Source organism: Callithrix jacchus, chromosome 7, assembly GCF_049354715.1.
Source record: "Callithrix jacchus isolate 240 chromosome 7, calJac240_pri, whole genome shotgun sequence".
NCBI classification, from domain to species: Eukaryota; Metazoa; Chordata; class Mammalia; order Primates; family Cebidae; genus Callithrix; species Callithrix jacchus.
The window spans coordinates 147,358,752-147,427,108 of record NC_133508.1 but is presented as its reverse complement, the minus strand read 5'-3'; the positions used below and the strand labels follow the sequence as shown (position 1 = coordinate 147,427,108).

At 50.3% G+C, this 68,357-nt stretch overlaps 4 protein-coding genes and 1 long non-coding RNA gene across 24 annotated transcripts; 2 read left to right on the top strand and 3 right to left on the bottom strand.

The window, feature by feature from the left end:
• Positions 1-980: 980 nt before the first annotated feature.
• LOC118143074 (uncharacterized) lies at positions 981-6,592 on the top strand. Its single transcript, XR_004727218.3, has 3 exons — positions 981-1,204; positions 6,135-6,289; positions 6,429-6,592. It is a non-coding gene; the product is annotated as an uncharacterized LOC118143074 (long non-coding RNA).
• A 16,829-nt stretch (positions 6,593-23,421) lies between these two features.
• Positions 23,422-28,967, top strand: AMIGO1 (adhesion molecule with Ig like domain 1). The gene is made up of 2 exons (XM_002751181.6): positions 23,422-23,733; positions 24,152-28,967. The coding sequence occupies exon 2, from the start codon at positions 24,239-24,241 to the stop codon at positions 25,718-25,720; it is 1,482 nt and encodes a 493-aa protein (XP_002751227.1). The 5' UTR covers positions 23,422-23,733; positions 24,152-24,238; the 3' UTR covers positions 25,721-28,967.
• A 3,422-nt stretch (positions 28,968-32,389) lies between these two features.
• CYB561D1 (cytochrome b561 family member D1) lies at positions 32,390-39,027 on the bottom strand. 7 transcript variants are annotated; one of them, XM_035252402.2, is made up of 4 exons: positions 38,114-38,307; positions 37,763-37,866; positions 37,249-37,286; positions 32,390-36,707 (listed from the first exon to the last, which is right to left on the bottom strand). In XM_035252402.2, the coding sequence occupies exons 1-4, from the start codon at positions 38,259-38,261 to the stop codon at positions 36,596-36,598; spliced, it is 402 nt and encodes a 133-aa protein (XP_035108293.1). In that variant the 5' UTR covers positions 38,262-38,307; the 3' UTR covers positions 32,390-36,595. The 7 variants fall into 7 exon arrangements, with proteins under 7 accessions (XP_035108293.1, XP_017830488.4, XP_035108288.3 ...); XM_017974999.4 differs by lacking the exon at positions 37,763-37,866 and having other exon boundaries at positions 32,390-36,783; positions 38,114-39,027; XM_035252397.3 differs by lacking the exon at positions 37,763-37,866 and having other exon boundaries at positions 38,247-39,027.
• A 642-nt stretch (positions 39,028-39,669) lies between these two features.
• On the bottom strand, positions 39,670-48,424 carry ATXN7L2 (ataxin 7 like 2). 14 transcript variants are annotated; one of them, XM_078332709.1, is made up of 14 exons: positions 48,272-48,393; positions 46,225-46,290; positions 45,941-46,102; positions 45,737-45,841; positions 45,138-45,348; positions 44,559-44,845; positions 43,909-43,991; positions 43,314-43,567; positions 42,869-42,958; positions 42,289-42,487; positions 42,026-42,147; positions 40,703-41,498; positions 40,315-40,392; positions 39,670-39,817 (listed from the first exon to the last, which is right to left on the bottom strand). In XM_078332709.1, the coding sequence occupies exons 4-13, from the start codon at positions 45,837-45,839 to the stop codon at positions 40,351-40,353; spliced, it is 2,187 nt and encodes a 728-aa protein (XP_078188835.1). In that variant the 5' UTR covers positions 45,840-45,841; positions 45,941-46,102; positions 46,225-46,290; positions 48,272-48,393; the 3' UTR covers positions 39,670-39,817; positions 40,315-40,350. The 14 variants fall into 14 exon arrangements, with proteins under 14 accessions (XP_078188835.1, XP_035108277.1, XP_078188833.1 ...); XM_035252386.3 differs by lacking the exon at positions 45,941-46,102 and having other exon boundaries at positions 48,272-48,424; XM_078332707.1 differs by having other exon boundaries at positions 45,941-46,290.
• Positions 48,425-50,147: 1,723 nt separating this feature from the next.
• Positions 50,148-67,605, bottom strand: SYPL2 (synaptophysin like 2). The gene is made up of 6 exons (XM_035252396.3): positions 67,307-67,605; positions 67,071-67,145; positions 57,655-57,779; positions 56,385-56,586; positions 54,323-54,514; positions 50,148-52,937 (listed from the first exon to the last, which is right to left on the bottom strand). Exons 1-6 carry the CDS (start codon positions 67,358-67,360, stop codon positions 52,779-52,781), a joined length of 807 nt encoding a protein of 268 aa, XP_035108287.1. The 5' UTR covers positions 67,361-67,605; the 3' UTR covers positions 50,148-52,778.
• Between the last annotated feature and the right edge of the window lie 752 nt (positions 67,606-68,357).

Here is a 68,357-nt window from a genome sequence, read left to right as displayed (position 1 = left end):
AGCCAGGCTGAGAAGTCAACATAGCAAAATGTTTTGAGGGTAGAAACATAAGGCCACAGATGTGCCCATTTCTCTTTTTTTTTTGAGATAGAGTCTCTTTCTGTGACCCAGGCTGGAGTGTGTAGTGGCGCAAACATAACTCACTGCAGTCTTGAACTCCCATGCTTAAGTGATCCCACTGCGTCAGCCTCCCTAGTAGCTGGGACCGCAGGTGTGCCAGCACAGCCGCTAACTCTTTATTTTTTATAGAGATGGGAGTCTTGCCATGTTGCCCAGGCTGGTCTCGAAATCCCGGGCTTGAGGAATCCTCCCACCTTGTACTCCCAAAATGCTGGGATTCCAGGCCCAGTCTGCTGACTTTTGGTGGGTCCTTTGATAAGCCTTTACTGAACCTACAAGTTCCAGAGCAAGCAGCCGAATCAGAGATGAGGGATTTTCCTTGTCATTCAGGCCCAGAGGGAGAAATGAAAATACATATAGACCATCAAGGAGATGGTGCATGTCAATGTGTGACAGAGTGCCCTCTGAAGAAAGGGAGGTCACAGATGAAGTGCTACGGAGATCAAATGACTCTCATGTTTCCCAGGTGGGGCTCTGAGGAGCTCTGGCCCAGGTATTTATAAGTGACCTGTGTGTCCATTCTTTTTGGAGAGGAGGGGAAAGGGTGGAGTGGTAATTTGAGTGCCTGGAAATTCTCCCTATAGAGTCATGATGGCATAAGAAGCTGTCCAGCCTGTCCTGAGGGACATGGCATCTGGACTATCGGCTGGTCCTTCCAGCCTGGAACGCCCAGCTAGAGACATACTTCTTTAGCCCTGGCCTGAAAACAATTAGCTGGGCTGGGTTTCCCAAATACCCACGGAGCACTCACTGCAGTGCCTGGTCTCTGACTCTGCGGGGCGCCCCTGCTCTATCTCTGGGGCAGTCGCCCCAATCTCATCCACAGCCAAGCCAACCCCTGCGGAGCCCTAAGGCAGCCTGACTCTTCCCTGTCCAGGCTGGACACCACCAGGCATGATGATACTGGTCCTATGACCTCTTTCCCAGCCATTCTCCTTCCCTCCAAAGTCCTCTCCCGGCATTCCTGCCCCACCTAAAAACAGCACCGCCCCCTCCTCCGACTCTTATGCCCAATGGTCCAAGGGAGGGCCAGACTTCCAGACGCAGAACTCTCAGGGACTCCTTGAGGGTGCAGAGATGGCTTGTGAGTGACCCCTAGGTTTGTGGGGGCCGGGGAGGTGGTCAGCCCTCACCCACATGCCTGGGGACCGTACTGCAGAACGGCATGTGGAAGCTCAGTCTCCTGGGTGGCCTCCCCTGAAGGGGTATCCCTGGAGGATCTAAATCAGCCTCGCACTGCAGCAGCGGTTCCTAGAGAGAAGTTCTGGGTGGGAGAAAGGACTGAAGCCGCTCCATTTCCGGCCCCTAGACTGCCCTGACAGCCAGCAGCCACAGGGGGGCAGTGTTGACCACAGAGCTGCAAAGAGGTGACTGCAGTCCCTGGTAACAGGCTTCTCCCCGCCCAACCGCTCCCTCCGGGCCTTCTTCCTGGGGGCCGTGGTCCTGGGGGCCCTAACCTTTAACACCATCACAGTCGGCTGGGAGGGCCATGGCTCCTTAGAGAAAATCCCTCCTACTCCTAAGAGCTTGTGAGGCAGAGATGGGCAGACTGGTGTCGCAGAAGGAGGCCTGAACCCGCGGTCAGGGGGCACCCGCGTTAAGGGGGCAGAACGCTTGGGCTGCTCTCCCGGCGTTTCGGAGCCCCCGCTTCCAATGAGGGATTGGGTCAGGATTCTAGGCGTTCTCTAAGGTCCTTTTCCAGCCTAGAATTCGAGCGTCTGAGGCAGCAGCTGCTGTCCTTGAGTGGCTTCTCTCTCCAGGCCCCTGACAGCTTCAGAAGCTCAGCCTGGGTGGGTGAAGGGACGCGGGAACCAGCAGCAGGCATTTCTGATCTCTACAAACCAGGCCATTCTTCTGGAAACCACAGTCATGAAGAGGTGCGGTCCTAGGACTGGGAAGAGGCTGACAAAGGGATGACCAGGGCCGGCTGGATCCCAGGAAGACCCCTCTAAGGGGCTCCATCTGATTGATTTGTGTGACTGTGGGAATGGCAGGATGGCTGGAGGCTGGCTGAAGAATGTCCCATCCCAGTCCCTGGAGCTATGTCGAGCTTCCCTGAAGTAGAGGCTGCAGAAGGCCTAGAGGTTCCTCCCTTCCAGGCCTCCTTATTCCCAGATCCCCACAACAGTCACCGTCTCTCCTCCCCACGTTGCCGACACCTGCGCCCAGCTCTCTGCCTGAATGGAGCCTCCAGCTGCAGAGAGCAGAGCCCACAGCCACAGTTCTAGAAGGGGGATCCTTGCTAGAACTGAAGGTGGGGATCCTTGCTAGAACTGAAGGTGGGGATCCTTGCTAGAACTGAAGGTGGCCTTCCTATCCTTAGCCTGCCCCTCCCAGCCCTGTCCCTCCAGACCAGCCTCTGCTTACACCCATATGGCTGCTCCTGTACCTCTCAGGCGTTCTCTCCCCACTCCTGTAATTTCACACCAGACCTCGGACATTGTGTGTCCAGCACCTCTGCTTCCCTGATCAGGCATCTGATCCAGCACCTGGGGCCTGACCCCCACAAGCATAGGGTGCGTCCTGGTTCTTCCATCTCATCTCCTCCTTCTTCCTTGATGCCCCCATTTTCTCACTTTCCCTATCTCCCTTATTTGGTTTCTCTTTGATCTGTCCTCTGCTCTCTGCATCCTATTCTCAGAACTCTCTGAGTCCTGGAGCCTCTTGGCCATGGGCCTCTGCTCCCTGACCTCTCTGTTTCTTTGCCTCAATGTACACCTTTCCCCCTTCCCTTCCCATCTCTCTCTCCACCCTCACTTCCTCCTCTGCAGTGCTTACACTGAGTATCTGATCCATCTCTCCCTGGACTGAGGGTATAAATAGCAGAGGGAGGCTGGGCTAGAAGCCAATTTTGCTACCAGCCTCTTCCTTGCAGCCCTGGGCTTGGGCATTCAGGATCAGTAGTAGGAAGGGTCCTGGGCAGGGTCTCAGGGGTAGGGAGTTGGAGGGTTGCCATGGAAGGCCACTGCATGAGTGACTGACCCAGGCAGAGTGAGGGGTCCCACCACAAACTGGGGGAGTCCTGAGCTTCACGCACAGGCTAGGCTCCCCACCTAACATGGGTATGAAATCGCTACTTTGCTGCTGGAGAAGGAGCTCTGGATCAAAAGACCCTCCCAAGCGCCGCTGGAGGGCCCTGCCTGCTCTGCAGGGGCCTAGATGCCTGGGCCCAGGTGGCTGCCAGCAGACAGCAGCTGGGGACTGGAGCAGAAGTGGTGCCCTCAGGAAACAGGCCGCACTCTTGCTCCAGCCAGCTCCCCGGCCTAATTAGAGACCGGAACGGCATTGATCGTCCCTGAGCTCATTATGTCACAGCTGGGGAACAGCTGGCCAGTTTTTTCCAGGCCATTAGCTGCGCCATGAAGTGGAGAGTGTTGGGGGAAGGGGGGCGGCGTTTGAGCAGGATCAATACCCCGTCTGTCTGGGGGAAAGCAGCCCGGTGGCTGCCTCCTCTGGCACTCTGGCTGTGCTTCCCTCCAGTGCTACTTCACTAGCTGAGCTCCTTGGAGTTCACACACAAAAGCTCCACTCCTTCGATCCTGGATCCTGGAGAGATGGACTCATGGCTTCTGGGCTGGCCCTGACCTGGCTGGAGGGGACCCTTGGAGCCTTCCCTTAGAGGATTAAGAAGGGCAGGAAAGAGGCTCAGATTACCTAACTGGTCTCAGTGGGGACCTCAAAAGTGCAGCTCATCTCCACCCCCACAGCAAGATGACACCTAAGGCAGCTGTTTCTGTTGGCCCTGGGCCCACCTCTCTGTGCCCCTGGGCTCTGCCGGGTCTGGTTTCCTGTGGGGTGGAGAGATGGCAGGGGATCCTCGGGCCCTTAGGGAATGAGGGGTACTGGAAGGAGGGAGGGAAGAGACAATAGTTCTCTTTCTCCCACTCCCACTCCCAGGCCTGGGCAAGCAGAAGCTCAGCTGGGCAGCACCCAAGGCAGGAGCGAGGCTGTCCACATGGCCTGAGCCAGAGGACGGTGGAGAGGCCCTCTGTCAGAGGGGAGTTCAGTGGTACCTAATGAGCTGACGTCCTACTTACAGGGTTATAAAGTGTGAAGGCTAGAAAAGACCTCCGAAATATCTCGAGCCATGCTCGTTTTACAGAGGGAGAAAGCAAGCCCTATCTAATAAGCCTTAAGCTCCACTATGCCTGCGTGATTCTGCTGCGAAGCACTTCATTTTAGTTCTCTCTGTGTGTCTCCCATTTGTTCCACATTGAGGGTTTTTTTTTCGCGGGTGGGGGGGTTGTTTGTTTGTTCTGCTGCCCAGACTGGAGTATAGTGGTGCAATCACGGCTCACTGCAACCTCCATCTCCCGGGTTTAAGCGGTTCTCACGCCTCAGCCTCCTGAGTAGCTGGCACCACTCTCTGCTAATTTTAATATTTTTAGTAGAGATGGGGTTTTGCCATGTTGCCCAGGCTGGTCTCGAATTCCTGACCTTATGAAATCCACCTGCCTCAGCCGCCCAAAGTGCTGGGATTACAGGTGTGAGCCACCGTGCCTGGCCCCACCTTCAGTTCTAATGTAGCTCCAAAGTGTCCTGGGCACACATCCTCAGGCCGCTGGTGGAGGTTTCACTCTCCAGGATAGGTAGGGGGACTGCTCGGCTCCCTTCCATCCTACCTTCTCCAGCCCTGCACTCCCAGCCCACGGCACCACCGTGGGAACAGCACCAGTCACTGGAAGTCCTACTGGGTCCAGCTGCTGGGTTCCTGGGCAGTTTCCTACCCACTAGACAGAGGCCAGGGTATGCATACCACCTGCTGCTCCCCAGACATCCTGCCTTGGCCTCCATTTCCAGAATCAGCAGGGAATAGAACACAGAGATCAAAAGGCCTGAGTTCCTTCTAAGCCCAGGCCCAGGTCCTGCCCTGAAGAGCTGGTAGACTGATACAACCAGAGATGTACGAAGGGCAGAAGGGCCCTTACAGTGTATTCCTCGTGTTGCAGATGACGAAGCTGTGTCCAGGGGAGAAGGGTTTGCTCAGGGACACCCGGTGGTTAGAGGCAGGTTTCAGATAAGGTTTCCCAAATCCCATATAGTCAGCGTTGGTTCCATTCCACCACAGGGCTTCAGCTCTACGTTCTGAAAGCCGCGGATTAAGATCTAGTGGATCACTCCTGGCCCATTTAACATGCTCGGCAAACCCAACAAACACTCCTCACAGGCCCAGGGTGCACTCTCTTCCCCAGGACTCTCAGTGATGGCAGCTGGGGCCATCAGTGCACATTGGTCACACCTCTGCCACCAGAAGGAGGCTCCTCTCAGGTGAATCTGCTCCTTAGGAGCAGCTGCTACCCAAAGGATGGAGCAGAGACCCCTGGGCTCTGTGGTGCCTTACGTTGATCCATTCGTCTGCCTGAATCCAAAGAGCTTCTTAGAGCAGAAGGAGCCTAATGATAACTTGGCATTGCTGGAAGTTCCTCCGGCCTGATTCACAGGGGTAGAGTAAGTTAGAAGAAACCAGGCACTGCTCTTGCTGCTGGCATTGTGAGGAAAGGGAACGTGCGCTTGGGCTAGATGACATGGTAACTGGACTGGGAATAAAGAGGGCGCTCGAGTGAGTTCCCAGGGCCAGCGTCCTGAGGCCATGGGCAGGGGAGGCTCTTTCTTGTTTTCTTCTCTGTTTGCTCCAAAACAGGTGCTAAGATGCTGAACCCTTGTGGCTCCAGCTAGAATGTGGGGGTGGGGGAAGGAGTTCTCGGACAGTCTGCAGAGGCAACCTTAGCATAGGATGCTTCACGGGCTGGAGATCTGGAGGTGGAGATCAGTGTGGCTGACATAGGAGAGGAGAGTTCTGTGGAGCCAAGGACACAGGAAACAGAACCCAAAGCGCCCAGAAAGGGAGGCGAGGCAGGTGCCACGACAAGCCATATCCTCTGTCAAAATGTCCATGAGATGGAGGGGCATCGTGAACGTCCTGATTTGACGTCGCGTGGGTGCCATTTATTAGCTCTGAGGATGGGGCAAGTCCTGATCCGTGAGCAATACTGAGAGCAATGTTTGCCTTACAGGCTGCTGTCGCTCCACGGCTGGCATGAGGGGATGTGGATGAAAGGCTCTGGAAAGTGCGCAAGCAGTTCTGATTCTCATCATCCCACGCTACTGCCTATCAGCTCATCTGCAGTGTGTGGCATTAGGACCCTGATTCCTGAGTTGCTAGAGAATGGTATGTATCATAACGCTGTGTACACAAGTATTTTTGTCAGGAGTGACAGAAGCAAAGGGGCTTTCCTTCTAGAAGGGACTACCCAGGCCACACAAGCAGATGTCTATGAATCTATAATAGCATGCATCCATCCCCACAGGGTCTCTGCTCACAGAGAAGGCGCCTGAAACCAAGGCTTCCAGGATGCGTGTGTGCACACACGGGAGCACACATGGACACAGACGCACGCACCGTGGCCGTCCCTGGTGGCTTTGCCGTCAACTGTGCCTCTTCCTAGGTGCCGGCCTCCTCTGTTCTCAGTCTGTAAGCGAGTTCTTACATCTCTCTCAGACAGCGGCTGAATGAAGAACTGAAAGACATGTGGGGAGTGAAGGGACAGTTTGACATTCATTAGTTGTAGTTTTCTGGGAGAAGGAAGATACTACTCATGGTTTATGTTTGCAGTCGTGTTTTTACAGAGCACCATCACATGCATTATTATTTAAGCCACAAGCACCTTTATGCGATCATTGCTCTCATCAGGCTCAGAGAGGTGAAACAGCTTCTTGCCCATCATTCAGCTAATAGGTAACAAGATCCTTTGCTGCTTCTGAACTCTTGTTAACTTCCGACTCTTATCAAATGTCTCCCTCCAGGAGTCCAAAGGCACAGGTGTTTTGTATGCTGCAATGTTTCTTTCATTTGTTATTTTGAAATTATTTCAAATCGACAGAAAAGTTGCAAGAAGGATACAAAGAACCCCTACTCCTGCATCCCTTCCACCTAGTTCCTCAACTTTGTTTTTGTTTTTTGAGATGGGGTCTCACTCTGTCGCCCCGGCTGGAGTGTGGTGGTGCGATCTGGGCTCACTACAACCTCCACCTCCCAGGATCAAGCAATCCTCCCACCTCGCCTCCCAAGGAGCTGGGAATACAGGCATGTGCCATCATGCCAGGCTAATTTTTGTATTTTTTTGTACAGATAGGGGTTCGCCATGTTGCCCAACCTGGTCTCAAACTCCTGGACTCAAATGACCCACTCGCCTCAGCCTCCCAAAGTGCTGGATTACAGTTGTAAGCCATGGTGCCCGGCCTTCAATTTGTTTTACATGTGTTCTCGCTCTCTCTTTCTCTTATATATATATCCTATATATGTAATTTCTGATCCATTGGAGAGTACACTGCAGACATGATGCCCTATTACTCCTTAACACTTCAGTGTGTATGGACATTCTCCTACATACCAAAGTACGACATCCCAGTCAGAAAAGTATCACTGACACAGGACTTCTGGCTAATCCAGAGACCCCAGGCAAACATTGAAATTTCACTAATTCTTCTTCTTCTTCCTTTTCTTTTGAGAGAGGGTCTTACTCTGTTGCCCATGCTGGAGCACAGTGACATGATCACGGCTCACTACAGCCTCGACCTCCTGGGCCCAAGTGATCCTCCCACATCAACCTCCTGAGTAGCTGTCACTACAGGTGCACACCACCATGCCTGGCTAGTTTTTTTATATTTTTTTTGTAGAGATGAAATCTCACTATGTTACCCAGGCCAGTCTCAAACTCCTGGCCTCAAGTGATCCACCCACCTTGGCCTCCCAAAGTGCTGAGATTACAGGCATGAGCCACCACACTGGGCTCACTGATTATTCTATTAACATTGTTTATAGGCCTAGACATTAATCCAGGATCACGTGTTCTATTTAGTTGTCATGTCTCTTTAGTTTTCTTCAGTTGGAACAGTTCCTATATTTCCTTGTCTTGAACTAAATATTTTTGAAGAATCCAGCCCTGTAACTTTGTAGAATGTCCCTCAATTGGGGTTTGGCTGATGTTCCTTATGAATAGTCTCTAGTTATGCGTTTTGTCAAGAATACTGCAGAAGTGAGGCCATGTTCTCAGTTCATCTCAACAAGAGTTACACAATGTTGAGTTGTCCTGTCCTGTTACTGGAGATGTTAACTTTTTTTTTTTTGAGATGGAGTCTCACTCTGTCTCAGGCTGGAGTGCAGTAGCACAATCTTGGCTCACTGCAACCTTTGCCTCCCAGGTTCAAGCAATTCTCCTGCCTCAACCTCCCAAGTAGCTGGGACTATAGGCGCATACTACCATGCCCGGCTAATTTTTGTATTTTTAGTAGAGACGAGGTTTCACTATGTTGGCCAGGTTGGTCTTGAACTCCTGATCTCAGGTGATCTGCCCACCTTGGCCTCCCAAAGTGCTGGATTACAGAGGTAAGGCATCGTGCCTGGCCTGGAGATGTTAACTTTTATCACCTGGCTAAGATAATGTCAGCTAAGTTTTTCCACTGTAAAGTCAATTGATGGTATGTGTACTCATCAATCAAGTATTTGTGAGGGACATTGAGATTGTATAAATGTCATGTTCCTCATCAGACTTTCACCCACTAGTTATAACATCTACTCATGACTCTTGCCTACGTCATTTATTACTATGATGGTTGCCAAATGGCAATTTTCTAAAGTCATCGTTTTTTCTATATACGTCATTGGCATTGTAACGTAAGGTAAAACCTTCTCTCTCCCCATTTATTTATTTATGTATATATTCATCTATTCCTATTGTACCATATTTTGGTTGTAACCTAATACCAAAATTATTTATTTTGATGCCAACATTGTCCCAGATTTGGCCTGTGCATGCTCCTTCAAGTTGGATTCCCCATCCTTTTCATGTGTTTCTGTCATTATTTGAGCATGTCCTTACTTTCTAGTGCAAGATATTCCTGGCTCATCTAGTAATTTCTAGGCTGAGCAGTCTTGGTGGAGATTTTTTTTTAATGGAAAATAGCATTTAGAAGCCAAAATCTGGGTATTTGGTGTGTTCACTGCCAGTGGGACATCATTGCTTCTAGTATCATTCAGAGAGGGCACACGAATGAGTTCCTTTATTTGTATACATGGGACTAGAAATAGATATGTATACACACACACACACACACACACACACACACTCTCTCTCTCTCTCTCTCTCTCTCACATCATTTACATATATTAAAAACATGAATTCAAATTAATTACCCCAAATTCTGATTCAATACCACAGGGTTTATTCTCTTTCCACATACATAACTCCTGTCACTAGCCATGAGAAATATGGCTCCCATCATCCACAACCTAATATGTGTGTGCTCAGTTCCTCTGCTTGTAATCAATCCCCTAACCACATAGGTCACCCTCTCTGCCTCAGACTCACCACACATGCTGGTTGAACCAGCCAAATCCTGGCCCCAGCCTCACTGACCATGCCATCTGTGCTGGTCAAGTCCTTAATCCAGATCAAAGGGAAGGGGAGAGAAAGGACATATTACATAATTTTTTAAGGATTTAATTTATTGCAGAGTATTTATTCACACACTGATTTCAACTCCAACTGTCATTTAGACACTTGTCATATAACCCAAACATATTTGTTTCAATAACAGAGCATTTAGTGTTTCTAATAGAGTAAGAGAGCCAGTATTTATGAATTTAATTCTAGATTAATCTAAGAAACACATTGTGTGTGTGTGTGTGTGTGTGTGTGTGTGTGTGTGTCTATTCATTATAAATTTTTTGAGCTCTCTCAAAATCTGTTTCCCTAACTTATATTCATGCTAACTTAGAATGATGAAGTAGAGGTCCTTTGCCCTGTGGATAAGTTTAGGAACAAAAACTTCAAATAATATGTGTCACAGACAGATGGATTGTTTTTTATAAAACCATTTCCTTTTACCTCCTGGGTGCATAGCCTGACTAAATTTCCTACCTCTTTTGGAGTCAGGTGTGGTCATATGACAGAGTTCCGGCCAGTGGAATACGGCAGAAATGATGAATGCCACTTCCAGAGCTGGTTCATAAAACCTTCCATGCAATCTCGCATGCTTCCTGTCTCTACCCCATCTGCTAACTGGAAACAAGGAATACAGAATTCTCCAGTAGAGGATTCCAAAACCTGTAACAGTGACCAGAGCCACAAGGTGGATAGCTCTGGACCTCTGAATCATCCGGTGGGAGGCCATCAAGTGAACGCCTGCATTAAACTGTTTTGTGAGGGAGACGTTAACTTCCACTGAGGTGAGTCAGAGACTTGGGGGGTTATTCATCACATCATTCAGCTCACCCTAACCAATGCAAAAAGTCAATGAATTGTCTAAGATTACCCTTTGGAAGCTACAAAGCATAATGTTGAATGTGCCCTTCTGATTCTTACATGAGATCTCCTTCCATCAGATCAGACCGTGAACTTAGTAGCACGAACTTGGTTCTTTGGGAGGCTGTCACCCTATCTTTCCACAAGCAATATTTTCCTCTTTGGCCCAAGTATAATATTAGCCCTATATTTTCTCCCTTTCCCTTTCCTAAGGGAACTATGAAGGTTTGCTTTTTCATGGATTCATCTTTATCAGATGAGAACATCTGTTTGGTCTAACATCTGACCTCCAGCAGCAGGCGGCTAACCCACCCTGTAGAGATGAGTCTCACCAGCAAAAGGAGACAGCCCTTCAATTTCCTACACGTGGACTCTGCAATTGACATGCAGGTGATGGCAGGGCCCACAGTCTGTGGATGGGCCAAAATGCCTAGGAGGCAAGTAGATTTCTTCCTCTACACCCAGTAGACCAGCAACAGTTACTACTTCTGGGAAAAGACACCTCCACATCTTATCTTTTCAGAGGCTAATAACTGCTTGTTCAGTAATTTAACACAGCCCAGGCTGCTGGAAACTAACATCTTCCTGAAGAGGATGTCCTTCACCCTTCTCACTCCAGGCAAGACAAGTTTTCAAGACCAAGAGAGTAGCAAAGTCAGGTAAAGTGGGAGGAAAGATGGGAAACAATGCAATAGTATGTGGGAAAGGAAAACCTGAAGGTGTGGCCACAAGAGGTATCAGACGCTTTCCAAGCCTGGGACTCCAAGAGAACACTACAGTCCAGTTTCAGAGCTAGTCACAAAGCTGACTCTAGAGCTGGTTTTAGAGCTGGGCAAAGCTCCAAGGTCATGATGCCTAACTCTCATTTCATAAGGAAGGAATGGAGGACCTGAGTGACTAAGGACTATGCCCAAAGTCACAGAGGTGGTCACGGTAGGGCGAAAGTCCTGGACCCGTGCGCTCCAGTGCTCTTTGTACTTTCTACTCTTGCTTGCAGGTCTGATGGGAAGCACTCAGTTCAAGGAGTTGGAGTAACAGATGTAATTAGGAAACTCAGTGCTGGAGTATGTGGTCCCTGAGGATTCATCTCTCCATGCCCTGGGCCAAGCCCTGTCCTCTCTGAAAGCCTTTCCCTGTTTCTCTGAGAAGCCAGCTCCCATTACCCTCTAGGGACAGACACAAAACAGTCTGTCTGGGGTGAGTCTCTCAATTCCAAGGTGAAGTAGGAGTGGGAACATCTCCACTTAGAACTCCAGAGCATCTGGGAAGGGAAAGTGTCTCCAGGCTGGAAACACATGGAAATTTCCCTGAACCCAGAAGCATGCTTGGAATAGTATCAACTGCAGCATCACCACTCCAGCCTAGCCGTGTTAGTGAGGCAAGCCGCAATCAGGGAGATAATTAGCTTGCTGTTATTTATTCCCTGTGCTAATCAGCAGCCCACTGCTTGCACAGCGGAGAGGGCTCCTGCTCCCAGAGCCACGGGGGATCTCAGGGACCTTTAGTTACCAGCCAGGAAACAAGTAGCAGAAGACAAAGGGCTGGGAAGAGGGACAGAGAGGGAGGTGGAGACCCAGACCCCAACGCCCAGTGCTGTAGGCTTCTGTACCAGGCACAGATCCCTTGGGAGAGGCAGTTGTGGATCACCTGGGGCTCAGGGCAGCGCTGCACTCCTCTTCATTTTGTTCTTGGGGTTGGGCTGTGGTCAGTAAAGGGCGGCTGGCATTCAGCTCCCTGTTCTGCCTCACTGCAGTCAAATTGTCTTTTTCCAAGGCGACTTTCAAAAAAAGATGACATTTATCAAAGCCTGCTGAGTGGTGACCTTGGTGGGAGGGAGAAAGGGCGGGTGTACTGTCTGTGGAAGCAGGCAAAGAAAACGAGGAAAACCTGCAGGGAAGGAAATGCTTTCAACTCTCAAAGTTGTTAGAACAATCATGGGGAGATGACTCCAGGTTTGGGACAGCCACTCCACACTCGACTGCACTCCCGCCTGTCCCCTTCCTGATCTTCACCAACATATCTCACCGGCAGACACTGGTTTTCCAGTAGATTGAAGGTGCTCCATTCAAATAACAATGTCTGGGAAGGCCTCAGACCAATTATTTGAGAACTTCGTGAAATACAGACCTGTAGGCCCAGCATGGCAGAGCATGCCTATATAGTCCCAGCTACTCAGGAGACTGAAGAGGGAGGATTGTTTGAGCCTAGGAGTTCGAGTCTGGTCTGGGCAACATAGTGAGACCCTGTCTCTAAAAACTAAACAAAACAAAAAGTTAGATCAGTAGCAGTTCTAGAATGTCCATATAGGACAGTCTAAGAAGCTGCCATTTGGTTGAAAGGCAGAGGGCAGGAGGAAGTGGGTGGAGCTGGAAGACTCCTCCTGAAGCTATGTTTGTGTATTAAGTACATTCTTTTAAAAACATATATCATGCACCTGTTTGGAGTGGCATTGCTAAAACGCACCTCGTGTTCACAGCTACCCCTTGGTCCTGATGCTGCATGCGGTACTAGAGTTGGAAACGGTCATCTGGTCAACCTCGGCCCTCTGCAGGACTCCTTCACAAGCTTGCTCCCTTCTCTTCTCTGGCTTCCTAAGCCCTCGACACATGGACTCTTATATCACCTGTCACCAGGCATTGTGGCCATCTGGGTCTTGGTTTCCTTTACTACCTCATGGCACTTGAGGACAGAGACAATTTCCTACATGTCCATCTTTGGGGGTGTTGTTGGTTGGTTTATTTGCCTCAGGAGGCTGAGGCACGAGCATCGCTTGAACCCAGGTGGTGGAGGTTGCAGTGAGCTGACATTGTGCCACTGCGCTCCAGCCTGGGCGACATGGAGACTGTCTCAAGCAAACAAACAAACAAACAAAAAACTCCCAAAGGTAGACACATAGGAAACTGCACTCCAGCCTGGTGAGACTCTGTCTCAATAATAATAATAATAATAAATATATGAATGGACATCTGTGCAAAGTGGTTATCCAGCTCCTACTTGAATGCTTCCTGTGATGGGAGTTCACCACCTCAAGATGGAAAAGATTCATTATTGGACAATTGAAATGTCAGAAGGTGTTTCTGTACGTGAAATGGAAATCTGTGTCTCTGACACTTCCACCCAGTTGTATAGTTCTGCTCTTTAAAGGCCTAGAAGAGCACAGATTCTCAACCTAGGTGTCCATGGATGAGTTTTTATGAAGTCCATGCCCCCAGGAAATGTGCATAAAATTGTATGTGCTTTGCCCATGTGCTTCTGGGAGGAAACCAGTGGGTTTCACAAAGAGATGTATATTACCAAATTTTAAAACCATACTTTGTTTATTCCCTCTTTTCATGAAAATCTATACTAGACAAATAGGCCTCAAAATGCTTACTTTTTAATATAGTCCCTGCTTACTTTTCTAAAGAAAACAGATCCCGAAGGCGTTATGTATCTTGAGCAAAACTAACTGCTACCCTTACCACAGATAGTTGAATGGGGATTAGTCTACATACTGAAATTAACCATGTATGGGTGGGGGACAGAGGAGGCAAGGGAAAGGGCTTGATAAGAATTCTGCCCCAAAAGAGTGCTCGATATTAGATGGTGGCAATTTGACTAATTCAGAGCATCTTTTTTGAGGAAGTAGACATCCTGATGGAAACAAAAATGGTGATGACTTTTGGTTGTGGGCCTTTTCCTGCCATTTCAAAACACTATTTCACTTCTCCAAGTCTTGAAAGCACTGGGACCACAGTGACTACAGCTAGTAAGGTGACCCACCAGCTACCCCGTGGGGTCCTGCAGTAAACCTTTCTTCCTAAATCCCGTTAGGTGTCATTCTTCTTTGCAGTTCCAAAGATTCTGACTAATGCACAATGCTTCAACTTTCAGAAATGGTTATGATGACTTCCTCTCAAAGTGAAAACCTCTCGTTGCTCGGTCATCTCTCATATGTGAGCTATCAAAGCATTCACATCTGTTCTCATTTAATCCTCACTGAAATTCGAGAATAGTGTTGCTTGAAGCTGGAGGTATAAAGAATACAGATTCTCAGGCCACGGTCTCCAGAGTTCTAGGCAAGTATGGAGTGGGCCTTGGAATCCTCTTTTTAAGTTCCTCAGAGATTCTGATGTAGACAGTTTGAGGTCTAAACATGGAGAACATGGCCCTGAGGGGTGGTGTTTCCCAAGTGTCCTGATGCTCAAAATGCTCCCCAGGATCCTTCCATGAAGATTCCGATTCAGTGGGTCAGGAGCTCTAGAATTTGTACTTTTAATAGGGCGGGTATTATAACTTCCATGTTATATGTGAGAAAACTGAGGCCCACTGTAATTTGTCCACAGTTACACAGCCAGATGATGATAGGGATCATATAGTTTGTATATTTGTCCCCACCCAAATCTCATGTTGAATTGTAATCCTCAATGCTGGAGGTTGGATCATCGGGGCAGATCCCGCATGGCTTGGTACTATCTTCGTGATAATGATTTCTCCTGAGATCTGGTCATTTAAAAGTGTGTGGCACCTCCCCCAACCCCTTGCTCCTGCTCTCACCATGGGAAGTGCCTGCTCCATGAGTAAAAGTTCCCTGAGGCCTCCCTGGAAGCAGATGCCGCTGTTCTTCCTGTACAGCCTGCAGAACTGTGAGCCAATTGAACATTTTCTTTATAAATTATCCAGTCTCAGATATTTCGTTAGCAAGGGAATAATGCAAGGATATTCCCTTATTCCCATGAATAAGAAATATTCATGCAAGGATATTCCTTTATTCCCATGAATAAGAAATATTCATATAGCAAGGGAATAGTGACCCAATACAAGGGGTAAGACTGGAATCCAGCTTTCTTGACACTCAGTCCAATTCTCTTTCTATTGGCCACAAAGATCATACCCTACATAGAATCCTTAACATAGTGAGCAATTGACAGACATTTGCTAAATTGTATAGAATCCACACATCTTACCTTGTAAGTCCTAGAAGGAAGAAACTATTTTTAAAGCATATTTGCATCCTGCTTCACCCAGCCTCACCCCGAGGCATGTAACACAATATTCTGCCCTAGGGGCTCAACAGATATGTGTGAGTGAATGCATGTGAATGATTACTAGACTGTGTACCACTCCATCAACTACCTCTGGCTGTGCTCCAGACTACAAATGAGCTGCCCAGAGCTGAATTTAATAGTCCAGCGATGACGCTGTGATCCAAATGAAGTACAGCCGGAGCACCTTTGCCTGTGGTTTGAAAGGAACTGCTGCCTCTTCTGGGGAGCCAGACCTTGCCCTTCCTGTCGGTCTGGCGTGTGCCCTCACAGGAACTGACTGCTCTGTTACTGATCCTGGGTCCTCCTCACCCCTTCAGCCCCTACTGTGGCTTCCTAATGACTTCCTAATCCTAGCTTCCCATTCATCAACACTTAGTACTTAGCTCTGATCATAACTGTGGCCTGGAGCCCTAGAAGGCAAGCCCTGGAAAGCATAGACTGCAGATAGAACTTTTCCTCTGTTCTGCCTTGTATTATCCCTGAAAATGTTATGATACATTGAAAAGAACCTTGACCAAGGATGCAGGAGACAGCCCACTCCTACCTCCTCACATTTATATGAAGCCTACTTGGTGTTAGACTATCTGCTAGATGCCTGAACTCAGTAAATCCTCGCAACAACCCCATGAGGCAAGTATTTTTATTATTCCCATTTTACAGGTTAAGTAACTAGCCCAAGTCACACAGTGAATGGCAGAGCCAGGATAGGATCCCAAGGAGCCTAGCTCCAGAGACTACTCTCTTAACCACAAAGCTACACTCTTTCTGTAGGCTCCTAACTCAGTTCTGCCATGAATCAGCTTATGAACTGGACTGCTATGGCCTCTTCCAGCACAGGTGGGTAGTCTAAAGTTCTCTCATTATAGGTAAGGGCTAGATGAGCTAATACTATAATTACTCTGAGAATTTTCTAAGAATACTGTCAGTGTGGGGTCGGGCGCAGTGGCTCGTGCCTGTAATCCCAGCACTTTGGGAGGCCAAGGTGGGTGGATCACAAGGTCAAGAGATCAAGACCATCCTGGTCAACAAGGTGAAACCCCGTCTCTACTAAAAATACAAAAATTATCTGGGCACGGTGGCGCGTGCCTGTAATCCCAGCTACTCAGGAGGCTGAGGCAGGAGAATTGCTTGAACCCAGGAGGCAGAGGTTGTGGTGAGCCGAGATCATGCCATTGCACTCCAGTCTGGGTAACAAGAGCGAAACTCCGTCTCAAAAAAAAGAACATTGTCAGTGTGAAGAATAGAAACTTCAAAGACAAATGAGTAGATATAGGCTCAGAAAGCATGATTAGAGGAGACAAATATATAAACTCAGTAATCGAATGGTTGCAGATCATGGAAAGAAACTTAACTATAAGCTAAACATTGAATTTAACTATAATCCTCCCCAAATCATAAAAGCACTGACTTCCTAAACTGGAATATTAACTTTCCAAATACAAGACAAGCGAGTCAAAGATTTATATATGGGCCGGATGTAGTGGCTCAGGCCTGTAATCCCGGCACTTTGGGAGGCCGAGGTGGGTGGATCACTTGAGCCCAGGAGTTTGAGACCAGCCTGGGCAACATAGGAAAACCTTGTCTCTACAAAAAAAAAAAAAAAAAAAAAAAAAACAAAAATTAGCCGGGCATGGTGGCACACGCCTGTAGTCCCAATTCTTTGGGTGGTGGAAGTGGGAGGATCTCCTAAGCCTAGGAGGTCAAGGCTGCAGTGAGCTGTGATTGCAACACTGCACTCCAACCTGGGTGACTGAGTGAGACTTCATCTAAAAAGAAATTCACATACGAAAATGAGCTTAGAATTTTCAACATTAGCGAGGATTTAATTTTAGATATAAAGCCTTTAGAAATCAAAAGAGAGGGTTGCATGTACAGGAAAAGAAAATATTTTCAGACTTATAACAAAACTTCTTAACGAAAAAATATAAAATTCCTTTTGGAGGACTTCCTGGTTATCTAGGCCCCCATGGCAGGAGCTCCAAGGTAGTCTTATTTGTAACAAGGCCTTGGAACTAGTCTTCCACCTTTGGGATGCTGGTTCAGCTGCAGGTGGACTGTGGTGGTGAACTCCATCGCTGAGGGCTAAAATAACATTTTGAACCATGAATTTATTGTTCGGCCATACTTCAAAGACACATCTGTCTAATAACCCAGTGCAGAATTATTTTGAGATGTCTACATGTGTTAAAAGTCAAGAGAATGTTCATGACTTAGCCATCTAGAATGCTCACCACTTTGGTGGCAGGATAGTCCTGACTGAGTGCATAAGCTATAGAGTAAACAGATGCCTTCAGATTTGTTTGACAAACCTGAAGAGCCTGGGACATGAATAGGCCACTCCACCTTCATCAGGTGAGGCCCCAGCTGCCCCTAGTCGGTATGCACATTCTTGTGGCTCTGCAGAACCAGTGGAGCTTCCAAGAAGTGTACCCAGCTGAGGTGGAAAGAAAAAAGACTGGAAAAAGGGACTCCGATGCCGGTTGTCTAAACGGAGGGAGTGTTACCCTCCTGGACAGTAAGTAAATCAATGTGTGAGCATGTTAAGGGGCAAGTCAAAAAGTTAAAAGGATCCGTGAAATGCCTGATGGTTTATGGAGGTGGGGGCAGGAGGATGGCAAAAGGAATCCTCCAGAGTGAGCACTTTCAGGAACAAACTGAGCATGGAACCGTGAGTGAACTGCTAGACATAGAAAGGGCTCAACCCAGTGGTGAGGGCTAAAATGTTAGCCATTTAAGCAATTCATAACAAAAGACTCAGCTTTATTGCTACCCACTTCCAAGATAGCCTAATTTTAGAGGCCCCCTCTTTCTGGAGATCATCCCCAAAAATACAAAGTTGCTGATATGAGTAACACTATTGGGATCTTCACAAAATACAAGAATGCTTAAAATATTTAATTTTTTTTTATTTTTTGGAGACAGAGTCTTGCTCTTCTGCCCAGGCTGGAGTATAGTGGCATGATCTCAGCTCACTGAAACCTCTGCCTCCCAGGTTCCAGCAATTCTCGTGCCTCAGCCTCCCGAGTAGCTGGGATTACGGGCATGCCCCCATGCCCAGCTAAGTTTTGCATTTTTAGTAGAGATGGGGTTTCATCATGTTGGCCAGGCTGGTCTCGAACTCCTGGCCTCAAGCAATCTGCCCTCCTTGACCTCTCAAAGTGCTGGGATTCGAGGCGTGAGTCACTGCACCTGGCCAAAAGGTAGCTTCTTAATAGGGTGTCTTCCCTCAGCATTCTCCGATCTGATTCTTTTTTCTTTTCTTTTTTTCTTCTTTTTTAGGAGAGGCTCTGTTTCCCAGGCTGGAGTGCAGTGGCCTGATCTTGGCTCACTACAACTTCCACCTGAGCTCAAGACATTTTCCCACCTCAGCCTCCCAAGTAGCTGAGACTACAGATGAACACCACTATGCCTGGCTAATTTTTGTATTTTAAATAGAGACAGGGTTTCTCCATGTTTCCTAGGCTAGTCTCGAACTCCTGAGCTTAAGTGATCCACCCGCCTTGGCCTCCCAAAGTGCTGGGATCACAGGCATAAGCCACCGTGTCCAGTCTTCTCCAATTCTAATGACCAGTATTCGTTATTAAGAAAGCAAAAAATAATTGTAGTGTGGGAAAAAGGAATTCATCAAGTCTCATAAACTGGGAGACATGTCCGACTGCTTTTGCTCAGGTGCTAAGCTAACCAAACGACCTTTCAAGTTGGATTTAGGAATACTGAGTTGGTCCATTCCAGTGGGTGGAAATACTCACTAAATAACTTGCTGCTATTTATCTTGCTCAGGTCCTCTTTCATTGTGTTCTAGTCTAAAAAGCAGCTGTGGGGGCCGGGCACGGTGGCTCAAGGCCGGGCGCGGTGGCTCAAGCCTGTAATCCCAGCACTTTGGGAGGCCGAGGCAGGTGGATCACGAGGTCAAGAGATCGAGACCATCCTGGTCAACATGGTGAAACCCCGTCTCTACTAAAGATACAAAAAATTAGCTGGGCATGGTGGTGCGTGCCTGTAATCCCAGCTACTCAGGAGGCTGAGGCAGGAGAATTGCCTGAACCCAGGAGGTGGAGGTTGCGGTGAGCCGAGATCGCGCCATTGCACTCCAGCCTGGGTAACAAGAGTGAAACTCTGTCTCAAAAAAAAAAAAAAAAAAAAAAAAAGCAGCTGTGGGAAAGTTATGCATCCTAAACCACTGCCATCATGAAACTTTCTGTGACAATACATTGTTCAACAAGGGAAGCTGGCCACATAGGGCCATAAGCATTTGAAATGCGGGGAGGGAAACTGAAGAAGTGATTTATATTTAATTAATTTAAGTAGCCACAAATGGCTGCTGGCTACCAATTAGGCAGCACAACTGATCCTAGATCCTTGCTTCTTAAAGTGTGGTCTCAAAGAATTGGCATCCTCTTGTTAGCTTGTTAGAAATGCAGAATCTCAGGCCACACCCCAGCCCTGGTGATTCAGAATCTCCATGATTATAAGATACCCTGCTGATTTGTCTGCACATTAAAATTTTTAAAGAATATGGTTACTTTTTTTTTTTTTTTTTTTTTTTTTCTGAGACAGGCTCTCACTCAGGCTGAGTGCAGTGGCATGATCTTGGCTCACTCTAACCTCTGCCTCCCAAGTTCAAGTGATTCTCATGCCTCAGTTACCCAAGTAGCTGGGACTACAGGCATGCACCACCACACCTGGCTAATTTTTTTATTTTTAGTAGAGATGAGTTTTGTGTTGTTGGCCAGGCTGGTCTTGAGCTCCTGCTTCATGTGATCTGCCCGCCTCAGCCTCCCAAAGTGCTGAGATTACAGGCTTGAGCCACTGCAACCGGCCAAAGTGATTACTTTTAAAAGGATATGGATTAGCTGAAAATACAGACTGATTGAGGAATATATCTGTGGTGACCCTTCCAAACTGTAGACACCCACTCTTGAAACTGGTATCCATCATCAGGGGCCTTTTTCTTTCTTTGTATCTGTCTCTCTTCCATGCCTTAAACAGAGCAGAAAGAGGAAAGGGAGGCCAGGCACAGTGGCTCATGCCTGTAATCCCAGCACTTTGGGAGGCTGAGGCAGGCAGATCACCTGAAGTCAGGAGTTCAAGAATAGCCTGGCCAACATGGTGAAACCCCATCTCTGCTAAAAATACAGAAATTAACTGGGCATGGTAGTAGGTGCCTGTAATCCCAGCTACTGGGGAGGCTGAGGCAGAAAAATCTCTTGAACCCTGGAGGCAGAGATGGCAATGAGCCAAGATTACGCCACTGCACTCCAGCCTGGGCAACAACAGCAAAACTCGGCCTCAAAAAAAAGAAAAAAAAAAGGGTGAGGGGAGGGAGAGGAGAGAGCCTTGAACACTGTGGTCAAAAGAAAGTATGCAGGCTGGGCGCGGTGGCTCACACCTGTAATCCCAGCACTTTGGGAGGCCGAGGCGGGTGGATCACGAGGTCAAGAGATCGAGACCATCCTGGTCAACAAGGTGAAACCCCGTCTCTACTAAAAATACAAAAAATTAGCTGGGCATGGTGACACGTGCCTGTAATCCCAGCTACTCAGGAGGCTGAGGCAGGAGAATTGCCTGAACCCAGGAGGCGGAGGTTGCGGTGAGCCGAGATCGCGCCATTGCACTCCAGCCTGGGTAATGAGAGCGAAACTCTGTCTCAAAAAAAAAAAAGTATGCAATGAAGATGAGGGGTAGGCTGAGAGGAGCATGTGTTTCTCAGGAATATTTATACAAAATAAAATAATGGCATTTCTTTATAATAATAATTCATAATTATTGAATATGGGTGATGGGTATATGGGAGTTCATTGTACTATTTTCTCTATGTTTGTGTATGTTTGAAATTTTTCAAAATTAAAAAATAGATGTAACTTCAGAGATGATGTGTGATAACCAGCCTCCAAGATGGTCCCAATGATCCTCTCTTCCTGCTATTTTTGTCCTTGTGTAGTTCTTCCTTATTGAATCAGGGATTGCATATGTGACCAAAGCAGAGGTGATACCCATAACTTCAAAGAGCCAGATCACTGTGACTTCTGTCTTGCTATCTCTTGGATCTCTTGCTCTGAGGGAAGTCAGCTGCCATATTGTGAGGATACTCAAGCCATCTTGCAGAGAGACCTTTATGGAGAGGAATCGCGGTTTCCTGTCAATGGCCAGCCAAATGAATTTAAGTGAGCCTCCATGGCCCCAGTGAAGCCTTCTAATGACTGTCCATCTAACGTACAACCACATGAGAAACCGCCAAGCCAGAACTGTCTGCCAAACTGCCCTTGAATCTCTGACCAACAGACACTGTGAAAGGCACCAAATGTATATTGCTGTAGGAAGCTGCTAAATTTTGGGGTAACATGATTATGTAGCAATAGATAACTGATGCAATGTGATTTCAAGATCCTTCACTCCTTGTTCTCCAAAAAGAATCCCCTCTTCATCTTTTCGATGATGCCTAAAATGAACAGAAAGACCTGTCTCTCTCTCTCTTTTCTTTTTTGAGATAGGGTCTTGCTCAGTCACTCAGTCTGGAATACAATGACACAAAGATGACTCACTGCAGCCTCGACCTCCAGGACTCAAGTGATCCTTTCACCTCAGCCTCTCAAGTAGTTGGTACCACAAGTGCCTACCATCATACCTATTTCTTTTTTTAGAGACAGAGTCTCACCATGTTGCCCAGGCTGTTCTTGAACTCCTGGGCTCAAGCAATCCTCCTGCCTCAGCCTCCCAAAGTGCTGGGATTTACAAGTGTGAGCCGCTGCACCTGGCAGAAAGACCTTTCACACTATGCATAAGGTTAACATGTTAATACTCCTTGAAGAGATAATATATTCACTGAAATTCATGGTAAAACATGTGACAGATATAAATTCTTTTTAAAACTCTTACCAAGCTAATCTATTGAGACATTAATTTCAGTCTTGATCTTGCTGTGGTAAGAGACTAGAAAAATAAAAAGGTAATTTCTCCCTTACTATCCACCATCTCAAGAACAGCTAACATCTTGAATGATAAGGTCTATAGGCTCTTCCTACATCTCTTTCCTCACCCCCAAGCCCAAACAACATACAATAATAATGGCTTCTTGTTGTTTCAGGGACCACCCTATATAAGACACCAGTCCACCTCCACCATTGGCCTTCATATTGAGGATTAGGTAACAGAGAAACTAAGTTGGAATTGCTCCATAAGGGGAGTGGGGAGCTGGCGCTGGTTTAGAAAGAAGGCAAGTGGCCAAACCTAAGGGCTGAATGATTTCCCTCTGGCTAGGAAGGGTTTCAGAGTTTCCAGGAATGAAAATTGTCCCTGGCTTGTATGCACTCCCTGTGTGTGTGTAGCAGGTGGAGTGAGGAGAGGTGCATGAGGTGTCTGTGAAAGGGTGTTCTGGGGCCTGGGCTCACCAAACACCCCCTTCCCCACGAAGCCTGCGCAGCTGTCTTGCAGGCTAAGGAGCTGTGCCCTTCAGTGGTACCTCAAGGGTCATGAACTAGCAGCTTGAAGACGGGGGATGGGGTGGGGTGGGCGGGACCCCTCCCCCCAGTTTTTGAGACTTCACAGCCAGAGAAAGGAGGGGGAACCTCAGAATGTGACTAATGAATTTCCCGCCAACGTTGACAGGCGGGAGCTGAGCCAGATTTCTTTAATTTGAGAAATTAAAAGGCATGTGACGCTTCTTGCTAGAGTCAGGTGCACCGAATTCACTTTAGATAGACTTTTCCTGAGAGCGGGTCTGTGTAGCAAGAAGCGTGCTGAGGGATGCGGCGGCGGGGGGGGATGGGGGATGCAGGAAGTTATAGCGGAGCCTCAGTGCCGCACTTCCTGACAATTTTCGTCTTTAGCTAGGCGTCCCGAGCTCGTTCGCAGATGGAACGACCCTGCGCGCGTCCGCCCGGCCGGCTCCGACACAAACACACGCACGTGCGCCCCGCCCCCGCCGCGCGCACGCGCCCCGAGGCTCCGGCGGCGGCGACGGGCGCGCGCGCAGTGCTCGCTGCCCCCACGCCGCTCACTCCGCTTGCATCGCGGCGCCTCTGGCTCCCCGCAACGCTCCACGCCAGGCCCGCGGACCTGGAGGCTGCGGCCGTGGTCGGTGGGCTCCGGCGGGCTCGGCGGTTGAGGCGGCGGCGCGGGTGAGCGGAGCCGGGCCCCGCAAGTCCCCGGGAGGCGACGGTGCCGGGCGCGGGCCCCTGCGTAAGGCGGGCGCAGTGACAGGCCGGCCGGTGAGGCGCCGCCGGGGGAGGCCGCAACGGAGCTCCCGGACCCGCCATGGGCTGAGACACGTCCTCGCCGAGCAGGTGCAGTGACCAGAGGTCCCGGGGGGAGCCCGTCCCTACAGGCCCCGGGGACCCTCAACCCCGACAGGATGCGTCCTACCCACCCCGGTGCCCTGTTGACCTTCCCCCAGCTCCACCCAAAAGGCCCGCCGACCCCATCTGCAAACCTGACCCGTGTCATTCCTGTGACTCTAAACGGCCCCTGCCACCTGTGCATACCTGCAGCCTGCACCCCTGCGACCTCAGCCCAGTAGGCCCTCGGGCCACCTCCTCTTCGGCTTGGTATTTACAGCCCACTGCCTGCACGGTGCCTGGGAACTACCCAGCATCTCTTTCCTAGCCCAAAGTGGGTGGAGGTAGGGGTGGGAGGGGAAGTGGGAGAGGGTGTCCTTCCCTCTGGAGTGCTTGGTGACCACAAACCCATCCTCTTTCTCTCAAGTGACCCTTCCGTACCCAACCAGAACATGCCCGGGTGACTTCCTCCCAGATCTTCCTTGTGGCCTTCCTCGCCCACTCCAGTGACACTATGCACCCCCACCGTGACCCGAGAGGCCTCTGGCTCCTGCTGCCGTCCTTGTCCCTGCTGCTTTTTGAGGCGGCCAGAGCTGGCCGAGCCGTGGTTAGCTGTCCTGCCGCCTGCTTATGCGCCAGCAACATCCTCAGCTGCTCCAAGCAGCAGCTGCCCAATGTGCCCCATTCCTTGCCCAGTTACACAGCACTTCTGGACCTCAGCCACAACAACCTGAGCCGCTTGCGGGCCGAGTGGACCCCCACGCGCCTCACCCAACTGCACTCCCTGCTGCTGAGCCACAACCACCTGAACTTCATCTCCTCTGAGGCCTTTTCCCCGGTACCCAACCTGCGCTACCTGGACCTCTCCTCGAACCAGCTGCGTACACTGGATGAGTTCCTGTTCAGTGACCTGCAAGTACTGGAGGTGCTGCTGCTCTATAATAACCACATCATGGCGGTGGACCGATGCGCCTTCGACGACATGGCCCAGCTGCAGAAACTCTACTTGAGCCAGAACCAGATCTCTCGCTTCCCTCTGGAACTGGTCAAGGAAGGAGCCAAGCTACCCAAACTAACGCTCCTGGATCTCTCCTCTAACAAGCTGAAGAACTTGCCACTGCCTGACCTGCAGAAGCTGCCAGCCTGGATCAAGAATGGGCTGTACCTACATAACAACCCCCTGAACTGCGACTGTGAGCTCTACCAGCTTTTTTCACACTGGCAGTATCGGCAGCTGAGCTCCGTGATGGACTTTCAGGAGGATCTGTACTGCATGAACTCCAAGAAGCTGCACAATGTCTTCAACCTGAGTTTTCTCAACTGTGGCGAGTACCAGGAGCGTGCCTGGGAGGCCCACCTTGGTGACAACTTGGTCATCAAGTGTGACACCAAGCATCAAGGGATGACCAAGGTGTGGGTGACACCAAGTAATGAACGGGTGCTAGATGAGGTGACCAATGGCACGGTGAGAGTGACTGAGGATGGCAGTCTTCATTTCAAGAAGGTGCAGGTCGAGGATGGTGGTGTGTATACCTGCTATGCCATGGGTGAGACTTTCAATGAGACACTGTCTGTGGAGTTGAAAGTGTACAATTTCACCTTGCACGGACACCATGACACCCTCAACACAGCCTATACCACCTTAGTGGGCTGTATCCTTAGTGTGGTCCTGGTCCTCATATACCTATACCTCACCCCTTGCCGCTGCTGGTGCCGGGGTGTAGAGAAGCCTTCCAGCCATCAAGGAGACAGCCTCAGCTCTTCCATGCTTAGTACCACACCCAATCATGATCCTATGGCTGGTGGGGACAAAGATGATGGTTTTGACCGGCGGGTGGCTTTCCTGGAACCTGCTGGACCTGGGCAGGGTCAAAACGGCAAACTCAAGCCAGGCAACACCCTGCCGGTGCCTGAGGCCACAGGCAAGGGCCAACGGAGGATGTCGGATCCAGAATCAGTCAGCTCGGTCTTCTCTGATACGCCCATTGTGGTGTGAGCAGGATGGGTTGGTGGGGAGATTCTGCCCCAGGAGAGGTAATGCACCCCTGAAGGATATGAGGGGATGGAAGAGAGGGCTGGCTGCCCAAGGGAATGGGTTCCTCCTGACCTCAAGGGAATTAGTCCCAGGTACAACAGAGAGCAAGACCCCAAATGGTGTGGCTACCACGATTTTCAAATGTGGATCTATTAATCCTCAGGCAAATGCTACACCCCTACCCAAAGCCCTGCCAATTCTCAGTGTGGTAGAGGAAAAGAAGCATGTCTGAGTTGGATGGGAATGAGGAAGGAGTGAGGGGAAGAGCAGATTCCCTAAACTTTCATGAGGTCATCCCTAGCTCCTTAAGAGAAAAACATTCGGAAAAAAAAATTTTTTTTTCTATCTCTACCCACCCACACCTGTGATGTTGTGTGTGCTGGGGGAGCTTCCACAGGAGCCACATTAGGGAAAAGCTGTAGTATCCTCTTTGGCTTAGGAAGTCAAACTTCACACCTGGGGAAGTTGGAAACCTTTGGAAAATGAGTCAGGAAAAGGCTGAGACCTCAATCGGTAGCACTTCCCCAGAGCTGTTGTAAGACTTTCCATTAAACCCTTCCTCTTTCCTGATGAGCCCTGGGTGGATGGATCTTTACAGGAGCCTGGCCTGCTGCCTGTTAGTTATGACAGCAATGTGGGATGTGGTATCTGTGCCTTGTCCTGGGACCAGTGGCACAGAGGGGTATAGCATGAACTGAAGGGTCCATGTCACAGCATAAGTGCCAGGACAAGACTTGTAGATGGGGGGTGAACTCCAGATAAGCTAATTCCCTGGTTGGTGAAACCCTTGGTTAGTATTTGATTCCCAGCATCTGTGTGTCAGGCCAGAGTGGGGCCTGCTGAAGGCAGAGCTTTTATGGACGCCTGCCACAGACGTGGTACATGGGCCCACTCACGCTATAAGGAAGAAGGTAAATCAGCCTCTATTATGTAGCATCCAGCTGGACCTACCTGATTCTCAGTGTATGCCATCTCTTCAGTCTCCTTATCAAGCTCAGGTGGGATTCTGAATTTTCCCTAATATGCTGCTGTGTAAAGGGAGGAGCCTAAGTCAAGTCTGGCCCCAGCTGGCTTAGAGTAGGCTTGGAGATAGAGAAAATCCAGTATATATCTCTGTGTAGACAAGGTTGCCTTGTTCCTCTCTCAGAGATATCTTCTCTGCTGCAAAGTCAAAGCTTGGGTTTTTGTCATTGGAAGGGTTGGAATTGGGTGGTCTCTACCCCAGAATGGCAATTTGGAGTGTGGCTTAGAGTTCCACACTCCAAATCCACAGATTCCAGGCAGTCCTGTAGCAGAGATAATCAGTAGCAGAGAACGTTCAGTTCCCTTCTGAAAGTTCAGAAGTTCTGCCACCCCATTCCTCCGTTGAGAGGTCTTTGCCGTTGTGGTTGTCCAGCCAGAGGAACTTAAGAATGAGCTCAACATTCCATTCCATCCAAGGCTGCAGCGTACTTTGGGTATGGAGATGACTGATCCCTTAACTTTTCCCTTTGACTATACTGCATGCCCCGGGAGTGGCTGCTCTGAGCTTTGGCAGAGGATGAGCAGGGTGAAGTTGAAAATGTTCTCTGATGTTGGTTTTTCTTAGTGTCTTTTCTCTCCCACATTTCCGGTTCATTGGAAGTTATCCAGATCTCTAGACTTCTGACCTGCTTTTGATGTTCTAAGAGGTGTCATTTATCTGTGGGTGAGGGGCTTTGAGGGCCGGACTATTAAACTTCCTATTAAGATTGGGGAAAGGGACTCAACATCTTCCCCTTGTCTGGTCCTGGGAACTCAAGACTGCTGTCCATCCTTTATTAGTAACCTAGTTTTGTTGAGAGAGAGGTGCAGCATTTCCCTCAAGTACCTGCATGCTCATAGGTATGCATGCTTATATAGGTATGCATGCACACCAGCACCTTGACTTCCACCAGGACAGTAAATCTGTAGTCCCCACTAATGCCGCTCTCAGACTGGTCTCCACCAATGTGCACAACTTCACGCACACAATTTTATTCCCCTTTAGGAGAGACAGTGACCATGCCAGGCTCTTCAAATACTCCTGTATTTTAATTTCTGAACTCCCTGAAGCTTCACCCACATCTCCATGGCACTGAATCACTTTTCTGCCCAGGCTGCAGTTAGAAGAACCATGGGTTGAAGACCTTGGGAGAAGGAGTGGTGAGGAGCTACCTGGTTCTTCAGACTCCTCAAAAACCTCCCTTAAAGACTATATATTTGAGCAATTAAGATAGAACTAGGTCATTGAAGGAAACTGGCAGGGGGCTAAGCAGCTGTGAGCGGCTCTGCCTGTTAACTACTCAGGAGAGAAAAGTTGTCTTGATTTATTCCAGAGACTCCTGAGAATTTTGTTAACTGGAACTATAGGAACCAGGACTCCCTCCTCAGACTCATCAGGAAATCTGGGAAAATATCATCTCCATGCTGCAGTTTCCCCACTTGGCACCATCTAAGGCTCTGAAGATCTTTAAAGCGAGCGTTAAATGAAGCAGGCCTTCTGGGGCATCCTGGTGGAGCTCCTGAGGACTAGGAGGGCCATTTTTTCATAATTCCTTCCCTGTTTAGGGAATGAGAAAAGGCCTTGCAGCTCTTAAGTCTCCCGACTATATCCACTAGTTTGGCCTTGAGTTTGAGACACCTGGTAGATGTACCTGGCTGCCCTACCAAGAGATGTAACTGATTCGCTTCTTCCCGTGGTTTCAGATGATAGAACCCAAAGGTAGCTTTTTAACTGGAGAATTGAGTAATCAGCATATGTACGTTTATTAGAACCCTGTATTGAAAACTGCCAGGTGTGGGTATAAGAAAAGGCCGAGAAATCACCACCTCCTCTCACCCTACCCTGCACCCATAAACCTGACATGTCTCCTAGGAAGCAGGTGTCCCTGGAGACAGAGTATGACAGGGCTCTACAATCTGTCTGTGTAATATTTGTGATCTTTATTTTTTTGTCTGGCTTTATGGAGCCCAAGTAAGGGGCCAAGAGAGGGTACACCTTAGCTGCGGAGAGCAAAGCAGACAGATCCAGTTTTCTGTGTGTCCTTACCTCTGTACTTCCTCGTAGCTCTGCTGACCAAGCAGGCCTCCCATGTCCAAGTCCCCATTCCTCCCACTTGTGTACACCTAGGGTGGCAAATCTTGGAGCCTCTGGGCTCTGAAAACTAGACAATGATCATTAAACCTGGCTTGAGTCTCTGTTCTGGCACAATCTGACTGGTTTATTTATATTTTCAGCCTGCGGGTGGGGTTCGCTGTACCTCAGAAGGGTGTGGCCTATCTAGGAAGAAAATCTTTAAGTGCTATTATAAGGACATGGGTGAAATACACATCTAGGCGTTAAGATGGACCAGGGGTCAGCAAACATCTTCTCTAAAGAGCCAGATAGTAAATATTTTAGGCTCTGCAGACCATATAGTCTCTGTAACAACCTCAACTGTGCTGCGATAGCCTGAGTGTAGCCACAGACAGGACAGAAACGAACGTCTGTGGCTCTGGTCCAAATCAGATTTGACTTATGGATATTGAAATTTGAACTTCATATAATTTTAACATGGCTTTTGAGTTTTTCCAACCATTAAAAAATATGTAAACTATTATTAGCTCACAGACCACATAAAACCAGGCAAGGGCTGGTTTGACCAAGAGGTCAAACTTATCAGTTTGCTGACCCCTGAGATAAGATTCTCAAAAGAAATGTCACTGAAGCTTTAGAGTTTAGAAATCCCATGACTTGGCGCTGAGGCTTGTAGATAATTAAGTCTTCCTGGATTCCTAGGGTGGAAGGTTGCCTCCCTGCAGAGTTCTCTTAAAAGTCTGGATCAAGCTTACTGACCATACCATGGAAAAAATGTTTGGATTGGGTCTTAGAAAATGGTAGGGAGCAGCTCACTTTCACAGAATTTTTTAAATTAGTATTTTCATGTTGTAAATAGTAGCCATCTTAGGCTAAAAGTATATTCATCTAATGGCCAGGGTAATCTTCCTTGACAGTCTAGTGTGTCCTAAGCATTACGTGGAATGGAAAAATGCAGTCTCTACTTTTTGGTGCAGACTCAGCCTACGAGAAATTGGACTGGATTCTAAACTGTAACCATGCAGATTCTTTGGCCACTCCCTTGGTGATTCCAGAAGGGGACTGTCATGGCAGATTCCAAAGGGGGAGAGGAAATGATATAAGGAAAAAAATTAAAAGAATCAATTTGAATACTTGAAGTCTTGACCGAAGGGCAGCCCTCCTCTATCTGGAAAGTTGTTTTTCAGCTGAGTAACAGCCAAAGTGATGAGGGGTGGAGCTACTGCACAACCAGACACATCAGACAAGCCTACCTTGGCAGTCAGTGAAATGACAGCTGTTGATGTCAGAGCACTCCCATACTCTGCATTTATACAGTTTTTTTAATCTGCAAAGCAGTTTTTGCTATGGCTGACAGGATGACGCTGATAAGCAGAGCAAGTCTGATGAAGACTAGTTGGAGTTCTCCTGTTTTGGCCTGTGTCCGGCCCAAAGAAGTCCATGGCTGCATCTCTTCCACACACATCTCCACCCACCCACTCACATCCCCACCATCTCCCCCATGCCACAAGAAGTTCCTTAGATTCTGGCCAAGGTGTGCAATTTTGTCTGCCACGCCTTGTAGCACTCCTGGCTCCTCTTAGGTAGCACTTGCAGGGAGGGAAGAGGCTAACATGACAGCTTTCCTTTAGAACAGATGAAAGAGTTCAGTGCATTGGCCAGCCTCGCCTCTCTCCCCTAGTCTCTCCTTCCCTTTCTGTATTTGCAGTTCTTGCACCACTTATCTTGTGTCTCCCAGGAAACCGGTGGGGAAGCTTCACTTTCCCCACCCACAGAGCAGAAAAGGCTCAGGCCCTGCAGTGGGATGGTTGGCTTTTCTGGTCCAGCCACAATAAGCCTGTGCTGGATGCTTCCTCTCCTGAGGCTTGAGAAAGGAAGGCTAAAGCAGCTGCCAGTCAAGCCCCTTCATCAAGCTTCTACACTCTCAGGTGGAAAATGCAAAATGGTGATGACACTTAGACCTGCCTTGAGGCCTCCAATCTAGTCAGCTTGTTTTCTCTCCCTGGTTGGAACCATGGCCTGAGAGAACTAACCTGCAGTGAGCCAGGACGTGGAGCCTTGCAGTGGGACTTCGGGATGCCCTTTGGCACTGGCATACATCAGGCAGGAGTCGTTGCCCCAAAGCGGGTGTGTGTGTGCATGTGTGCACATACAGGTTGGGGAGTACTGGAGCTGGATTGTACTTTGTTTCTTTCACCTCCCACTGCTTCCTCACTTGGTTGTAGTTTGCTTTTGGGGGTCCTGAGCAGAACTGAGCATCCTTAGAAAGTACCATGAGATAACTGGGACTTTGCTTTAAAGATAGGGAAGCTAGGGGGCCACTCATGTATACTCAATAAGACAGAGTTGGCTCCTCAGATACCACTGAGTAGCCTGAAGTCTTTCCTTAATCTGCTTCCAACAGAGGTTAAAAACTCATCTGGGAAATTCTAACAATAGGAGGTGGATTTAAAAACTCAGATTGTTATTCTGTTACACATCTGGTGACTAGCCAAGTCCCCTGAGTGGGTGGGTGAGGAGAAGGTTTCCTCGCTGGAGGTAATTTCTGCCTACATTAACCGTTAAGCCCAGCCCATGCTGCAGACAGGCTACCTCAAACCACCCTCCAGGGCAGTTCTGCCTTTCAGCTTGTCTTCTCTGTGCAGCGCTGGAGAGAGCTGCTGAGGCTCAGCACACAATGCCTGACTAGTGTGTCATTCCTGGATCCCAGGACAGAAAAAACAATTAAGATAAAAAACGAATATTCGAGCCTCTGCACTGCTGCTGTTCCTGCTTCTTTGCATCCACTCCAGGCAGACTGCTGGCTGCTCTCAGACAAATGGAATGGAAAGTATCCTTCCCCAATTTAAAATTTAAACAGAACTGCTTTCTCTGTGTGTGTGTGTATGTGTGTGTGTGTGTGTGTGTGTGTGTGTGTGTGTGTATGTGAATGCCAGTAAAGCACTTTGAGGAGGAGGGGACTGATCCGACTCCAAAAGCCTGAAATAGGAAAAGGGAAACCAGGCTGTGGACCCTGGAAGCCAGGGGTCACAGCTCTGCATCTCCAATGCTTGAGGCAGGTGTTGCTCATTCTGTTGCTCATCTCTGGCTTCGGGAAACCAGAGGGTCAGTGGTACTGCTGTTTGTTACAGTTGCTCCTCCCTTTCTAGCTTGTCTGCCCCACTTTTCCCTCAGAAGGGCAGAATTAGGAGAGATTTAGATAGACTTGTGACCTGCAGCTCCTGACAAAGACCAGCTCCAGAAAGTTCAGGCTTCATCTAGGGAGCAACTGTACTGACTCCAAGCTCTGCAGTCTGCCCTGTGATTTGAGAACACCAGGTAGGCAGCACTTAAGGCAAACGTCACTAGTCATGGCCTTGGTGACATTTCTGGCAGGAGTAAGAGCTGGCCTTGCATCTGGAAGAAAGAAATGTATCCATGTTTTCTTACAATGGTAAAAACAACTCTGAGACTTAGATCCCCTGTCATTATCCATAACTGTATTGTCTAAGAAGCATAAAGCCCAAAGCCTGGCTCAGTGAAAGAGAAAGACAAGAACATAATAATACCACCTGTTTACATGTGTTTAGTTTAATGCTTTGAACTTTCCAATTCCTATTAAGATTCATTCTCCCATCTAACCCTCACAACATCCCTGTGAGGTAGGTCAAGCAATAAGTGGTTTGCCCACGGCCACACCAGTGATAGGGACGGAGTAAATTCATACCGCAGGTTTCCCAGCCCCCAGGCCGATGCACCTTTCATTTCATGTTACACAGGATTTGTGCCAACCAGACACAGGAGCATCAGGAGCACTACCAGAAGCCTCCCTGCTCTCTAAGCTTGCAGAGGAGCCCCAGAAATGCTTGGGCTTGAGGAGTGCACCCTGGAGGCCAAGACAGGTAAACAGAAGGAAGGGCAGGAGTACTAGAAGTTGAGGCTCAACAGCCACCCCTGCCACCACCACAGTCAGTGAGCCTACCCTGTGTTCCCTACATATCTTGACCTTTGTCAGGTGCAAGTCTTATTTTTGCAAGTTTACTGAGAGGACTCTCTGCCCACTCCCAGAAGACAGACATTGCAAGGTGTGGCTAGCAGCAAGATTTCCTGACTTCCTTCCCACAGTGCCTCCCCATTCTGTTATACTCTGCAACCCAGGAAGAGGGCTAAGGTCAGGGCTGGCTGACTCGGCCTGCAAGTGCTTAGAGATCTGAAGCTGAAAGGCCCCAGCACCATTCAGCTAATGATTATCATTAACTCTGAACAGGCCTTGGCACAGCAGCCAGCTGGCTCAGGGAGAATGCCTGAATCTCCCACAGTGAGATTTTAAAAACAAGACCTGGCCAGGCGCAGTGGCTCACGCCTGTAATCCCAGCACTTTGGGAGGCCGAGGTGGGCAGATCACGAGGTCAAGAGATCAAGACCATCCTGTACAACATGGAGAAACCCCGTCTCTACTAAAAATACAAATATATGGTGGGCAGGTGCCTGTAGTCCCAGCTACTCAGGAGGCTGAGGCAGGAGAATTGTTTGAACCTGAAAGGCAAAGGTTGCAGTGAGCCGAGATCATGCCACTGCACTCCAGCCTAGGGACAGAGTGAGACTCCATCTCAAAAAAAAAAAAAAAAAAAAAAGGTCTATAGCATCCATGCACGGGGGTGGAAGAAGGTGGGACAATGAGAAAGAAAGGATGGGCCAGTGAGTGGGGAAGGGCAGTCTGCCTTGTGAAAGGGTCGGGGAAGAGGAGGCCCAGCCTGGCAAGTACTAACAGCCTACCACTTAAGAGCGAAGAAGGTGAGGATGGAGGACTTCCCCAACACAGAGCTCCTCTCATTCCATACCACTCCAGCCGTGATGGGGGTCAGAGGAGGGGTAGTTACAGGAAAGATGGGGGTTTGGGAGGGGTAGCTGAACCCAGAAAGGTAATCTCATTTCTGTTCAGATTTGGATACAGAAGCCATCTATATTTCTAATGTCCTCAAGGTTGAATCTGAATATAATCAAACTTGGAATATAATCAAATGGAATCAGGACTTAGCTTGATAGGAAAATTTGTGCAAATGACACACAAATTTTTAAAATCTAAGCACCCTGCCCTGGCTTTTTTTTTTTTTTTTTTTTTAAGGCAAAACAGGCTGACCACTAGCAGCTTTCCCTAGCCAGGGAGCAAGGACAAAAGGGCAACCACGTGCTTCTCCTCCAAGGCGTTTGCTTCCTTGCGGAGGAACCAAGCGAATACCCCAAACATAAGGAGAAAAGGGGAGGTGCGTGGAACAGAGGATGGAGGAGGAGGGAACATACAAGCAGGAGGTCATGAAGCTGGGAGCCACTGAGATCCCAGCTGGAGGAAGAGTGCCCTGGCACTGAGTTCTAATGGCTGTCCAGCTGCTGCCCCAGGATGTGAGGACAGGTGGTGATGGAGAAATGGAAACGGGGGAGGGAAGTCACTCCACAATCCGGCCTGGCAGGATGAAGGGCTCCTCCTGGTGACCTGTTCCTATACTGCAGTCAGACCAGGCTAAGCAGGAGACCACCTGTGCCCTCCTCTCTGCTCTGTGCCCCTGCCCTCCAGGCCCGCTGGTCAGAAAGGCGACAGCTGGGGCCCCTTCCTCCTGCAGAATATAAATGACTCCCCCTTCCTCCCAGGGCTGGGAATAGACATCAGATGGCACAGCCCACGCAAACTGCCGGCTGTCAGCATGCCTGCCCGCCCGCCCATCAGCCCCCGCACCACCTGGGAGGAGGCAGCACCTCAGGCAGGCTCAGGCTTTACGGCATTGCCTGCTTGCTCTCAGAGCAAGCTGGTGAACTTTGCCTGGCCCTCCTACCCTGCTGCAGGTAGCGTGAGCCCCTCAGCATTGGCTGTGATGTGGGAAGAGGAGATGCAGTCCCTGGATCAAAATCACCACAGGTGAGATTCTCCATGCAGCCCCAGTAACTGTTTCTTCCGAGTTCACACCACACTGGATAGTTTGAAAGCAGGGAGGACAATGAAAGAGACAGGAACAATCACCCCTCTGCACAGCAGGGGCCTCCTTTAGATGCTTGTCCTGGAAGATGCAGTCTCCCCCAGGAGGGGCATAATGAGGTACACAGAGAGGACACTTCTGCCCTTGCTGTCTCCATTCTTGTACTATTGAATCACACCAACCTCCTTTCTTCTGAGCTACACGGAGAGGAGGACCTGAATCTTCAGAAGACCCGGGTCATCCACAACATTAACATCTAAGAACACCTGCCCTGCTCCCAGGAACTGGAGCTCCAGCGCCTACACCCCAGGCTTCCCAGCGTTCCCTGTGAGCTATGTGTACCTGCCTCAGCAGCACTTTCCTGGTCCAGTCCTCGCCACCGAGGGCAGTCTGGGGAACTACTTTCAGCTGCAACAAGGAGGGGGGTTCTCTGTGGGGAAGAGAGGCCAGCCCTCATTTGCCAGCTGGCACCAAACCCAGTCCCCTCTTGGACCAAAGAGCTGGCAAGAGATGACAACTGAGGAAAGCTTAGATAACAAAAAAGGCAAGAGGGGGAACCAGAGAAACTTTGTTTTCTTTGGCTCAGAAAGCCCAGATCCTGAGGTGGGCTGAAGGAAGATGCCAGTGCCCTCCTGCTCCTCCTAAAGCCTTAAAGTGACTTTAATGCCTTCACTGTCTTAGAGTCCAGAAGACCCTCATCTGAGTCCCTTCTCTCCACAGTGTCTGACCCCCCTATGCCCTGGTACAGGGACCAAATCAGCACAAATTTCTGAAGGGCCTCAAGGGCAGAGCTGTCCCTCCAGGGGAGAAACAGGAGAGTGAAGAACTACCCCAAGTCTGCTAAGTGGTCCACATGGTTCCCAGCTGGGAGGGTGTTCTGAGACATGGACCTGACAGATGTTGAATATTAAGATGGAAGGGACTTAGAGACTGCTTAGAAACATTTCACAGATGAAGAAACGGAGGTCTTAAGGTATGGGATGTACCTAAGGTTGTACATCAGAGCCTGAGAGTGCCACATCCCATAAACAAGACCCATGGGCTCTCTCCACTACATCACACTCCTTTCTTAAAAGTAAGCCAAATTTCCATGGAGGCCATTCATAACTTACAATTTTTCATCAGGCACACAAGCAAGAAATGACCACCAGCACATCACTAGCACCACCCAAAACTGACTCTCATCAAGTAGAGGCTTCAGGATCAGGCTCTCCATCACCTTCCACTTGTACCCAGTACGTTTCCCCATTTTGACCCACTGAATTATTCCTCAGCAATAGCAACTTTGGTTTCTGCAGTCCCTGGACCAGCCAAGAAATGCAAAAACCTGACCACTTCTGAAACAGATCCCTTGTAGACCACCAAAGGAACCATGAAGTCCAAGGCAAATGTCCCACCTAGATTCAGAGTTTGCAGGAACTCACATTTCCATTTTCTTCCTTGGTAAGTAGGATCTGGAGATCTGGTGCATGATCACAAGGGCTGGATACACAGGCAGTGCCAGGCACAGGTACCACACTGCACCTTTGACCTGGGCCTGGAACCAGACTGAGTACATGCCCAGAAGCACCGTTACTGTAGCCATCAGGTAGACCACCAGTCCACATGTCAGATGGTAGAGCTTGAGGCGAGCCACCCTCGAGACTCTGGCTGCCCGAGGACAGAGGAGGTAGAGCCCACACAGTGCCTGGCCACCAATGGCCAGCAGTGTCAGGGCTCCTACCCAGCTGTGCCAGGACACCAGATGAGGCAATTCACTGCGGGTCCTGCTGGAGATGATGAAGCCCAGGCCCAGAGCTGCACAGAGGATGGCTAGGGTCTGCCCTGCCCAGTGGAGCCGGATCCGAGCTTTTCGGGAGCAGAAAAAGAACGGGGAGTGTTCAGGTGAGAAGAGTAGGATGGCTTCGGCCATGCAGAGGCAGAACTGTGAACATAGGAGAGAGCAGTAAGCTTCATGTCTGGTTTGGAGGCCTGAGAAAAAGGAGGTCCTCTCATACACCCTAACGAAGAGGAAAGAGGATAGGGTTTAAATAAGTTCCACCAGGATTACCAGTCTCGCAGCTCAACATTTCTGGTAACAAAGTCTCCTCGTTCAGGTTGACATCTCCCCACCCCAACCTCTACAATGACTCCCATTTCTTGACCAGTGGAACAGCAAATGTTAAACTTCCTCCTGAAATTTGGGGACAAGTAGGGAGATGATTGGATAACACCTCACCCCACTTCTCCTTCAGACCCCAATGGAGAAAGAAGTTTCCATGCCCTGCACCCTTTTCAACCACCTGACATTTGCCTATGGCCCAGCCCTCTGCTTTCCAAATCCCATAGGCTGCAGGGAAAGATGAGCCCTAGATGTTTCCTCCACCCGTCTTAGCCTTAGAAAGGCTGAGCTTTCTGAAGGCTGGGTGCTTCCCTGGGGTGAGGTGGGACATACCCAAACAAATCAGATAGAAGCCCAAACTCACCGCCAAGGCCATAAATACAGGGTGCCAGGAGAAAAGACCTAAGAATCAAAGAGAAGAGGCTGAGAGCTCCATACCATTGTTCCAGCCCCTGTAGCTAGGTGGATCCCAAAGAATCCAGCCACAGGAGAAGAGTAGCATCACCAACCCTAATCGGGAATAGGAACTAAGGACAAAGTGGAGCAGCTAAGGGCCCCCAAGGTAAGCAACCAATAGGGCCTCCCTATACACACAGTTTGGTCTGGGTTCCCCGTTCAGCACCTCTCAGCTGGCAGCTCAGCCCTAGAATAGAGGATAGACCTCTGCCTTTTTTTGAGACGGAGTCGCACAGGCTGGAGTGCAGTGGTGTGATCTTGGCTCACTGCAACCTTCACCTCCCGGGTTGAAGCGATTCGCCTGCCTCAGCCTCCACAGTAGCTGGGACTACAGGTGTGCGCCATCACACCCGGCTAATTTTTGTATTCTTAGTAGAGACCGGATTTCACCATGTTGGCCAGGCTGGTCTCGAACTCCTGACCTCAAGTGATCCACCCGAGTCTGCCTCCCAAAGTGCTGGGATTTCAGGCGTGACCCACCAAGCCCGGCCTCCTTCACTTCTATCCTCCAACAGGGGACCTGTTTCTGAGGAAGTAGTTCGGTCTGTTCAATTGTCTGCCCTTCCCCCACAGCACCCAAAGCCCCATTCTTCCAGGACCCCTGGGGCCCCGCCCCCGCCCACCAGGCCCTCAAAACCCCTCCACTGTCTCTGTCTCCCATTTACAGCTGGGGTCCCTCCTCCAAGTCTCTCGGCGCTCCCAAGCGCTGCCCCTCCAGCATCTCCGCTCCGCCCCCTTCCGCAGCCCCGCCCCGCCCCGCCCCGCACACTCACTGGTTCCTGGCCGGGACAGCGCTGTCAGAAAGATGGTGAAGCCCAAAGCTACCAGGTGCGCCAAGATCCCACTGCCTCGCCGCAGCCAGCGGGTCAGTCTCGGCTCCCCAGCTGGAGCGGGAACCAGACCTACCTCCAGGGGCTGCATGGCCGTGCCCAGCAGGCCCGCACACTCCAGCTGCCCGAGCACGTCTTCCGGGTTTGCGATCGCGGAGGCGGAGGCGGCTGCCGGAGAGGCTCCACCCCGGGGACGCCTCCGGCAGTGCGGCGGTGTGGACCACAGCGCCCTCTGGGGGCTGGGGGGGAAGCGCGAGTACTCCGGAGAGGCCCGCTCCCGCGAGAGCCGGGAGGCAGAAGGGGACCGGACAGCTCCCGGACCACTTCATTTGTATCTGTGTGTCTGTGTACAAGGGCCTAAATCCCAAGCAGCCTGTGGAAATTACATTTGTGGCAAACGATTTCAGTGAAACCCCAAATCAGACACTTAGTATGCTGAACCAAGAGTGTGAAACCAGTGTTTGGGGCCGATTTCTAGTAGTACTGGATTTCCCTTGCTGTGCACTGTCTCCTGTCGCCTCCTTTTGTTTTGTTCAGGGAACAAGCTTCCTCTCTGCCTAAAAGCAAGGCAAATAGGAAAGGACAGGGCTAAAATATACTGCCTTGAACCTGGCTGACCAAAGGAGAGAGATGCAAGTCTCATCTCCTATCTGCACAGTTGTCCCCAGCGAGATAAATGGAATAACTAGGGCACTCCCAGTCCTGCCGCCTCCTCAGCAGCTGCTCAGCCCTGAGGAGCCAGGTGATCCTGAGGGAGCAGGGCCTCCCACACCACCAGTTCTGCAAGTGATGATGCCTTTTCCCTTCCTGCCTCCAAAAAAGGTGTGGTTCAGCCCAAGAAGGCCTCCCTGGGAAAGGTTCTACCCCTTCCTTAAAGGCAAACCCACAGGCCGGGAAGAAAGGCTGTCCAATAGAAAGCAGGAACTTCCAACAGCAATGACCCGCCCAGCTCAAGCTCCCTAAGTGGTTGAGAAAATGAGGCTGCTGGTAAGAGGTCGGAAAAGTAGGAACAGCTGAAGAAAAACAGGCAATAATTCAGGAAGGGACGGACGCCTAGGGTTGCTGGAGGACCACAACCAATTCCACAAGCCAATTCCCAGACCCTAAGGGCAAGGATCCTAGAGAAGAGCCAGAGGTGCAGCTCTCCCTCTCGTTTCTCTTACCAATGGGACCATAGTTGTCTCTGGGGTCAAGACTCAGGAAGCCTTGCCCATTCAGAGCCACACACCTCATCATCCGGTCTGGAAAGAACACTCTCCCAGTGACACAAACCCCATGCATTTTCACACTACTGAAAATGACAAGATGACAATAATAATAATGAGCATCAGAGACTTTTGCAGGCAAGCTATGGGAGCTGGAGTCTGGCTGCCTATCATCTCAGCCACCCAGGGTAGGGCTGGGGACAGTAAGGACACTCATTTTGTTATTTTTTTCCCTTCCTTTTCTATGTTTCTGTTTTTATATTTTCATAGCAGCAACAGAACAGGGAGACAGTCTTGAGGTATTTTAAAGAGATTTTTTTCTTAAAAAAAATAATATAAAGTTATAAAAAGCGGCAGCAGCCCGGGGCCCGGATCTGGAGGGGAGGAGGTGCTGGCGGCTCCGTTGCAGTGGGCAGGCACTTTCTCATTAATGGGCTTTTGACTGCAGGAAGACAAGAGGCAAGAGAAAGGGTCAGGGTGGGGGCCTGCCTGCTGTCCTTCTGGTGAACTGTGTGGATTACAGGGGCTAAAGCTTGATTTCCTTCTGCTGGCCTGGGGAGTAAAACTGGGCAAGGGGGAAGATGAATGTCAGCTCACTAGAGCCAGTTTGGGTAGTGAAGTTGGAGAACACACATGGCTTATGGGCCCACATCTAACCCAGGAGAGCACCCCCATCCCACCTCCAGTAAGTCCCTCCTGGCAGAGATCATATGGAGAGCACATGGCACGCTACACCAGGGATCCCACCAGAACAGGCAAATAAAACTGGCTACAGGCTTTACTAGTAATCCTGGAGAACCTATCTGTCACCCACACGGCTGGAGGTGAGCACATGTGCAAGGTGGGCACACGTGCAGAAGTGGGCATGGGGTTGTGTGCCTGCCCTTCAAGGCCCTAATGCCCAGAGGAAAAACCAGTGAGCAAGACCAGCCCACCCACCTTGCTGCTCGGCATGTTAGGCTGTGACCCAAGGACTCAAACTCCCTTTCCTTCAGGGAACAGAGGTAGCTCCAATACCTGGAATGAGGGTCACAGCCAATTCAGAAACAAGTGGCCCTTTGGTTACAGAAAAAGCAAGGGTGGAGGGGTGCTGCATCTCCTTAGCCCAAGGGAAAGGGTTAGGGATAGGGGAAGGTTCACTAGGCAAATGCTGGAGTCACTTTGCTGAGAGCTGACCTACCTCTTCCTAAGGAAAACAGTCCAGGAACTCTCTCTCAACTTCCCCTTCCTCCCTTTCCCTGCACAAACACCACTGTTGCATCTTCTCCGTACCAGGTACCCACTGTGTACCCCACCCTCGTCAATCTTCAGGAAGCCTGGCTGGTACCTTCAGTGTAGAGCACTTCTCCTCAAAGGCCAGGGCCGGGCCTGGCTTCCTGCGGCGCACAGAACAGGCCGCATCAGCAGGGGCACCAGCCTGACAGTGCTTGGCCTTCACCGGCCGGCAGTAAGTAGCCAGGTTTTTCCGCTTCTTGGCCACCTCCTCCTCAGAGAGGCAGTTGGTTGACAGGGCCTTGGCTGGGTGTCCAGCTGCTCCCCGGTTCTCCAGCTGAGAAGCCTTGACTGCTGTGGGGAGCTGATGAGGGGAGCCACGACAGTCCAGGGGCCCTGCCCGCTTCACTCTTGGCCCCATTGTCCCATTAAGCCCCATGCTCAGGGTTGTTTTAGTCTTGGCCGAGAGGCCCCGGCAGCCAGAGGGTTTGCCTTTTCCAGTGGGCTCCAGGATGCAGGTCCGTTTAAAAGTGGTGGGGCCAGGGGATAACTTCCGCTTTCGAGAAGGGGCCTCCATCTCCACCCCGTCCTTGCCTTTGGATGACTTGCTGGCCTTGGAAGGCGGCAGCTTGCTGAAGGACGGGGACGGCGTGTTGGCAGGCAGTGGTGAGGTGATAGCCTGGCTCCCGCCCATGCACTCTGCCTGGCTACAGGCGGCCGCCACGCTGGGGGAGCCTGCAGGGTAGCTGGGGACAAGGCTGTCCTTGGTAGGGGGCGTGGAGGCTGGACAGGCAGGTCTGGGGGGTGGACCTGGAAGGCGGGGGCAGCTGCCTGTAGAGGATGGGCTCAGGGGAGCAGATAAGGGGGAGCTGACAAGGTGAGATGGAGGCTCGGTCGCCGGTGGAATCTTCCTGCAGCGAAAAGAGAACCCGCTGTGACTTCCAAGTAAACAAGAGAGCTTCCCCCAACACAAGACACACTCCAGTCTCTGCCCCACCTAGAAATGGCCAGCAGAGCCCCAGAGTTGCTGCCATCTGCTGGGAGATGCTGGAACTGAGGGTTAGGAAGATGGCACAGGGATGTGCCTGTGGAGAGAAATTAGCCGTATATATGAACTAGGAGGTGACCCACTAGGAACTTCATTTTAAATCTTGGTTGGGGCATCCCCTATCTCTAGTCACCCAAAAGGTATGGAAGTGATGGATGAGAGTCTGGATTCACCCCCAGACCACCCTTCCACGCCCTGCCTTAGCCAAGCTCTATGCTGCCAAGTTTTCCCACCTCCTTTTCGTGCCACTCCCTATCTAGGGTCCTGCTGGCAAACAGCCAAGGCACACCTATGGGTATACAGGAAAGATCAGGGCTTCTGAAGCCCAGGTATGTCTGGAGCCTGGGAATGTCCGCTCTAGAACTTCCATTCTGGGCCCAAGAGACTTACTTCCACATGTGTGAGCTGAGGTGCCGTTCCAGCATGGAGCTGAGTGCCGAGCAGAACCGGTCCAGCCGGCGACTAAATACATAGCATCCTGGGCTCACCAGCCGGCTCCCAAATGTGCAGAACTAAAGGCAGAAGGAAGGTGCATGGTTGGCAGGGTTGAGGTACACAGAGGGCATCTGCACACAGGATCTGACCTCCTCCCCATATTGTGGGCCAGGAGTGCTGGGCCACCCCCACCCTAGGCCCCTGCCCCAGGTCCTTACCGCCTGTGGCCTCGGGGGCCGGGTTGCATAATGGCAGTCAGGGGGGAGGTGGAGGTCATCAGATGTCCCCTCCTCCTCACTCTCCTCGCTGGAGGCCTGGGCCCCACCCCGGGGCATGGGGAAGGGGAACAGGCCTGGGTCCCCATCACCACCACAGGGGCCTTCATCATCCAATTCACTCTCAGAAGAGGCCCGGGACCTGGAAGGGCCAAAGGGGATGTGAGGGGAATGTGACTGTTGTGAGGTCAGTGTAGGGGCGTCCTTGAACCTGCCAAGCTCACAGAGCAGGACACGGGGGCAGACACCCTGCAGGGCAATCAGAAGAGGACAGAGGGAAGGGAAGGACAGGAGGGAACCACAGAGCTCACAGAGTAAGAGACAGAAAGACCGCTCCCAAGGGATTCTCTCCCCAGCCCCTTCACCTCCCAGCCCCTTCCTCCTCAGGGGATAATCTGCTCCAGATCCACCTCCTCCAGAAAATCTTCACAGTTAAACTGCACCCAGCTCTGGTCATCCCAGTCAACTCGCTCAACCCCCTTCTTGCATCACATATTCATGTAAGCCTGTCTGTGAGCTGAACCTGTTTCGTGTCTGCCCCTTGTGTGACAGGCAGAGATGCACGTGTGTCTCCTTCAGCAAGGCAGGCTCTCCCCGGGGTCCGGCGTAGCCTCTGCACACGAAGGAGCCAGTGAGTGAATACACGTAGGGCTGCCTTGCCTGGGACTGTGACCCTTTCGGCTCCCCAATGACAAGATTCGGCCTGTTGGAGGCAGCTGGGAAAATGTTCATATCCCAAGTGTTGGATCTGGCATGCCGCTGAGCAGTTGGGGTGCTGTGGTATGCTTGGATGGGAACAGGGGTATCTCCTGCTTCCACACCCCTGTCAGGAGCCCCAGGATTCCCCCCACACTCAGGGCTGAGTGAGTGCATCTTCCAGGACACTCCATGAGCCTGTTTCCAGGGGCCCCTGATGGCTGAGGGGCCAAGTACCCCCAGGTGAGGTAGGGGTTGGATGCTAGACGTACCTGGGCAGTGCACAGTATGGGTAGGTCTGCTTGGCACGGACAGAGAAAGTGCTGCTGGGAGCAGCCACTGCTGCCACAACCTGGACTGCGGAAGGGAGCTCCTGGGAGGGGCGCTCGAGAACTTGCTCCTTGCGCCCTGGGCTCTTCTCCTTGGGAGACTCCCCTTTCCGGGAGTTGGCCTTTAGCTCTGCCACCAGCACGTCAAAGTCCTTGGCTCGGCCCTGGACTTCCCGGCGCTGGTGTACTGAGTGGATCTAGAATACAGCAGGGTAGAGAGCCGGGGAGCAGGTATGAACTCAGCAGAGGTGAGAGACGGCAGGGTGGGCATATTTGCAGGTGTGTTCGCATGTCTTTGTTTCCCTCCTCCATGGGGCCAAAACCCTCCCTTAGGATGGGGGAATCCGGAAACCACCCCTGCCCACTGTCCCCATCTTCTGCCCAGGAGGGGCATCCCCATCTCCCCTTCACTAAGGTAGGCCTAACCACCCTCCCTTAACCTGGCTCTTTAGTAACATCAACATTCCTCTCCTTGCCAGGGAAGGAGCGGGCAAGCCCTGTGCTGTCCTCCCTCACTGTGCAGTGGGAAGGGGGTTACCTTGCAGGTCAGCAGGCGGGTACAGATCTTTTTGGTCTCTGGATTTATTACCCCACACTGCCTGTTGAGGTCGCACTCCTTCCCTGTGGGGAAAGCAGTTTCAATGAACCTCAAAACCATTTCCAGGAGTTCCAAAGGAGGATCTGGCCGGTTCCTGCCAAGGGCCTGAGAAGAACTGGGACTAAGGCAGAAGCGCCTCCAGCCCTCAGCCTGCGGCTTCACCTTCCAGAGAAACTTCTAGGCATCAACACCTCTTTGCTGGGTTTGAGAACCATCCCTATACTAATCTCAGGTGCTCCTTTTGGGACTTCAAGCCCAAAGCAGGGCAACACATATCAAGAACCACAAGCAGCCATGGGTATCTGGGATGTCAGAGAAGCCAGTTGTGACATGTGTCTGGCGCCCTGGATCTAGGTGAGAAAGAGTGAGAAAGAACTTCACCTCCTGGGCATGGACTGCATCAGGAGACACGGGCTGGAGAGAAGCTTCCCAAGAAGGAAGTAAGTCAAGACGTGACAGGGGCTCCTGTACCCTTCAACCTGTGATAGTCAGGCTCATAAACCTGACCTCCTCCCTCTCTGGCCGAAGGACAAAGCCACCCAAAGGAGTCCCCACTCAATCTTCCACATCCCCAAGCCCACACTACTCACGAGCCATCTTCCGGTGGGTTTTGGGTGGCAGCCTGGCCCCACTGGGCTCCTTTTCAGGAGGGCTACCTTCAGCCCGGTGACTGGACCCCTCACTGGGGATGATCTCGATGTTCTCTCTGCCAGGAGGTTCTTTAGAAGGGAGAGCCATGGGAGGCTTTCCAGGGGAGTCCTTGGTGAGGCCCCCTGGCTGGCTGAGAAAAGCAGAGGGTGGGGCCACCCTGATTCCGTGTCCATCGGGCTTCGGGAGACTGGACATCTTCTCCAGATTCACCACAGGCACGAAAAGGCTACACATGGAGAGAGGGGGTTGGCTGGGGAAGGGGAGGAGAGGCCTGGGGCCTGGACTCTAGCCCAGCCCCATCTCCTTCCCAGCCCTGGAACTTGGGTGGGCTCCAGCAGGGGTGTGAAACATGGGAAGAAGAGACCCCATCTTCCCTGGAGCACACAGAAGGAAGCTGCAGACAGGCGCTGCTCCTGCTGTGAGGAGTATGCCTCAACCCAGGGCTGCCTCTATTGGTGTCAACCCCTCCCTGGGTCAGGGTCAGGGCCAGTCTTAGAAAATCTCCAGCCTCTTCTTACCAGAGGTTGTCTTTCTGGGTCTTCTCAGGAGGCTGGTGGCCACGGCTCCGGGACCCCTGGCCCTTCTCCCTGGAGGAGGTTTTTGTGGAACCTGGGGCCCTACAAGCTGGGCCCTGCCCATTCACTACATGGCATTTCTGAGAGCTGGCAGGGGCTGGAGGTGGGGGTGGGGCCCGGGCATAAAGCTTGCTGAGGGGCCCATGTCTTCTTTCTGTCACCAGGAGGTGGAAAGAATAATCAAGGTGAGTGGTATCACCGCTTCCTTCCCCAACCTAACCCTGTCTATAGACTCACATGAGAGAATCTGAGTTTCCTTAAATTAGATTGAAAACATACCTCCTTCCCATTTGAATCTGAGCCTTCAAGACTCTAAATTCAAGACCTAGCTTCCTGAACCTCTTAACACCTCCCTTCGCTCCACAGGATGCTAGAATTACAATAACCTGAGCCCCCACAAGGCTCTGAAGCCACCCCCAGGACTTTCCTATCCTCAACACCACCCTCCATTACCCCAGGAGACCTCCCCACTGACCCTGTCCTCAGAGTTGCCTGCTCTACCCTCCCCTGTCCCTCCATCTCCATCCTAGGGCTCCCCTCACCGCAGTGCTTCTGGAAGGCTTGAGGCTTCACCACTTGGCTGCAGTGGTTACACACAACCAAATAGAAGTCGTCATGGGCAGGGCAGTGCCCGAAGATGGACATGTCTGCAATGACAGAAGCCCATGTCACTGGGGCTGAGGATCCCAGGGTTTCCCTGAAAGATCGGAGAGCACTCCCACCCCACCACTCAGAGGGCACTTCACCTCCCCGCTGACATGACAGGCTCCATGCTGAATGCTCCCAGCTTCCAGAGTTCAATCTAAGCAGTCCCAAAGGGTATGCGCTTTCAGGTGAGTGGGCAATCACCTATGATTAGGATCTCCAACAACAGGTCACAGGAGCCAGAGCAACCGGCCGACTCAGACCTATCAAAATGAGGGTCCCCGACAGCTGCTTCAAGCAGCCACCTCCTTCTGTAGTGTGGTGGAAAAGTGGAGCGTGGTCCTGTCTGCCCTGGGTCCCAGCCCTAATGTGTGTCGACTCCCACCTTCTTTAATGAGGGTCATGGCATCCAACTTCTTCGTGTTTTTGCTACTCTCCTCCAGCTCAGCCCCTAGAGGAGAAACACAGCTCAGAAGGGTCAGGGCCAGTCTTAGGGGCTCTCCAGCCTCTCTTTACCAGAGACTGTTCTTCCCAGAAGACAAGCCAGAGGTTGTCCCCTTTCCAGAAGCACAAATCAGGGCCTGCAAACCAACAGTATGAAGCCCCCACTCCGTGACAAGCTCCTGGTGCTAGGACCACTTGGGGAACCTTTCAGTGGGTCATTCTCAAATGCCCATCTTCCTTCACCTGCTGCATCTGTACCAAGATGGCCCCACTAAGAAGAATCCATCCACCTTTCTTACGAGACCCTTCACTTCAAGGTGCAGTTCAGGGTTCGTTCCACTGATAACTAGTTGGGTGATTGTGGTAACTATCATCTCTTTTCTGGGCCTGCTTCCCCATTTAAAGGGGAAACAATCCTTAACCAATTTTTCTATAAATCCTTGAGTCTCTTCTTGAGATTTCTCAGATGGGTCCTTTCTGCTACTCTGTGGCATCCCAAATAGATGCTCTCCCAGGTCCCTACCACTATGAATTCAATTTTGCTCCACCTGGGTTACCACAGCATTGTCAAAGTTACACCCAGCCTCTCAGGTCCTGCACTGATAGGATGGGCACAGAGCAGAGAAACTGCTGTCTTTGGTCCTTGGGCATCTTCAAAGTCTCCTTGGTCAGCTATGCAAGTCCCTCCCCTCCTTAGAGGGGCTTTGGGCAGGGGTTGCCCTTGTACCTCAGTTTCTGGGTTAATGACAAAAACATCTTAGCTGTGCAAAGCAGCTTTTTCCCCATCCCCCTACCTCTCTCCTCCCCGCTCCCTCCTCTACGCCCCCTCCCTGTCCCTTGGAAAAAAAAAATCAATTCTGAGTCACCAAACCCGTCTGACTCCATTTCCGGTTCTCAATGCACCCAGACCCTGACAATGGCCCCATCCTTGCCCACCCAGCATGGGGCAGTCCCGGGGTGGCCTAGGCTCCCACTTAGGTCTGCTCTCTGATGCCCATTAACAGATATGCTCCCTTATAGGATGAGAAGATCATTGACAATCTTATATAATATCCAGATATGAGGGGAGGTGGGTTAGGCACGCAAGAGACAAGGGGCAGTTCCCCTTCTAAGTCTGTGAAATGCAAGTGCAGGGAATGATGGACAGAACGAAACTGAGAGTCAGATGTCTCAGAGGAGAACAAGTGTCATTAGAGACCCCTCCATGCCGTCTCCTCCTCCACCTCTTCTCACTTGCAAACTTCTTCAGGGGCGTGATGCCTGCTGTCACCCCGGAAGGCCACGAGGCCAGGTGCTCCCTGGGGCCCAGAAGACAAAGATCAGAAGAAGGGGCTGTAGGCCCGCTCACTAAGGCACTCGGGCCTGGAGAAGGTGGGAGTCAAAGGAGAGAGCCAAGAGGCAGGGCAAGAGGCCTGGGAAAGGACAGAGGGTTGGAAGCATGGATGGATGGACTGAAGGATGGAGGGAGAGAGGGAGGATAGATGGATGGACGGAGGAACTAACGTGGAGGGGGCGGGGGTCTAAAAGCACTGCAGCTGCAGGCAAACGCCAAAAAGGAGCAGGAGGTGTGGGGCAAAATGCGAAGGAACAAGAGGGGTGAGGAAGGGGGCACAGAAGTGGGGTGCGTGGGAAACACGTGGAGAGGACTGTTGCGGACAGGGAAAGCTAGAGGCAGGTGCCGGAGGGGCGTGAGTTGGGGACCAGCAGGTAAGGAGAAAGATAAAGGCAAGCCTATGTGGGGGCAGATATTGGGGACTGGCAGAGGCAGAGGTGGGCTGGGTGGGCTGCGAGCGCTGAGCCGGCGCTAGGACCCGGAGGCGCGAAGGTGACGGAGCGGGCGGGCACTAGGACCCGGCGGGTCCTTTGTTTGGGGGGCCGGGGAGCGGGACGGCGGCTCCAGTCGGCGGCTCCCCTCAGCTGGCGGGGGCCCGGAAGGGGGGAGGGGAGATAGTGATGGGGTCCCCGGACTTTAGGGTGGCTTCACTCACCGTCAGCCGCGGGCAGGTCGGCCCGCTCCACCCACGAGCTCCAGCTCTGTCCCGCGAAGTCATCGAGACTCGGCACCCGCCGCTCCAGAGCGGCCATTGCTGCCGCCGCGCGTTCACGCACCGCCATCACCGCCGCGGACGCGCGCCCGCCCTGGCGCCGCCGCCGCTCGGCCCCCTCCCCCTCGCTCTCGTCGCGGGCACGCCTCCCCTCTCCCCCCAACCTGCCCGTCCGGCTCACTCTTTGCGCAAGCGCAACACAGGTTGCCTGCTCCCCGCCCCCTCCCTTCTGCACAGCCTTCTGGGAAGTGTAGTCTTGGAGCGGATGCTATTGCCTACCTAGCTTGCCGCCAGAGTCCCTCCGAAATGCACAATTGCGGAGGGAAAAGAGAAGACCAAAGCTCCAGGATCTCCTCTTCTAACCCTTACGCACACATTCTTTGTGCTACCAGTCCACTCTCCCAGGCTCACTGCACCTCTCCCAGCCCCAAACCTTTCTTTGCCCAGACGCCCCTCTAAGCCGTGCGTCCGCCAGCTGGCTGGCGCCCCTTCCCGGGCTGGCGGCCACGAAGCGATTCCGCTCCCCTGTAGATCGAATAGGGTAGGTGCAGGGAGGTGGGCGCTGTGAATCAGAAGGGCAAGGGGAGGGAGTCTGTAGGATGTGCTGAAGGACACAGGGGTTGGAGTGGGGGAGGGCCTCGGCTCCCGTGTCGTGCTTCCTCTGTGGGAAACCCACGCTGCCCTGATGCAGAGCAGAGGGTTGGAGTGGCGTTGTCTGGGTTTGAGAGGACCTGGCTAAGCTGACCAAGATCACCTGTCACGATGACAGAAGGCTGTCTCCGAGCCAGAGCCAGCCCCGGAACTGGGGTGGCCCCGAGGCGGCTGGTGTTTGCAGCATCTATGCTGATCCGTCTCTCTTCTCCTGAGAACTGCGGTCGATACCCTGTACCGCCTCTTCCCAAACCCTGGCTGGACCCTGACTTCATCCATCACTTTGCCTTCTTTTTCTAATGAATGCTTTCTCTGCTGGAAGGGTTGCTTCTGAAGCCTCGGCATAGGGAGATTTCTCATCAGAGCTGTCATCTTCCTTGCTAAGGTCTGGAAAGTACCTTAATCATCCATTTCTTTCCTCTTCTCAGCTGATAACATTTCTTCCCACCTTCACACAATCAAGAGACAAAAGTCTGCCTCCTCCAACCCCCCCCCCACATTAGGAAAGAAATACTAACCCTTTTTCCTCAACCTCTCACACCTCACCCCCCCCCACCTTGACCCTTTAGCTAAGGGGAAAACAAGTTTGGGAGCAAGACTTCAGATTTTCTTCTCCTGTTCATCCAGGGAAGGTGTAAGTACTTCAAGAATAATATCTGAGGGCAGGGAATCAACCTGAGACCCACAGATGATCCCTAGGCTGTCCAGGAATCTGGTAAAAATTGAATTGTTCGATTGTAACCAAGTGTATTTTTCTAGGGGATGTAAATGTAGTGGGTGACTGTGTGAAGGGGGATAGATGTGCAAGTTTGTTCAACAAGAAGCTAATAGTTAAGAAATCGAAGCATATGGCCCTCAACTCCTGACAGGAAGCCCATTTGGGTCACAGATGGTAGGACAGCACATGGAAACAGCTTTGTGGAAGTCACTATCTCTCACCTTTTCAATTTGCTCCAGAGTGGTTAATGAGTCCCAGTTACTTTGGTCTAATTGGGTGCCACCAAAAGAGGATATGTCACTAGACCAGAGCCTGCTAGGAACAACTGCTCTCCTCTGTGCACCCCAAAAAGCAGTCTGACTTATCAGAAAGTCCTGACATTTGTCCAAGAACTTAAAATAAGAGAAAGGAAGAAAAACAAATCCCCAGAAGGACTCCAGTCACAGATCCTTCAGTGCAAGTACTTTCAGCACTGTTTATTCAAATGTTTAATAACAAGCACCAGAAAACAACATGCAACATTCTCCCCCCACCCCTGATCTGCAATCCCAGAAGTAAGAGACTCATGACCACAACAGTGAAGGAAACTCATGTCCAGGAAAGGTCCTAGGTGGGCACCCTGGCGCTGAGTTAGAGTCTGTGGGACAAAGGGCAAGTGCCTTGCCCATTAGCCTCCTGCAGCAGCTGGAGAAACCAGACACCTTCTTCTACCTCAGGCCCCACTGGGCAAAGCAGTGATACTAGCCCTGGCTGGAAAGAACATAAGTCCTATGAGGTACTTGGCCCCGCCCAGCCCTCTGGAGGTAATGAGGTGAAGTAGCCTTTCCTCTTCGGGTGGCCAAAGAGAGTGAGGCCATAGCCTAAATCAAGACTCTCCATAGGATTTCCACGTGAATAAAAAAAAAAAAAAAAAAAAAGACTTTCCTGACAGAGAACAAGAGAGCCTCTTGAGAAGAAAGAGAACAAGCCTTCCTTGCTTTAAAGAGAATTCTGAGCTGGGAGTCCTTGGCAGGAGTGAATATAATCTCCACCCCCCCCCCCCGCCACCCCCACTTGCAACCGCTTTCCCTAGCTGAAGGGCCAGTTGCTAACTTCAGCCCCCAAATGAGAACACTATCCAGCACATTTCAAATAAATTATAAATACAGACACAGAATCCAAACAAAGACCCAGTAGAAGCTGCTCACAGACCCCCACAGAGGCTGGCTTGAAGAAAAATGAAGGTCGCCCCTTTGTTCTCTGTGTCTCTGGAGCTGTAGACAAAACTGTCCCCCCTTGTCCTTGAGTAACCATGGGGACAGCTCATGACAGAGAGAGTTTCAGACTTAGAAACCCTCTCACCCCATCTCCTTTCTTTCCTCCTCAAATATCTCCCTGAAAATCTTAAACAAACAAACAAACAAACAAACAAAAATGATTCTTTCACTGAAGGACTCTGGAGCATTTGGGGACATAAATCTCACCCTTTCCCTATCAAGAGGAAATGATGGGCCTGAAGTCAAAAGTCCTGACTCCTAGGTACCCCAGTAATGTACATGTTTCTATGGATGGTGTTTACAGAGGTGAGGAGGTTGAAGGGGGTTGACTCAGTCCTGAGGAGAGATTGGCACAGAGCACATTCACCTTTGGGATGCTTAGTGGGCCAATTGGCACTGGATTGGAAAGTGGTTGGATTCTTCTCTCTTATTCCTTCCCTGGGAAGCCCTATGGCCAGGGCAGATTGAGCTGGGCAGGAAGCAAATGGTCCTAACCCAGTTAACTGACTCTCAGCCTTGGGGCCCAGAGAAGGTCTGAAGGAGGTATCAGGAAGAGGATTTACACTAAAGACAAATATGGATCTGGGTCCCAAAGTGAAGAAGCACCAATAGCATCGGCCTGCCATGGACTGGAGAGGGGATAGAGACTGCGAGAAAAAAGGACACAGGGGAGGAATGGAAGGGCATGGGGAGGGGGAACATCTTGTTTAAAAGATGAGAAGGAGAAATATGAAAGAAGGACTAGAGAAGGAGCGGGGGGAAAAAACTGAGCAAGGAATAAGGAAAAAATGGGCCCATCCATCCTGGGGCTCAGGGGCAATGTAGCCTCATGATAGTCCTTTGGCCCTTCCTAAGCCCCTTTCTGGCCCCACAGGAATAAAAGAAAGGCCTGGACAGACTTCAAAAAGGATCTCAAATGCCTCAGATGCAAGAGGCTGGGAAGGGAGATAAACAGAGAAGTAAAGGAATGGGGGGCAGGTCCAAGACTCCACACTGTGAGTCCCAAGTGTGAGACCAAGAAGGACAGGGAGGAAGATAGGGAATTTCTAAAGTAGAGTTTAGAGTGTTGGTGGAAAGTGCCCCAGCCTGGTGGGTGGGATGATTGAGGGGATAGAAGAAATTGATTATGCCAGCAAGTTTACTGGCTTTACTTTCTTGAAGCTGAAACTCAGTTGCAATTTACCTTGCTCCCAGCTGAGTCTAGGCCTCATCAGGACCCTCCACGGGGCTGTTTTCTGGGCTAGTGGGCCTCTCTGGTTCACACATGGTGGACTTTGTGGGTGAGCAGAGGCCAAAGAAGACAGTGGGAGACACACTGAGTCCTGGGGTGACTGGAGATCAGACACAGGGACTAGGTGACAGCCAATGAGGAGGGGTCACCAAACCACTGTTGGGGCCTCCACACAAAGGGAAGGCTACTAGCTGATTTCCCTTCCCTACTGCTGTTGAAGCTGGAGGTTGACAGAAAGGTGGCTGCTAGGAACCAGCCTCAGGGCACTGATTTCCTACCCCCTCACCCGCAGCAGAGGCTGATTCTCAGAGACTGTGAGAGTACAGATAAGACCCCAAGTAAGATCCCTGGGCCCAGGCACAGGACAAGAAGCACTGAGCTCCTGCCATTCATGGCTCCAGCAAGAAGAAGAACAGGAAGCCACTGGGAGGGCTGTCCAGGTTTCCAACAGCTGATGCCTGCCCATTGTCTCAAAGCTCAAAGACCAGAATGATGGGGAAGGGGAACTGGAGGAGTAGGAAGAGGGAGGTCCTGGAAGCCGGAGGTGGTTGAAGAGGTGCTGTCCAGTTCGGGAGTAGCCAGGTAGGGGGCTGCTTACTGCTTCTCCACTGCTCCCTGCTCAGCTGCGCTCTCCTGGCTGGGACCCTGGGCCTGGTCCTGGCCCTGGCCCTGGCCCTGTCCATGCCACGGGGTCTCCTTGAACACAAACCAACAGTTCCCAGCCCATAGGAAGAAGTTGATAAAGCCGAAGAGCTGCAAAGACATCAGGGGAATTTGTGAGAAGAGAAAGGGGGTCATTGTGGGAACAGTGATGGGGAGTTCCTCTTGCAGGGGGGGTGGGGGGTTATGCAGGGAAGAAGCACAGAGGGCTAGAAAGACTAAATTAAGACAGAGAACTCTTATATATAGATTATATATAAGAGTATAGAGGTATAGAGGCAGGGCTCAGGGCCATCACCTGTTTGGGGAACCCAGGTGAAAGTATCTAACTCTGTCCACAGCATGCACCCAAGATGTAGCTTGGCCACTAGCAGAATCTGGCCCTTTAGTGGAGCATCGTGCAAAGCACAGCCAGGAGCCAAAAGTCAGAGCTGGGACGCTTCCCGCAGCACACGTGAGGCCGTATTCAAGCACCTTCTGCCCAGTGGGTGTGGCAGGAGCTGTCCAAGGTGCTCCTTCCCTATGATCAGGAACCCAGCCAGGGCTATATTCAAATATTTATTCAAAATATTTAAAAAACCTCACAGCAGGAAGTACTTAGAGGGGAGTATACTGATGTCTCAAATTATCTTTGAAAGGCATTAAAAACAAGATGGATTGATGGATGAAGAAGTGAGTAAATACATGATAAAGCAAGTCTAGTAAAAAGTTAATGGCACAGTCCAGGTGGTGAGTATGTGGGTGTTAAAATTTTTTCAACTTTGTTGTATGTATGAACATTTTTACAATAAAATTTTTGGGGGAGAAACCTATCGGCAGGGTTCCAGCAAGTTCCAGAAGGGTGTTCTTGGTGTGCCAGCCATTAAACATTTCAGCTGTGGTAACAAGTCATTTTCAGAACAAGGCTGAGGTGGCTGGGATGATGGGCAGCATTTGAGAACCTCAAGACCTCAGCTCTTTACCAATGAATATGGACATACCAACATTCTAACAACTGGAATGGCCAAATCTATACATATTTAGCTGACCCGCTACTGGCCCAAAGCCCCTTTCCAGGCTGGAGGGCTGAGCGACTCTAAGCCCCTTTCCACTCAGCTGGTCTGCTCCCGGCTTCAAGCTCAGCCACAGCCCCAGGCTCCCCTTTATATGCTCACACACACTGTGTAAAACAGGCAAGAGGAGGGGAGGCATCGCAGAGAGTGTGCCTAGAGCTGGGGAGATGAGAAGGGAATTGGAGGTGGAGTGCAGAAGGAGGCAGGAACAGAAGGCTAAGTGGCTCTTGGGTTCCCCTCATCCCAAAATGTCTTCTCAGGGTCAGCCAGGAACCAGCAGCCAGCATGAAGCACAGCGAGGGCACCAGCTCCAGGTGCAGGAACACCAGCTCTGGGACACCCTCTCTTTCCTTTCAGGACCTGCTAGCTGGGACAGGCCTGGGCAGCAGGGATGGTGCTGCCTACCGCAGTGGCCACAGGTCTCACCACAGAGATGTTGGCCAGGCCCATGGAGGGCGTGGCCCCGCCGCTGCACACTGCTTCCTCTCCATGGCACACAGACATGGCTGCTGTCAGGCTGGATGGCCGTGTGGCCCCCTTGACATCGGTCAGGCCCTTGCCCCAGGCAGCTGCAGCTACCAGCCAGAAGAAGGTGAAGGAGACAGTCACACAGAAGTCCTGGGAGGAGCAGAGGGATGGGAAACACACTCAGAAAGGCCCAATAATTCCCTCCCTTCTTTTCCTCTTGCCATGATACTGGCAATCCCAGGGTGCCAGGATAGCTGTCTTTTCCCATGCTACCCAATGCCTAAAGCCCAGGTGGTCCTGAGGCATCTGTTCACTGTCCCCAAAGGAGTCCTGCCACTCAGGCTGCCCCTACTAATGCCCTCAGATCTAAGGTCTGGCTGCATGTACCAAGGAATCTGTTGGTCAGCCTCACCCCAAAATCCACTCATCCCAAGTGGAACCTAAACTCCCCACTTTTCCCTCCCAGCTTTTCCTTTTATCACCATTGCTCAGCTACAAGTGGCAGACTGCAGGAGGCAAATGGGGCCCCTTAAGGCACCCCTGGGTGATTCCAACCTTCTCTTGGCCACTTTGGGCCTGCACTTTCCAGAGGCAAAGTGAAGCTGACCTACCTAGTGGTTTGGCTACAAGAAACAGAAGAAGTATTTATATTGCAGTTGTGACCTAAAGGGCCCTGGAGATACTTGGGAATACATGGGCCCCAGGTGTGGGCAGGGTAGATGAGGGCTGGGGGGCAGCTGAGGGGAAGGTAGAGTTTGACTGGACATTTTGGGGAAGTTCCCATCTCGACTGTAAGGTTCCCTCCAGAAACATTCCTCCCTACATGACCCCTTTCTTGGCTCCGTCAGAGTCCCCCGCTGAGAACTAGCACAGGACTACTTCTGCGCCAGGGACAGAGAGGATTGCACTCTCACGAAGCCAAGAAAGGGGTCATGTAGGGAGGAATGTTTCTGGAGGGAACCTTACAGTCGAGATGGGAACTTCCCCAAAATGTCCAGTCAAACTCTACCTTCCCCTCAGCTGCCCCCCAGCCCTCATCTACCCTGCCCACACCTGGGGCCCATGTATTCCCAAGTATCTCCAGGGCCCTTTAGGTCACAACTGCAATATAAATACTTCTTCTGTTTCTTGTAGCCAAACCACTAGGTAGGTCAGCTTCACTCTGCCTCCGGAAAGTGCAGGCCCAGAGCGGCCAAGAGAAGGTTGGAATCACTCAGGGGTCTTGCATGCCTGGCATAGGAAGAGAGTAAAGAGGAGTAATTTTTTTTTTTTTTTTGAGATAGAGTTTCGCTCTTGTTACCCAGGCTGGAGTGCAATGGCGCGATCTCGGCTCACCGCAACCTCTGCCTCCTGGGCTCAGGCAATTCTCCTGCTTCAGCCTCCTGAGTAGCTGGGATTACGGGCATGTGCCACCATGCCCAGATAATTTTTTGTATTTTTAGTAGAGATGGGGTTTCACTATGTTGACCAGGATGGTCTCGATCTCTTGACCTCATGATATACCAGCCTCGGCCTCCCAAAGTGCTGGGATTACAGGTGTGAGCCACCACGCCCGGCCAAGAGGAGTAATATTAATAGTCACTAATGCTTATTGAGACTAAATATGTACTAGATACCTTGCATGCATTCCCATTTTATCACACACACACACACACACACACAAAACTATGAGGCAAGTATTATTTTATGCCCATTTTGTAGTTAAGGAAACTGAGATTTAGGGAGGTTATTTAATTTGTCCAAGATTAGACACATTTGCTGTGTGTCCAAGATTACACAGTAATGTGACCGTGCTGGAATTTGAACCCAGGCCATCTAACTCCAGAGCCTGCTTGTGTATGCTGCTATTATTGTGCCTCCTGTGAACAGGAGCAATCAACAGGAGGTTGATGGAGGCAGAGGTTCCACTGTGGGGGTGGAAGACGCCACGTTTGTCCTCTCCTCCAGGTCTGACCTCAGGCCCCTTGCAAACATCTCCTCGGTTTCTCCGCCCCATTCCTTCTGGCCTATGCTCACTCACCACCAGCGGAAAGCGTTTGTTCTCTGTGTAGAGGTTGTGGAAGCGCAGGTAGAGAACTAGGGCAGCCATGGTATAGAAGAAGGAAAAGATGCCAAGGGTCACAAAGAACTCGGCGGGTGCAGAGAAGTCCCCCATGAGGTGCATGGTTTTGGAGGTGGACTCTTCGTCACACAGGGGCATCTCATACTGGATCCGGTGCAACCTGCAGGTGGCAGGGGAGGCCATTTCGAGCTCAGGCAATCCTCTCTCTCCCTGGCCCAGAAGTAGTCCTGTGCTAGTTCTCAGCAGGGGACTCTTATGGAGCCAAGAAAGGGGTCAGGTAGGGAGAAATGTTTCTGGAGGGAACCTTACAATCAAGATGGGAACTTCCCCGAAATTTCCAGTAAAACTACCTTCCCCTCAGCTGTGCCCCCTACACCACTCATCTACCATGCCCAGACATGGTGACCATGTATTCCCAAGTATCTCCAGGGCCCTTTAGGTCACAAGAGCAAGAGCAATATATGCAGTTCTTCTATTTCTGGTAACCAAATCACTAGGTAGGTCAGCTTCATTCTGCCTCTGAAAGTGCAGGCGTGGAGTGGCTAAGGTTGGAATCACCCATTCTCAGGCCTTATTGGGCTTTCCAATGAGACAATGGACAAATTAAAGAGAAAGACACAGCCTATTATACATGAGACAGTTAATAGAACTTGGGTGCTGATACTAGAAATTTCTGAAAAGGTAAATCCTATCATCCCCTTTCTCCTCTGAACATTTGGGCTCCCTACTTCCTAAGATCTCAAATACCCAGAAAAGAGTTTGCTTCTACCTTCCTGTCAAGGTGTGCTCACTTGTATTCTGGTGGCACCAGCTGAGGGCCCCATATCAACTCTTTAGGATGTAACTACTAATAAACTTCCCTACCTTCGAGGCAGAGAGGGGGCTGATGAGGGTCAGAGAGACCTGTCCAACTTGCTCGGTTTCCAGTAAGCCTCCATCCCAAACTACATGGGTTCTTTCTGTATGAGCTGGTGTCACCTGCCCTGGGTTGTCCATGGACTGGAACATTATTCTACCAGTGATCAATCTATGTTTCCCTTACATTTTGTTCTGGTCAGTGTGTCTGAAATTGCTAAAGAGCAGAAAGGATCCAAGTCTTATCATTCTATTTGAATCTGGGTTGTCACACAACAAATCATTTTTAGGTTCCTGGAATAGGAAGAGACCAAGCAGGTTCTGCCAATCCAGTGAGAGAAGCTGTGCTGGGATGGAACTAATTCTTGCTCACCTGAAGGGATAGCCGAATGCAACGATGATGGAGCTCACGTCCTTGGCTTCGTTGTTGCAGCGAACCATTGCTCCGGTCTCCCCGCTGTAGGAGCCGCAGGCCCCGAAGGCGAAAATAGCAAAGAGCTGAGAGAGAGTGAAGCCTCTTTGAGAGTCAGAAGGCCTCAACTTGCCAAGGTCAGTAACTAACTGTGACTCCCTGCAGGTGCAGACATTAAGTGTGGGAGTCGGGGAGAGTGAGGACTCCCTTAAATCAAGTTCTTCTGGGGAGAAACCCTTGGCTTTCATTTGTTTTCTAGCCTCAGGCTCCTGGACCAAATACCCAGATGAATAAGGTTAACTGAGTGGTGTGTGAGAGGGACATGAAGACACACAGGAAATGGACAGTTGCCAGATCTCTCCATTGGGTATGACTTGGGACCATAGGTAGCCTTCTTAAGATGATGATGAACACAAAACCTCTACACGTCAGGCTTTAGGAAACTTGTAGCTTATAGACAGACTTGAATTTCCTTCCCAAAGGAGAGGCACATTCAGAATAGATTCCCCTGCACCAACCTAGATTAGACATGCTAGAATGGTTTTCATTTCTCCTTCGATCTAGTGGTCTAACCTTGTTTCCTGGTTGCTAACTTCCAGTAGCTTCCTGCCTCGGTGGACGTATAGCTGGAGGGGACAGCTTCTACCACGCCTCCCCAGAGGGGCCACGCTGCTGTTCCAGGGTACTGACAGCCTAATTCCTCTTCCCCAAAAGGCACATGGCCTTCCACCAGTAGCGCTGGCTGAGCCAACATGACAATCTTGGCCTAAGCCCAGAGAAAATTACCCTCCTCTTGACTTATCAGTCTCCACTATTTCCTGGCTGGTGTTTCCCTTTGTCGTCTGTTGATGCTGCCATTTCTCAGTGTTAAGAGACAGAGGTGTCCCAGGTCATTCGAATTGTTTTCTTCTCCACCTTTTCTCACATTTTACGACACCTTCTCTCTCAAGTGAAATAGCATTTTCTCATCCTATGATTTTCAAATTTCTTTCTGGGAAACACACTTCGGTTAGAAAAAGAGGGGAGAAGCCAGGTGCAGTGGCTCACGCCTGTAATCCCAGCACTTTGGGAGGTCTAGGCGGGTGGATCATTTGAGGTCAGGAGTTCAAGACCAGCCTGGCCAACATGGTGAAACCTCATCTCCACTAAAAATACAAAAATTAGTCAGGTGGTAGTGGCACGTGCCTGTAATCCCAGCTACTTGGGAGGCTGAGGCAGGAGAATCATTGAACCCAGGAGGCAGAGGTTACAGTGAGCAGAGATCATGCCACTGCACTTCAGCCTGGGTGACTGAGTGAGACCCTGTCCCCACCACTTAAAAAAAAAAAAAAAAAAAAGAAAGAAAAGAAAAAAGAAGAAAGGAGGTGAGAACTGGAAATGTCTTATTCTCCACATCATCTGTTCAGACTGGGTTTCCTGTGCACTTTCCTTTGACTTGGACACAAAATGTCATTATTCTTATTAAGCAATTAGCTTAGTCTCTTAATTATTCACCTTCTGTATGTTTCTCTGAGGTTCGGTATCTTGGACATCAAGGACTTGAAAGAGCTGATCTACATCTCAGCCCTGCTTTCAGAGTCTAGAATAGAAGCTATATGCACGTTATTTTGCTAATGCTTGTTAGCGTTACGGAGGGAAAGGAGACCTGAACTAGGTGTATGGAAACCTAGGTTCCGACCTGGTCCTATCACTAGCCAGGTGAGCTCTGATAAGTCACTCTGCTCTCTCAGTCTGTTTCCTCATCTTAAATGGAGGGTTTGGCATAGATAATCTAGAGGCCCTTTCCAGCCCTGGAACTCTCTTCCTCTCTGAGAGTAACACTGTCAGTGTACACTTGGCTGAGCTTGCCAACAGCTGTGCTCTGCCCCTGGGAGCTGTCCAGTGCCACTGTCCCAGCTTGCAGTGCCTGGCCTTGCAGAGCTCCATGCTGGAACCATTGACCTCTCTCCAAAGGTCATAATGAGCACCTCTCTGTTTCCAGGAGGTTTATTCCAGACAAATGAGAATTGAGTCCATGTTTAAAGGTATCTGGGAAAGAAGACAGTAAAACCCCCCTTCAACGCCTAAATGACTTCCTTTCCTGAATTAAATGATGGAGGCTGCAGTAGAGCCCTGTATGCCCACCTTTTTCACAGAAGTAGAGAGGAATCACTCGAAGCCTCTGCATCACTACCCTGTGCGTACTCAAAGCTGCCTCACCAGTATAGTAGTGGAACTTCTCTAGCTCTTCCTCATAGGAATTCTCTAATCTTTTGTCAGTTCTGTGGCCATCTGTTCCTCTAAGAAGTTTCTTTATTCCTGTTAGCTTCTGGTGCCCAGACTGGACATGATTAGGTTGTCACATTCTAGGAAGAGGAGCACAGTTGGAAATATTTTTACCCATTGACAGTTAGTCAGTGAATGGTTTCTTAAGAAAGCAGGGACCAGGCACAGTGGCTGACACCTGTAATCCTAGCAGTTTGGGAGGCCAAGGTAGGAGAACGGCTTGAGCCCAGGAGTTTGAGACCAGCAACATATGGGTAACATAGCAAGACTCTGTCCCTACAGAAACTACAAACAAAAGATTAGCCAGGCATGGTGGTGCCTGCTAGTAGTCCCAGCTACTCAGGAGGCTGATGTGGAGGAATCACTTGAGCCCAGGAGTTCAAGGCTGTAGTGAGCTATGATCATGCCACTGCACTCCAGGCTGGGCAACAGAGCAAGACCCCATCTCAAACAAAAAGGAAAGAAAAAGAAAGTAGGTACTCAAAACTTAGGGAAGTGAATGGTCAGTTATGCAGCCTTCTCTTCACCAGCACTCTCTTGAAAGGCACGCCTGAGCATCTACAGGAAGATACCATGTATTGAGCATGTGCTATGCCTGGCATGTACAGTGCCTACCATGCACTGCCATAGGCACCATCGTCTAGCAGTGAACAAGAGAGGAAAAAGGCTGAGCATGGTGGTTCATGCCTGTAATCTCAGCACTTTGAGAGGCTAAGGTGAGAGGATCACTTGAGCCCAGGAGTTTGGGATTAGCCAACTTTTTATTTAGCCAAGAAAAATTAGCCAGGTGTGGTGGTGCACATCTGTGGTCCCAGCCACTCTGGAGACTGACGTGGGAAGATCTCTTGAGTCCAGGAGGTCAAAGCTACATGATTGCACCACTGCACTCCAGCCTAGGTGACAGAGCGAGACCCTATCTCAAAAAAAAGAAAAAGAAAATCTCTGTCCTCATGGGGCTTATACTCTAGAAGCCTCTGCATCACTCTAGAGCTGAACTATCCAAAACCGTAGCCACTAGCCAAGCTTAATTATTTACATTTAAGTTAATTAAAATTAAATTAAATTAAAAATTCAAGCTGGGTGCAGTGTCTCACACCTGTAATCCCAACACTTTGGGAAGCAAGGTGGGAGGATCACTTGAGGTCAGGAGTTCAAGACCAGCCTGGGTAACATAGCAAGACCCCATTTCCACCAAAAAAAAAAAAAAAAAAAATAGCCAGGCATGGTGGTGCATGCCTGTGGTCCTGGCAGCTTGTGAGGCTGAAGTGGGTGGATCACGTGAGCCCACGAGTTCAAAGCTGCAATGAGCTAGGATCACACCACTGCACTCCAGCCTGGGTGACAGAGTGAGACTATCAAACAACAACAAAGAAATTCAGGCCAGGCACGGTGGCTCATGCCTATAATCTCAGCAGTGTAGGAGGCCAGGCAGCCGGATCACTTGAGGTCAGGAGTTTAAGACCAGTCTGGCCAACATGGCAAAATCCTGTCTCTACTAAAAATACAAAAAAAAAAAAAAATCAATTCATTCACACTAGGCACATTTCAAGTGCGCAATAGCCTCATGTGGCGAGCAGGTACTACCTTAGCACAGATTCTAAAACTTTTCCATTGTTACCAAGAGTTCTGCTGTGTCTAGATGATGGTCCTGAGGTTCTGACATTCTTGAATCCTGTTTTTGGATTCCTCAGAGGGCAAAACATACCCATAATCACTTTAGTGTTTATTGTATTCTGATTCTTTTCAAGTCAGGGATCTTACACAATAATGTTTTATTTACCAAAATATATTTAAAAGTGAACACTATACAGGCGGATGGTACCAGAGCAAAATGGGGACATCTGAGGGGAATCACAGGTTCCCAGAGCAGCAGAACAAAAGGGACCTCAAAGATTCTCAGGTCCAATCATCTCATTTCACAGAGGTGGAATTTGAAGCCCCAAAAGATGAAGTCACTTTCCCAAAGTCACATTTAGCTGATGTGAGAGCCAGGCTCAGAATTCACATCTCCTGATTCCCCATCCAGTGCTCTTTCCATTTCATTTGCTCATGAACTCAACACTGATTAAGCATCTACCTTGTGCCAGGTGCTGGAGAGATGAAGATGAATAAGACCTAGCTCTTGCTCTCAAGAATTCACCACAAGAAAGGAGTGTCATATTAAAACAAACAAAAAAAAAATAAAAACAAACTGCATTTCACAGAGTTATTAAGGCTAAAGAAGAGATCTTTACCATGTGCACTGAGGAGTTACAAGGAGAGAAGGAGTAGCTCTGTGCCTTGGGGTGCAGAAGCCCAGAAACCCCCTGGCCTTCTTCCAACCCCCTCCATGTCTCCCAACCCTCCATCTTTCCACTCCAGATTTGCTTTCTTCCCTAACTGTGCCAAGTGACCGAGACACAGGAAGAGAGGGAAAGAACTGAAACCACCCCTGTCGCCAAGCACAAGGCTCTGTCATGAGCAAACTGGTTATAATGAAGAGCAGCTAAGGAGAGGTAGGGGCCCTGAGACGAGGTGGAGTTCTAGCATTCTGGTGCCAAGCAGCCTTCCTCCTCCTGAACCTGCACTGCTGGGACAGCGATGGTCATTTTCTGCCCTCTGCCTCCTCTTGCTTCTGCATCTTTTTTGCAATAATGTCAGAATAACCTTTCCAGTTTAAGGATGAGGCTCCCCTTTGGCACTGACACGCTCGCTGGTTGGTCCAGAGGACGATGACATGACCAGTTAGTACACAGCACAGGGAAGACAAGTTCTCTCCCCAGCTCCTTCTCCCACACTGATCTCACTGTGTTTTGTTTGTTTGACACAGGGTCTTGCTCTGTCACCCAGGCTGGAGTGCAGTGGCACGATCACTACCTAGAACTTCTGGACTCAAACAATTCTCCTGCCTCAGTCTCCTGTGTAGCTGGGACTCCAGGCATGCACCACCACTCCAGATAATTTATTTTATTTTTTCATAAAGACAGAGTTTCACCATGTAGCCCAGGCTGGTCTTAAACTCCTGAGCTCAAGCAATCCACCTGCCTCAGCCTCCCAAAATACTGGGATTACATATCTCATTGGTTTCATGGACTCTGATGGTGTCCTTTCAAATTCTCCACATTTATTGAAATAACTTACTTTAATTACAGAAACCTCAGATCCAAATAAGTGACTTTGGTACCCCAAATGTGAATTGTTGATCAGGGCATACCCAGCTAAAGGTAATATGACTTATTTATAAGCAAATGGAACAGTGACTGAGTCACTCAGATATTTTTTTGTACCTTACCATCAAATTGAGGATTTCAACAGTGACATTTGAATAATCCAACCAAAGGACTAGCCTAGCTAGATATTCTGCAGAATGGGGGATAGATGGGGTAAAGGGGAAGTTCAGGAATAGGGAGCGAACCAACATTTATTTAATGCCCTCTGGAGTGCTAGGCTCACCATAGGCTTCCAGAATGTTCTACACTTTATAGATATTATCTCCTGTAATCCTCCTAATAAGCCCATAAAATAAGTCTTACCTCCATTTACAGATAAGGAAACAGGCCCATACAGATTCTGTCACTGGGTGAGGTGGCTCATGCCTGTGATCTCAGCACTTTTGGAGACTGAGGTGGGAATATCACCTGAGCCCAGGAATTCGAAACCAGCCTGGGCAGCATGGCAAGACCCCATTTTTACAAAAATTCTTTACAACTTAGCCAGGTATGGTCATATGTGCCTTTGGTCCCAGATGCTTGAGAGGCTGAGGTGGGGGGATTGCCTGAGCTTGGAAAGTTAAGGCTGCAGTGAGATGCGTTCCTACCACTGCACTCCAGCCTCACTGATAGAGCCAGTCTCTATCTTAGTCTCTTTCTTAGAGCTTGTCTAAAAAAAATTTGATATTTACTTACTCAAGATTTCAGAGTTAGAAGCAAGAAAGCAGAGGGGACTCAATTTAAACCAAAGCCTAGCTGACCTCAAAAATCTGTCTCTTTCTTTTTCTTTTGTTTTCTTCCTTTCTTTCTTCCTTCCTCCCTTTCTTTCTTTTTTTTTTTCTTTTTTTTGGAGATAAGGTCTAGTTCTATCACCCAGGCTGCAGTGCGTTGCTCACTGCAGCCTCGACCTCCTGGACTCAAGCAATTCTCCAGCCTCAGCCTCCCAAGGAGCTGGAACCACAAGCATGTGCCATTACACCCGGTTAATTTTATTTTTTTTATAGAGATGAGATAGCCCCTTGTTGCCCAGGCTTGTGTCAAACTCCTGGGCTCAAGCAATCCTCCCACTTCAGTCTGCCAATGTTTGTTTTTTTCTTTAAAACAACTTTTTAAGATACTTTTCTTTTTTATCTTGAGCTCCCACAATTTGATGTCTTTTTCTTAAAAAAAAAAAAAAAAAAAAAACTAGTTCTCAGGCCGGGTGCAATGGCCCACACTTGTAATCCCAGCACTTTAGGAGGCTGAGGTGGGCGGATCACCTGAGGTCAGAAGTTTGAGAATAGCCTGATCAACATGGATAAACCCCGTCTCTATGAAAAATACAAAATTAGCTGGGTGTAGTGGTGCACGCCTGTAATCCCAGCTACTCAGGAGGCTGAGGCAGGAGAATCACTTGAACCCAGGAGGCGGAGATTGCAATGAGCCAAGATCAAGCCATTGCACTCCAACCTGGACAATAAGAGCAAGACTCCATCTCAAAAAACAAAAACAAAAAACAAACAAACAAAACAACAAAAACTAGTTATTCAATAATTAGTCTATATCCAGGTTATTTTTGCTAACTTAGTATAGACTTAGTGAGACTCCAGAATTGGAATTGAGGTGAGATTAGTTGATTTCTCAATTAAAAAAAAAAAAAAACACTCTAAGCTAAGCTCCTGACAAATAAAAGAATAACATTATTTTCTTTTCACAAAGATTCCAGTAAAACCTCTGTTTTTTGTAATAATGACCACAGAAGTTTTCAGTTACCATTATGATCACTGGAAGTGTTGCGTTTTCCTTTCCTTTCCCAGTCAGGAGCATTTGATTCCTCCAAACAGGAAATGAGTGAAAAACTCAAATGACATTTCCACTGTCATCTCTGGTGCTGGAGGCTGTGTACTTTTTCTGTTACCTCATCTGCAGAACTTCAAAGCAAGTGAAAGTGGCACTCTGAATTCAGGCTACCTGGGATAGCAGTGAAAGCAAAGCACGTTTCTTTGTGACACCACCCTGTGAATGAAGTCGGAATTCAGAGTCTGGCCCCAGACCCAGCCTTTAGCCTTCTGAGAAAAACGGGTCTCTGTTTTGCCTAACCCTCTTTCTAAGAACTTGCAGATCATAAAGTCATTCAGATCTTAATTCCTAGAGCGTTAGTGCTGACCCCAAGACTGGATCATTTCCCTGGGCATTGCTTTGGACAGCCTTTACAGAAATGCTGTGGGTATTTGAGGTGCAGGGGTGGAGGAAAGGATGGCAGGATTGAAGAAGGAAGCTTTTCGGAATTCCTCGAGGGAAGAGGAGTCCACGGCTCCATGGTCTAATAACCTTACTGTTTCCCTCATCCTTTACCAGCCTGTCTCAAATTCTGTTGGATCCATTTGTCTAATTTAATGGTAAAATTGGTCTCTTACTTTTCAGGTTCTGTTCCTCTGGATTGATCATAATGACTCTTCCAGTTCTGGATGCCAGTCACTCAGAGCCTTAATATCGTTCTTTTATGGCTCCCTCTGGCACTTGAGTGGTGGGTCAGAACAGGGAAGGGGCCAAAGGCAAAAGAGTTCCATCAGCAATTGGTCCAACCACTCTTGAGGCAGTAAGGAAGGTGGAAAGTCCCCATCAGGTCCCAAAGTTTGCACTTGGGAGCTCCTGGGTTGGCCTGACAATCCAAATGCACTATTGTCCCTGGATTCCAGATTTGATTATTCTTATCTGAACCACGATTTAGGAATTGGCAACACAATGCTAATTCTTGTCTCCAAAGCCCTGTAGAACTCAATCCTCCTCAATAGTAATGGTCAGTTATTCCCTAGCTGAATTCTGTACTGAGAGCACATTAATGAAGTTATTCACACACCATTTGGTATGTGGATTGTCTAACTTAAAATCTCTTCTTCAATAGTGCACCAAATGCCCCCTACAAGTCTTTATGATTTGAGAAAGTGACTGCACCTGTCCACATTCCTAATTCATACGCAGGAGGCCTTGGGCAGTGGCCTAAAGAAGCAAGATAGTATTTCCACTAGATCATAGCAGGGGAAACTGAGGACCTGAGCAAGTGACTTTTTCAAGGTCACGAAGTAAGTCTAACATAGGGCCATATTCTAGCACACCAACATATTTAGAGCAGAAGGAGACCCTAGGAAGATTCTGATCAACATCTGACTAGTGTTGGAAATTGAAGTCCAGAGAAATGGGTTGCCCAAGGTGACATAACTGGAAAAAGGCTGGTCTAGGTCTGGATCCCAGAGCCCCAGCTTCTCAGATCAGTGTTCAGTCTTATTCTACATGCTACATTTTAGCCATGCTGTGATTTTTATTCTGTCTTAATTTTTTGTTTTATTTAATCATAGAGCCATAAGCTCCGTTCATTCATCCATCTATTCCCTCACTCATTTACAGGAACCCAGAGTACTCTTTACCTTAACAGGGAACGGCGAGCCAAGAGCCTGTCCCCTGAGTCCAGTACCTGCAGGATCATCCAGGCCTTGGTGGGTTTAGGGACAGGATGGTTTCTATCACCTGCTTCCTTCCCTCCTTTGCCCTCCACCGCTTCCCTCTCGGTGAAGAGCGGACCTCGTCCCCCTCGTCCTTCTCCCCCCGCTCCCGTCACCAAGGAGTGGTATGTGCAGGATCAGAATTCTGGAAAGGTTACACCCGGGTCCTCTCGCCCGAGTGAAATGTGAGCGCCCTGGGCAAAGGCTCCTTGCACATAGAAGGACCGAATCCGGGACTCTGCATGCCTCGCTCTTCACCCTCCTGCCACCAAGTCCGGAGAGGCAGCCCCAGCCCTCCCCTCCCCCGCCCACCTGTCGCCGCCCCCCACCCTTCCGCCGAGGCCCGGCCGCAGCACCTCCCCAGCCCCCACCCTGGCTCCATTGCTTCGGGTCAGCGTCACAGTCCAGGCTCCCGAAATAGCCCGGGGCCAGGGCAGCGACTCACCCACTGGAGAACTTTGATGAAGCCCAGCGGCTCCTCCAGCCGCCGCCAGCGCAGCCCTACGAGCAGGCGGTCCACCTGCGGAGACACAGCCGGCCGGGGGTCAGGGCGGTGGGGAGGCCCGGGAAGGCGCTGGTTCCCTTGCCCCACTCACACGGGGTCCGGGGGTGGGATAAGGGTCCAGCCGACATCTAGGTGGAGAGGGGCGGGTGAGAGAGCCCGGGGCGCGCAGGGACTACCTGCTGGCGCGGCGACTTGTCCGCCGTGCGGCCGGTGCTCTCGGTCGAGGACATGCTGGCGCGGTGGGCGCGGGGTGCGGCGTGGGGGCTCCCTGGCCGGGAGGCGGCGGACACCGCGGGGAGGCGGGGAGCTGCGGGCCCCGGGCAGGGCAGGCGAGCGGGGCCGGAGCGAGAGCGGCCGTCGGCGGGCCGGGGTACAGGCTGGCTGGCTGGGTCGCGGGGGCACTGCTGTTCGCCCTCTCCGAGGCTGCTGCCGCCGCGGTGCCCTGCCTGCAGCAGAAAGCCCCCGAGTCGGATTCAAACTTCTGTCAAACTCGCAGCGAACTTGGCCGCCAAATCACGTGGCGTGCGCTCCCAAACCCTCCTCCCGCCCCCTCCGCTCCCCTTCTCAGTTCTCCCGACACCTTAAAGGGACCTGCGGCATCCGCGGTTAGCTCCGCCGCTCGGGGTGGGGCGGCTCCGGGTCCTCGCCAAAGCCCCCGGGACCGGTCCCCACCGATACACCTTGGCCGTCGGAAACGCTAGCCGGACGCGCCGGGACGCAGGGCTCCAGGTTATCTTTCCTTCTTTTCCTGGATTGCGAGCTGCCCAGCGCCGGTTTTTCTCCTTTTCCATACCAGAATACCCAGAACGTAAACGATTCTCATAAGGCAGGATCAGGGCTGTGAAACAAGGTTCTAAGCCTCATGGTTAACGTACCGCAGTACCGACAAAAGCGCGATAGAATATAAGCTGCTGATTTTTTACTCTGTCTAGCTAGGTATTTTTTAAAAGACATTTGTATGTTAGTGATTTAAAAGTTATTAATCTTTAACAAGCATAAACTTTATCTCCTTTAAAATGGTCATTACCATTTAAATGAGAGTGAAAAAAAGGTCTTTGAGGAATGGGGAACAAAGAATACATTGAAAGGTACTGAAAAGTTGACATCTGGCCAGGCGCGGTGGCTCAAGCCTGTAATCCCAGCACTTTGGGAGGCGGAGGCGGGTGGATCACTGGAAGCCAGGCATTTGAGACCAGCCTGGCCAACATGGTGAACCCCCCTCTCTAC

Excerpts from the sequence above, each read along its gene's own strand:
- AMIGO1 (XM_002751181.6), top strand. The coding sequence starts at position 24,239 with ATGCACCCCCACCGTGACCCGAGAGGCCTCTGGCTCCTGCTGCCGTCC.
- CYB561D1 (XM_078332717.1), bottom strand. The coding sequence starts at position 38,261 with ATGCAGCCCCTGGAGGTAGGTCTGGTTCCCGCTCCAGCTGGGGAGCCG. Across the intron at positions 37,287-38,005 it reads TTGGAGGAGGGACCCCAGCT|GTCTTTTCTCCTGGCACCCT; the intron begins GTAAATGGGAGA and ends TTTGATTCTTAG. Across the intron at positions 36,708-37,248 it reads CTGTATTTATGGCCTTGGCG|TTCTGCCTCTGCATGGCCGA; the intron begins GTGAGTTTGGGC and ends CTATGTTCACAG.
- ATXN7L2 (XM_035252386.3), bottom strand. The coding sequence starts at position 48,398 with ATGGCGGTGCGTGAACGCGCGGCGGCAGCAATGGCCGCTCTGGAGCGG. Across the intron at positions 42,959-43,313 it reads CCATACTGTGCACTGCCCAG|AGGCTACGCCGGACCCCGGG; the intron begins GTACGTCTAGCA and ends CTTCGTGTGCAG. Across the intron at positions 42,488-42,868 it reads AAGGGGCAGACACGAAACAG|GTCCCGGGCCTCTTCTGAGA; the intron begins GTTCAGCTCACA and ends TGGCCCTTCCAG.
- SYPL2 (XM_035252396.3), bottom strand. The coding sequence starts at position 67,360 with ATGTCCTCGACCGAGAGCACCGGCCGCACGGCGGACAAGTCGCCGCGC. Across the intron at positions 67,146-67,306 it reads ACAAGTCGCCGCGCCAGCAG|GTGGACCGCCTGCTCGTAGG; the intron begins GTAGTCCCTGCG and ends GTGTCTCCGCAG. Across the intron at positions 56,587-57,654 it reads GCATTCGGCTATCCCTTCAG|GTTGCACCGGATCCAGTATG; the intron begins GTGAGCAAGAAT and ends TGCCACCTGCAG.